This window comes from Nicotiana tabacum, chromosome 16, assembly GCF_000715075.1.
Source record: "Nicotiana tabacum cultivar K326 chromosome 16, ASM71507v2, whole genome shotgun sequence".
Lineage (NCBI taxonomy): Eukaryota > Viridiplantae > Streptophyta > Magnoliopsida > Solanales > Solanaceae > Nicotiana > Nicotiana tabacum.
Window position 1 is genome coordinate 145,141,791 of NC_134095.1, and position 72,089 is coordinate 145,213,879.

The window sequence follows — 72,089 nt, forward strand, 5'->3', positions numbered from 1 at the left end:
GACTTTCACAAATGATTACTCAAAATATGGATATATTTATTTGTTGCGTGAAAGTCTGAATGTTTTGAAAAGTTCAAAGAATTTAAAACTGAGACTAAAAAGCGATATACTAAATATATCAAGACACTACGATCTGATCATGGTGGGGATTACTGTGAGCACATGATTTTTTCCCTATATGAGTTGCTCCCATAAATTCAAACAAATAAATTTTTCCCATTGTTTGCCGTTTCGCGGATTTTTAGCATTTTTCATTAATTGTTTGCATTTGTCTGCACATGTTTAATTTTGTTTAATTCATGAAAAATACAAAATACATTGCATTTTCATGTAGGACCTAATTTTACATTTAGATTAATTAGTAAATTAATTCGCGTTACAAAAATGAAAAATCACAAAAAAATAATTTATTTTCGCATTGTTTAATTTCTAGCTTTGAATTTTGTTAGTAGTTAGAGTTAATTAATTTAATGTGGTAGGATAATTTGATTTAGGAATTAATTTAGATTTTTATTTTTTATTTAAAAGGAATTAAAGGAATTTGAAAATAAAAGAAAAAAGAGAGAGAGAAAGGAAGAAAAAGAAAAGAAGTGAAAAGAATTAGATTTTGGGCTAGTTTCATTAAAAGTCCCAGGCCCAAATGATTTTCTTCCCCTATACCCGCTCAAACCCGGCCCAACTCCATCCCAATACCCGGTCTTCCCATCCATGTGACTAAACGACCCTGTTTCCCAGGCTCTCGATCCGTTGATCAGACGGTCAGGAACTAGAACCTCATATGTATATAACTGTCCGAACCCCTGTACCCCCCTCCCCCGTCTCATCTCTCTCAAACTCCTCTCTTCAGAGACATTACCCCAAACCCTAGAGTGCCACCCTAATTTTCCACCGCCTCAGTCGGCGGCACCACCCTCAAACCAACCTAAATCAACACCGTAGGGCCTGCATTACTTCCTCTTCCCCAATCTCTGCTTATTTTCCCTCGAATCAGACCTGAACTCCTCAAATCTTGAATCGAAGGTGGAACCCTAAAATCCCAAAGAACTTCCAAATCGAGGTTTCTTTGAAGATTTAGGTCTATTTCAATTTTATTCGTGTGTTCTTGATTAGAACACACGATTAATATCGAATTGGGCCAAAAATTGGAAGATTTTGAAGACTCAGTCTCCGTTTCTTACTGTCCGAGTTATTGTTGGATATTTTTCCTTTTTCTTTGTTATCTTTTCCTCATTTTTTGCATTCGTTTGTTCTTTCTATCTTCTGCTTCTTTCTTTTCCTCTTGATTCTTCTTCATTTTTCTGGTTTCTCCAGTTTGTTTATTTATGCATGATAGTTTAAATCTATTTCTTTAATTAGTGAATTTAGTCTACTAATTAGCTTAGTTTAGATTTATTAATTTAGTTAATTCTAGTTAATAAGTCATTTATTCTAGATTTCTAATTGTCAAAACCATTTCAGTATTTGTGTCATTCTATGCTTACAGATTTAATTGGTAATTGAGTCATTTTGGCTTTGGGTTTCACCCATTTGTAAAAGAAAGGCAGCCCGTTCATTCAGTTAAGTCACTGGGTCAACTTGACCCATAGGTTTTAAGGGTTAAAAACTGTGGTTCAAGGGTTAATTTAGGAAATCTAAGTAGGGAATGTCTCTATAACTGAAATAGGAAGCTTCCCAGAAGCTGTCATTGGGACTTATATGAAAATCTGAATTTTACACTAAGGGTATCTCAGCAAAAACAAGAATTTCAAAAGGTTTAAAGTGGAAAATTGTTTTCAGCATTGCTGCCCTAAAACCTTGCCTATAAAGGCACCTTTTCTTCAAGTTCAAGTCAGAAAAAATAGAGATAAAAATACTAAAAACTAAAACGGCTAGAGTTTTGGAGGAAAGATCTGAAATAATATTGAATGCTAGAAGAAAGAACTTCAAAATTCTTGTATTTTAGGTGAACGATTGGTCTAGTTCTGTAGTTAGTTTCTTTACTCTGAAACCCAAAAAGGATTTTCTTAGCTTATTCTGGAATGAAAAGATGGTTTAAGGGCTGCTGGGTCACTGTTCCATTGATGAAGTTCTGAACTGTCCCTGCTGTTTGCTTCTTCTTTGCTGAACTACTACTGCTGCTGCTTAATAACTTCAGGATCTTGTTTTGATTTTATTTGGTTGTATTCAGGTACACACTCCTGGGCTCTATTGAATGTGAAGTTAGATTCAAAGGTTGAAAAATGGAAAATGGAGTTTGAAGAATGGCATCAAATTAATTGTTCATAGTTTAGTTTCTTTATCATTCGTATTTCTTCTTCCCTGAATCCCTTTTGTTCTGATTTGTCTTTGATGCATATTGTTTGCTTGGTTACTGATAGCATTTTTTCAAAGAGCTGCAGTTGACTTATACTTAGTATAGAAGGTAATGTTTGTCAAAGTTTTATAGCTAAATGGTGTAGATTTTATTTCTTCTGCTATGTGATTCACTTAAACTGTCATAACATGTTTGTTGCATTCGAATAATGCTATGTTCATACAATTGGGTAGTTGAATGCTTCTTGAGTTTAGTTTGTATAAAAATCATGTTAAGGGAAAAGGAACTGGTCTAGGTTGCTTTAAAAGGTAAAGCATGCACTGATTTACTTTTGGTTGGCATATGAACATGTTTTAAGCTAGAATTGGTACCTGAATTTCGGAATGCTCAGTTAGTCGATTGGGGGTTTAATTAGTTAAAATGCAGAAGTAAAATTAATAATTCAATGACATGTTTGTGTAGTCTTGATTGGATTTGCATTTTTGATTGATTTTGTGCCATCAAGTGGGTTCTGAAAGTTGGGCTTGAAGCTGGCCCAACAAAGGAATGTCCATATTAGACTCATTTATATATTCGATTTTTCGGACGTCCTTCTCTATTAAGAATTGGACTTGCTTAAGCCCAAACCTGAAGGCACATGCAATGAGATTTGGGCCTGCTTTATCTCTATTGGATTCAATCCTTCCATTAATGATTTGTGTTGGTCCAAACCATTTGTTTAAACAATTAACCTTTTTTTTACGCAAGCCTTTGAGTTTGTTTTAAGTAAAATCCAGATTCACTTAGTGTTTAAGTGATTAGATACTGTTAATCAATTAAGGCATGCCAGAGTAAATGACATCAATAGTCTAGGTCCCTCACAGTTTTAAAAATAAGGAATTTTAGATAAATAGTTGAGGAGTGCCATATTAAGCGAAATATAGTTCTGGCCCTCAAAGTTTAGTTTGAGTTTTTCCTTTAAAATTGGAATCGAGGTGTTTCGTGCCAAATAAAAATCTCAAATGCATGGCCCTCGCTTAATTAATTTTGAATCCTTAGAAATCGAGGTGTGTCATTTAGTTGAATTTTGTATGGCTCTCGCAAAGTTGAAAATGCGTAGTTGCTTTAGGCGCGTAATTTAAATTACTTTCCTAAACTCGGGTGTGCATTTATGTGACCCAAATCCAAATCTCAACAACGTTAAATAAAATGTATCGTGGACCACGGGTGCATTTATGTGACGTGATCAAGATGTGTTTTAGATGATGTTGAATCCTTCTAAAAACCATAAATAAATAAAAGCAGTTATAAAGTTAAAATTGAACCATAGGCTAAAACATGTATTAAAATCAGATAATAGGCCAATTATAACAGTTGAGCGACCGTACTAAAACCGCAGGATCCAGGAATGCCTAACACCTTCTCCCAAATTAACAGAATTTCTTACCCGGATTTCTGTGTTCGCGGACTGTGAAACAGAGTCAATCTTCCCTCGATTCGAAATTTGAACCGGTGACTTGGGACACCATAAATTATCTCAAGTGGTGACTCTGAACTTTAAATAAATAAATCCCCTTTCGATTGTCACTTAAATTGGATAAAACTCCCTTATACCCCTTCCGGGGGTAGGATAAAGGAGGTGTAACAGCTCTGGCTACTCTGCTGGGGACAAGAACCCAGAATCTCTGGTTCAGGGTTCAAGAACTCGAGCTTAGAATAACTGTTATATTTGGCTTTTATTTATTAGCTAATTTTATTACATGTTTGAGCCTAATGTGCTAAATGTCGCTTTTTACCGCTTTGATATTATTTGAACTGTATATAAACTGTTACGAAACCCTTCTCTTCTCATCTTCGGGGATGTGCACACTGGTGTGACTCCTCCTTCTGTTAGTGTCATACCCTGAAATAAGAAAGAGGCTCGGACAAGTTACAAAGCCGGATGGCCTTTTGATTCCCCGTATGTAGCCCCCTCCTCGACTCGAGTTGTCCGCTCGGGTACACAAGTCTCTAAAAATATACTCAGGTTTTTAGCTTAGAATAACTCAGCCTCATGCCGGATCCCTAGTAGAATGTTTGTTTGCATCATGTGCATTTGACTTTGGGGACTCAACACAGGGGTTGGGTCCGTCTAGGACAGGTGGACCCCAGAATCAAAGACCATCCGGATGCATATTTTACGTACTACTTGAGTATTCATTTGCTTCGTATTTGCATGTTGACCGGCTTGTCGAATGATAGGAAGAAAAGTTGGGAAGAATAAAGTCAATGTGAAGGTTAAGAGAGATAATTGCCTGTTTTGAAAAAACCGATGTCCAAAATATATTGAAACTCTGCCAAAAATAGTTCGTTTTGTTTTTATTTTGTCAAATCTGCCCGAACTACACCAGTTTGATTCCCACCGGATGTGGGATACGTAGGCAACCCCCATCGGGTCCAACTTCCCTTTTGCACAAAATAGCCCAAAAAGAACAAAATTTTTTATTGTTTTATTGAAAATAAGTAAGGTGATGTCATTCTTGTCAAAAATAGCCGAATGTCCCCAAAAAGGTACCGGATGGCCGTTTTTGCAAAAACAACCACCTTTGGTCGCCCTTTTCAAAAGTTTTGGCCGGATAGCAAATACAGCCTTAAAATCTTCTCCCCCGAAGTGTTGAAAGGCCGTATTTGCAAATCCGGGTTTTATTTTTGAAATAAAAATTTGGAAAAAATAGTGTTAACCTTTTCTTGAGTCAAATGAGTCATGATTTTACTTAATTAAATCACCCCAATAAATGTGCAGAATGAGCACGAGTCAAAATTTGCCAATAACAGTCATGACCAAGATTCCTTTGGAGTTGTATATGTGGTAGAAAGATCTAGATGAATCAGGACAAGATAGGGTCAACCGTGCAAGGCCCCATGAATATCCTACTCAGAATCCCCAATCTCGTGGTGCCAAGTTAGGATCATGCGTTAGAGATGCGTAAAAAGTCAAGAAATAATATTTTCTAGAAAATGCGATTCTATGGTCGAGAATGCGGTCGCATATCAGGTACGCGAACCGCATAATCGCCGCAAAGTGAGTCAGTGTGTTGGTCAAATTTGAGGTCAACTATGTGGTCAAGTATGCGATCGCATAACCGATATGCAGACCGCATAGTCGTCGCACATTTCCCTTGGGATTTTGTGAGGGGAAGTTCTACGGTGCATTATGCAACCGCAGAATGGGTATGCGGACAGCATTTCTGCCACATACCCAGGCAGTGTGTTCAGATTTTGGGAGCACTTTTGCGGTCCATTCTGCGGGCCGCATTTTCACTTTGCGATCGCAAATGTGATCGCAGACCTGACTCGGGGCTCCAATTTTCTAAATTTTAAACCCGACCCCTTATCGATATATTCGGTATTATAGCTCATTTTGAGCATATTTCCTTATCCTTTTAGAGAGAGAGAGAGAGGGTCTTAGAGAGGGAAGTGCTTCCCATCAAATTACTCCATGAAACCTTGCCAAATCTTTGAAGATAATCAAGTGAGGGCACCTAAATCTTCATCCCAAGAGGTAAGACTTCATTACCTCAGCTCTTATTCTTATGCTTAGCAATAAAGGATCACTAGTGAAGTAATTCATGGGTATAAGAATGAATTTCTTGCATGCATATCACACCATAGAATATTGGGAGGTAGTGAACTGAAAAGGAAAGCAATTAGGGTATAAGATGATAGAAACTTCTCTCAAAAGGTCCTAAGATCACAATGCACCTTTAGTGTTTGATAGTATGCTCAAAACAAGCTAGAATCTTAATCTTGTCTCTAATTCTCAATTTAATTTGTAATTCTTACACAATAGATCGAAGTGCTAAAAGTTCCGGAATTTTGTAAGGAATAAGGAAAGCTTTATTGAGGTATGTATGGCTAAAACCCCATCTTTTAGAAATTGAGCTTCATCGGTGTTTGTGTGGGCATGGCAAGATTAAAGTTGAATTATTGCATTGCTTATTATTTTACATGAGTTGGTGTTGTAACCCTATGTGTTGAAAAATGTGTCCCAACATAATCAACGTGCTATCTTGACAGCTTGATAGGGGCAAAGGTATGAATTATGTACTGGAAATGTTTAGACCTTAAATTGAGATTGCAGCGGAATATACTGTGCTATCTACATGAAATCTTATCTATGTTTACAATTTAAATTGCTTTTGTGTGCACCTACTGTCCTAACTGGCAAAGCTAATATTGAAAATTGGGAACGATGTAAAATGCGGCCTAGGGCCAAGAATGATTTGATAAGTCGTGGCCCCAAGTACCTATGAGATGATATATGAGAAATGAATTGATTTATGAGAAGGGAACAATGCCTTGATGAGGCGACCTAGCCGATCAGGTCCAGATCGGACTCCACTCAAGATAGCGGTGGTATTGGAAAGGTATTGTGAATGAATTCCGGGTAAGAAGGAAAATGAGATTGTGATTGAAGCATATGTCTCAAATGAGGCAACCTAGCAGATCGGGTCGAGATCGGACTCCGCTCAAGATAGCGATGGTATTGTGAACAAATAATGAATAGTGTGAAATGCCCCAAACTAAAAGCTATGGGAAAATGATGTGAAATGTTGTATGATTCTTTTGTTTGATAATGTGGTGATCGTTTAAATTTTTGAGTTATACATCTGATTTCTTATTCTTGTATGAAAGTTCTTTCTAATTTGATGGTGTTTAGTTATACATACTAGTACTATTCGATGGCACTAACGTCCCTTTTGTCGGGGGAACTACATTTTTTTAAATGAATGTAGGTGGCTCCATAGCAGATAGTGCCGATTGCGTGTAGCGGAGCATCCTCTTCTCAAACTCTTGGTGAGCCCCTTTCTCCTTCAAGGGGTTTTGTGACATGCCTTTTGTTATAGATGTCTCTTTTGAGGTATAGCAGGGGCCTTGTCGTCGGCGTTGTTATCGCTGTCTTGGGTATCCTTAGAGGCTCCGTAGACATACGTGTGGGTTATGTATGGGCATTGGATGGGTCTACGAACTATGATGTAATTCAAATTCTCGTTTTACTAAAGTGTAATTGTATGTAATCTTGGGAACTTAATTACGGATTAATGTTGTAATTTAAAATGAACTAACTTTGTAGAATGCACTATCTTTCCCCATCTAAGCAAATGAATGAAAGCATGGTTTCCTTATTCGTATTGAGTTGGGTAGGAAGTGTTTGACAAAGCTTTCTCAGTTGGGTTTACTCGATTGAGTGTCGGTCGCGCCTCCCGAGGTTGGGGCGTGACAAATCGCTATTTGGGAGGTCTCCGGGTTATTGAAGATCAGGCCTAGAGGAGACATAATAAAGGCACTGGTTAAGTTTTGGGACCCAGCTCACAACGTGTTTCATTTCTCGGATTTTGGTCTTACACCCACTCTGGAAGAAATAGCCGGATATATTGGGAGCACTGAAGCTTCTCTGAGACACAAGTATTTGATTTCTCCAAGAGTCGTCGCTGTACACAAGTTCCTAGATTTCTTAAAGATAAGCAGGGGATCCATTACCCAAATTTGGTAGCTGGTTTTTCCACTCCGTAGTTTATATACCAGCGATATGAACACATAGGGGGTTTAACAATCCAGAAAGCAAAATTTGCAGCAAAGGGAATTGCCTCAAATGGGAAGAACACATGTGCTTTGCTTTTATGGTGGTATTCTTGGGTCTTCTAGTATTTCCCAGGAAAGATAGGAATATCGATATGCGGATAGCTGGGGTCGTTAGCACTTTGCTTACTCAGGCCAATAGCACCCTCGCACCCATGATAGTGTCTGAAATCTTCCACGCTCTCACAACCTGCAAAGCCGAAGGAGACTTTTTTGAAGGGTGCAACTTGTTGCTACAACTGTGGATAATTGAACATCTATGTCATCGTCCTCAATACCTGAACTATGGGTCAACAGAGAAAAGCTGCATAGAGGAGTTTTATACAAGGGTCGACGAGTTTAGCATGTCAGAAGGGGTCACAAAATGGATATCGCATCTCCATTCCGTCACTGCAAATCAAATAGAATGGACGTTTGGGTGGCTTCCTGTAGATGAAATCATATACATGCCAGCTATCGGGCCTCACTTCCTTCTGATGGGTCTTAGAAGTATCCAGCCTTATGCCCCATACCGGGTTTTGAGACAGCTAGGGAGATGTCAAATAGTTCCAAAGGATGAAGACCTTAGTACTCAGGTAGTCGAGATTGGTTCTAACGGTCAATTTCATGAAGCAGCAGTTCGCCAGATTTGTAGCGAGTGTCAGTACTTAACAGCAAGCACCCAAGTGCGTGATCTATCCAAGGGTGAAGTCTCGCCCGGTTACCTCACATGGTACCAAAGAAGTGTTGAGTTTGGGAGACTAGCCAAAAAACCCCATCTTCAAGAATTTGTCGAGGCGTCACAGGCGCAATGGGATTGGTTGGCCAAAGAAAATGAGTATAGGGCTACCATAAGCAAGCTGGAAAAACAAGTCAAGGATCTTCAATTTGAGAATGGTTTGCAAGCTGCCATGGATTAGGGTGAGAAGAAAAAGCTAGCTAAGGAAAATGACGACTTTTGAGCCCAAATTCGGTAAATGAAAATAGCGGCCGAAAATCCCGCCAGAAGTGCAAAAGATGGAAAGCTTATAGATAACCTTAGGCTAAAGGTGAGTGAGTATGGTTTTGACCTGAACAAGGCAAAGGGTGAACTAGCAAGGGCTCGAACAAAATTGGCTAAGAATGCGGAGGAACGAGCGCGCTTGATTAAACAGTTAAAAGAGAAATATGACAATGAGGTTGTGGGGTTGAAGAAAAGGGTCACCATCTTTGAGAACAAAATGATCAAGCAGGCAAAAGACTTTAAGGCAGAAAGAGTGTTATGCAGCGATGGCACAGTTAGAAAAAGATCTCCAACAACTTCAAGAACAAAATCATATAGCTGAATAAACTTTGGAAGCTAGGGCCCAGCAGATTGGGCGTTTGTTGCAGGAAAAGGGCGGCATAAGAGAAAGGGTCAGAAGGATCGCCGACTACATCACAATGAAGTGCAGTAAGTGTGAAGACATGACCAGATCCATGTTTTTCGCCACTATAATGACCTTTGTCCGCCAGATAATGGAGGATCTTTATCATCTCCAAGGGGATTTGGCGCGTAGGCCCATGGCGAGACCGACTGATGTCCCGCGGGCCCCAGGAGCAGTTGAGGCATTGAAGTATTCATGATTTTTACTTGAGACTGTACTTTTGTCTTTCTGTTAGAGTCTGTTAGTCTATTTTCGAGTCTGTGTTTTTATCTTTCTATTAGAGTCTGTTAGTTTCCCTTTCTGATTAAATTTGATAGGATGAGTCGTTGTAATCAAAACGTCTTCGTTTTATGGAAAATTTGAAAATCTCAAAATGTTTTATTATTTATTTTTACATTTATCCCCCAAGAACTACGCTTGGTATGATTCATGCGGGGTCATAATACGTAGGCAATCTCCACAAGATTCGATCATAACCAAAAGAAAAAAAAGAAAAAGAAAAAAAGGAAAAAAAAAAGAGAGAAAAAGAGAGAAAACAAGAAACTGTGGGAAGGAAACAATGGCAAAACAAGAGAGAAAATGAGGGATAAAAAACAACGAGAAATCAAGCAAAGAAAGGCAGGAGTGACAAACAAAAGAGAGAAGTTGCAAATGGAAATTAGGGAAAGTCGGGATGACGCAAGCAACCGATCAAATACATTATAGAAATGGTCAACTGCTTAGGTGCATTGCATTCCCCAAATGTGTGGTTCCCTATCTGTTAAGCTCTAACCACTAACAAGTTTGTTGTTCATAATTAGTACAGGCATGTGGTTAGTTTGTTTGGCATTCTGGCAACTCACCCGTACAACACCCGGTCCCAAAAAAGTGGATCATGGCTAACCAAGAACTTGATGCAAGTGTTATCGATCCATTGAGAGAAGGGGAAGAGTCAGATGTTAATCTGAAAGAAGAGTTGTATAAGCTGAAACAATAGATGGCCAAGATGTACCAGGCATGGGTAAAAGGGCACCCACCACCACCTTACCCCGCCAACCCTTCTTTCGTCCCGTCATTGGCTCAGTCCTAGGAGCCTCCCACTGCTAATTCATCTCCGAGCTTTCCCATTTACCACCACTACCACGGCACCACTTCCCAAACACCACAAGCTCCATCACCCAAACCAATTCCATACCCTCCTCTACCAGCCACCCCTGTTTTTGTGGGGCCCCCACCCGCTACGCTCCACCGATCCTCCAGTGAGCCTCTATTCCAGACCCAAGATAACCAATCTTATCCCTCGGAGCCTACTTTCAAAGCCCCGGAACCTTACTCATACACCCCCCGTTTTGACCTCCCTATTGAGACGGAGAAACCACCCAAAAATCCAGAACAACAAGAGATGTTTAGGAAGGTTAAAAGCTTGGAACAATCATTCAGAAACATGCAGGGATTAGGACGTCAGGTGAGCGTGGCCTACAAAGATCTGTGTCTATTTCCCGATGTTCAATTGCCAGCAGGATTCAAGATGCCCAAATTCGATCTGTATGACGGACAAGGAGATCCAGTGGCTCATTTGAGGAGATTCTGCAGCAAAATGAGAGGAGTCGGCGGGAAAGAAGAGTTGTTGATGGCATACTTTAGTCTGAGTCTGAGTGGTTCGGCGTTGGAGTGGTACACTCGTCAGGATCACAGCAGATGGTACACATGGGATGATTTGGCCCAGGCATTCGCTTGTCATTTCCAACAACCTCGAGATTGTTCCAGATCGTTTGTCTCTAACAAAGATTGAGAAAAAGCCTAGTGAAAGCTTCAGGGAATATGGTTTTCGTTAGAGAGAACAAGCGGCAAGGGTTGACCCTCCAATGAAAGAGAGCGAAATGGTGGATTATTTTCTGCAAGCCCTAGAACCTACTTATTACGGCCATCTGGTATCAGTTATAGGCAAGTCCTTCAATGAAGTAGTCAAGATTGAGGCATGGTGGAAGAAGGGCTCAAGTCAAACAAAATCATGAGCTATTCGGTTATTAAGGCAACTACCCAAGCCATTCAGAATGGTACTGGGGGACTAATCGGAAAGAAGAAGAAAGAGGATGTGGCAACAATTGATTCAGGAGCATGGTTTGGATCCCGGGGCCCGTCCCACCATTATAATCAGCCTCGACCCCACCACCAAACCCACCCCCAAACCCCGTATAATCCACCCCAACATTACTACCCATCACCAGACCCTCATTTTTCTGTCTACCACGCCTAAACATACACTCAACCTCCTCTCCACGCACAATGGCGTGCGCCAGTCTCACAAAACACCTACCTAACTCCACAAAATGCCTACCTACCCCCACGAGCCTACCAAAACCCTCTTGGATCAGGTTTCCGGCCGTATCAAGCATTTAAGAACGAGAGGTTGTAGAGGAAGAAAACCTTCACCCCATTGGGAGAGTCCTATACTAGTTTGTTCCACAGGCTGAGGCTATTGGATATGCTGAGGCTAATTGAGTCGAAATTGCCAAACCCTCCTCCAAAGAATCTGGATTACTCAATAAGCTGTGAATATTGTTCGGGTACTCTGGGGCATGATACGGAAAAATGTTGGCACTTGAAAAATGTCATCCAGGAGCTCATTGATACCAACCGGATTGAAGTCCAAACTCCAGAGGCACCCAATATCAACCATAACTCATTGCCAACCCATCAGGAGACAAACATGATCGAGATAGTGCATAAGGGAGGGGAGCCCAAGAAGCCTTCACAGACCGTCATGATGATTCGGTCCAGTGAGGTCAAGCCAGTTGAAAAACCAACAATTGAGAGATCAGTGAACAAGTTATGTGGGACAGATGGTGAACCATCTGCGGTAGTCAAGAAGGGGTCCCCCAGTGATGTTTCAGTAAAACAAGAAAAGCCAAAAGTGGTTGTGCCAGGAGTGGCAAACAAGCATATCGTAATTGTAGAGGGTGCCCGCACAGATCCTGTCATCATCAAGCCTGTAACCCAGTTGTTGATAGTCAACAGCAAGGCTATTCCGTGGAATTATTAATGGGTGACAGTGACATACAAAGGGAAGGAAGTAAAAGAAGAAGTCACTGAGGCTTATGGATTAACTCTTTCGGGGAGATGTTTTGCCTCGGAAGAGTTACGAAAAGCTAAAACCTCCAAAGATAACCCAGTCCTAGTGAAGAAAGCGGTAACTGAAGAAGGGGTGGAGGAGTTTTTGAGAAAAATAAAGGTACAAGACTATTCCATTGTGGAACAGTTGAGAAAGACGCCCGCTCAGATTTCGCTATTGTCATTGTTAATCCACTCAGACGAGCATCGTCGGGCCTTGATGAAAATTTTGAATGAGGCTCACGTTCCCGATAAAATCTCAGTGAACCATCTGGAAAAGATTGCCAACAAGATATTTGAGGTGAACAGAGTCACTTTCTCTGATGATGAGTTGCCTGTGGAGGGTACTGAGCACAACAGAGCCCTCTATCTTACGGTGAAATGTGAAGATTCTGTGGTTACCAGGGTATTGGTTGACAATGGTTCCAGTGCAAACATTTGCCCTCTCTCTACTCTGAACAAATTGAAAGTGGATAATGAGAGGATTCACAAGAACAGTATTTGTGTTCGGGGATTTGACGGCGGGGGGAAAGATTTGGTGATATAGTGCTTGAGTTGACAATAGGATCGGTTGAATTCACCATGGAATTCCAGGTGTTGGATGTAGTTGTTTCCTACAATCTGCTATTAGGTCGACTTTGGATTCATATTGCCAAAGTAGTCCCACCCACTCTGCACCAGATTGTCAAGTTTGAATGGGATAGACAGGAAATCATTGTGCATGGCGAGGATGGTCTGTGTGCTTACAGTGATGTCGTTGTCTCGTTCATTGAGGTTAAAGATGACAAAGGGCCTTGAGTCTATCAAGTTGTTAAAACAGTGTCGGTCGAGAAAATTCCAGAAGGGAAATGCGTTCCAATTCCAAAAGTAACCTCTGCATCAGTCATGGTGGCCTTTAAAATGCTGAAAAATGGTTTTGTACCTGGTAAGGGTCTGGGTACATCTCTACAGGGCATCATACAGCTGGTGTCTCTCTCTAAAAACTTGGGTACATTTTGTCTGGGATTCAAACCCACAGCCGTAGATGTGAAGAGGGCTAGAAAATTGAAACAGAGGGCGTGGGAACTTCCAAAGCCAATCCCAGATCTCTCCAGGTCGTTTGTCAAGCCCGGTGTCAGGAAACGCCCAGTGACAACAGTTCCCAGTTTTGTGGTTGACCTTGATGAAGAGTTAATTGAAAGGTTTGAGAGGTTGTTCGATGATGTGAACATGATGGAAGTTGGAGAAAGTTCTAGCAAAGCAAATGTGCAATTTGTCGGGCCAAGTGCAAAGCTTAACAATTGGGACGCTACTCCTCTCCATACCCGGAAGAAGTTTTGGTAGTTTGCTTTGATTTTCTTTCAGTTTATCTGGATTATTCCAGGGTTGTAATTCAAATTCTATGTTCCATCCATTTGGATGTATAAACCTTGTTATCTTTTATTTGCAATGAAATGTAATTTCCCTTTTTCATCATTCCTGATAGTTCTATTTTTGTTTTTCTTTTCTTCCTTGTACAGTTTTTTTTATGCTGGTTTTAATGACATGACATGCATGAGGAATCTTCGGCCCAGTCTTAAAAGCCAATCTAATTCTGAAATAATAATTCAAGAAATAGAGTGTGATGATGAATTAGAATATAATGAGGATGAAGCCTTTGAAGAAATTAGTAAGGAATTAAATCATTTGAAGAAAATCCAAGCCTAACCTGAATGATACAGAAGCAATCAATTTAGGGGACCCAGATAATGTCAGAGAAACTAAGATAAGTGTCCATCTTGAACCGCAAATCAGGGAAGAGATAATTAAAGCATTGTTTGAATACAAAGATATTTTTGCATGGTCATATGACGACATGTCGGGTCTAAAAACTGACTTGGTGGTTCACAAATTGCCTACTGACCCGGCATTTCCTCCCGTTAAGCAGAAGTTGAGGAAGTTCAAAACCGACATGAGTGTGAAGATTAAAGAAGAGATCATAAAGCAGTTTGATTCAAAGGTCATTCGAGTCACGCGGTATCCCACTTGGTTAGCCAATGTTGTACCAGTGCCAAAGAAGGATGGTAAGACCAGAGTGTGTGTTGATTACCGTGATCTCAACAAGTCAAGTCCAAAGGACAACTTCCCACTACCAAATATCCATATTTTGATTGATAACTGTGCCAAGCATGAGATTAGATCTTTTATGGATTGCTATGCGGGCTATCATCAGATCTTAATGGATGAGGAAGACGCAGAAAAGACGGCATTCATCACGCCATGGGGGACATATTGCTACCGTGTAATGCCATTCAGTTTGAAAAATGATGGGGAAACGTACATGAGGGAAATGACGACCATATTCCATGACATGATACACAAGGAGATCGAGGTTTATGTGGATGATGTGATCATAAAGTCCAGGAAGCAGTTTGACCACGTCAGAGATTTGAGAAAGTTCTTCCAAAGGCTCCGCAGGTACAACCTTAAGCTCAATCCTACAAAGTGCGCATTTGGTGTGCCATCTGGAAAACTACTAGGATTCATAGTCAGCCATCGAAGCATCGAGTTGGACCCATCAAAGATCAAAACTATCTAAGAATTGTCACCTCCAAGGAACAAAACTGAGGTGATGAGTCCGTTAGGGAGGTTGAACTACATCAGTAGGTTTATTGCTCAGCTCACGACAACTTATGAGCCTATATTTAAGTTGCTGAAGAAGAATGATGCAGTCAAGTAGACTGATGTGTGTCTGGAAGCATTCGATAAGATAAAGGGGTACTTGTCAAACCCACCTGTGTTGGTCCCACCAGAACTGGGGAGACCTTTGATTCTGTATTTGACAGTCCTAGATAATTCATTTGGTTGTATGTTGGGTCAGCATGACATCACCTGCAGGAAGGAGCAAGCCATCTATTATCTCAGCAAGAAGTTCACATCTTATGAGGTTAAGTACACTCACCTTGAAAGGACATGGTGCGCCCTAACTTGGGTAGCACAGAAGTTGAAGCATTATTTGTCATCCTACACCACTTACCTCATTTCTCGCTTGGATCCGTTAAAGTATATCTTTCAGAAGCTTATGCCCACAGGGAGACTTGCAAAGTGGCAGATTTTGCTCACAGAATTTGACATCGTCTATGTGACTCGTACTGCGATGAAAGCCCAAGCATTGGCCGACCATTTGGCCGAGAACCCGGTGGATGAAGAATATGAACCTTTGAAGACTTACTTCCCTGATGAAGAGGTGATGCACATTGACGAGTTGGAATAGGTTGAAAATCCAGGTTGGAAACTTTTCTTTGATGGAGCTGCTAACATGAAAGGCGTTGGGATAGGAGTTGTACTTATTTCTGAAACTAAGCATCACTACCCTGTTACGGCCCAGCTTCATTTCTACTGTACCAACAACATAGCTGAGTACGAGGCATGCATTTTTGGGTTTGAGGTTAGCTGTAGACATGGGTGTCCAGGAAGTATTGGTCTTGGGAGACTCGGACCTTCTGGTGCACCAGATTCAAGGATAATGGGAAACACGGGATTTAAAGCTCATACCATACCGACAATGTTTGTATGATCTTTGTCAACGACTTCGATCAGTAGAGTTCATGCATATTCCAAGGATCTATAATAAGGTTGTCGATGCTTTAGCTACTTTGGCATCAATGTTGCACCATCTGGAAAAAGTTTATGTTGACCCTCTGCATATTCAGGTCACGATCAGCATGCTTACTATAACATGGTGGAAGAAGAACTTGATGGTGAGCCGTGGTTCCACGATATCAGAGAGTATATCAGGATGGGGGTGTATCTAGTACAAGCCACATGTGATCAAAAGAGAACAATTCGCCGTTTGGCAAGTGGATTTTTCTTTAGTGGAGGAGTTTCGTACAAAAGAACTCCAGATCTAGGATTGTTAAGATGCATAGATGCTAGACATGCCACGGCTATCATGACCGAAGTGCATTCCGGAGTCTGTGGACCGCATATGAGTGGGTATGTTCTGGCAAAGAAGATCCTCCGAGCAGGTTTTTATTGGCTCACCATGGAGCGAGATTGTATCAGTTTTGTGCGCAAGTGTCGTCAATGCCAAGTAGATGGAGATTTGATTCATTCTCCGCCATCTGAATTGCACACAATCTCTACACCGTGGCCTTTTTTTGCTTGGGGTATAGATGTCATTGGACCAATCGAGCCAGCAGCATCCAATGGGCAAATGTTCATTCTGGTAGCCATTGATTATTTCACTAAGTGGGTTGAAGCTAAAACTTTCAAGTCTGTGACCAAGAAAGCAGTGGTAGATTTTGTTCACTCAAATATTATTTGTCGGTTCGGGATCACAAAGGTGATCATCATAGATAATGGTGCTAATCTCAATAGTCATTTGATGAAAGAGGTATGTCAACAATTTAAGATTACGCATCGCAATTCCACCCCATACCGCCCTAAGTCGAATGGAGTAGTCGAGGCAGCCAACAAGAATATAAAAAAGATACTTTGGAAAATGGTGGAAGGTTCCAGGCAATGACATGAAAAGTTGCCCTTTGCTTTGCTAGGTTATCGCACTATTGTTCGCACTTCAGTAGGTACGACTCCTTATTTGTTGGTATATGGTACTGAGGTGGTGATACCCGCGGAAGTTGAAATTCCATCCATTCGGATTGTTGTTGAAGCCGAGATTGATGATGATGAGTGGGTCAAGTCCCGTTTAGAGCAACTAAGTTTGATTGATGAGAAGAGATTGGCAGCAGTGTGTCATGGTCAGTTGTATCAAAAAAGAATGGCAAGAGCATACAACAAGAAGGTGCGTCCCCGAAAATTTGAAATGGGCCAGCAAGTATTGAAACGCATCCTTCCACATCAGGTTGAAGCAAAAGGCAAGTTCGCCCCAAATTGGCAGGGGTCGTTCATCGTAACGAGAGTGTTGTCCAATGGTGCTTTGTATTTAACAGATATAGAAGGCAAATGTGTAGATATGGCTATCAATTCTGATGCAGTCAAAAGATATTATGTATGATTTCTTTGGTTAAATTGTGTTTGTTTGTACTTGGCATGTTTTGAAGATTGAAATGATGAAGGCATTTTGTTCTGCTATCTAAACACTTTATCCTTTGTTACCCCTTTTGAGCCTTATTTATTTCCTTTTATACCCCTCTTTTGGAATCAGTAGCAAAGTTCAGAAACGCAAGCGCAAAAGATAAGTAAAGGAAAAGAGAGAAAAGAGAAAGAAAAGAATGAAAAGAAAAAAAAGAGAAAAAAAGAAAAAAACAACAAAAATAGAAAAAAAAGAAAAAAACAACAAAAAGAGAAAAAAAGAAGAAGAAAAGAAGAGAAAGAAAAAGAAAAATAAAAGAGAAAATCACAACAAAACAAACCAATTCTTATGTCATGAACTACGTTCGACCTGATTCCTTTTAAGGATACGTAGGTAGCCTCACGATTCGGTCCCATCAAAATAAAAATCTAAAAGTCCCCAAGCAAAGAAACTGGGGCAAATGTTGTGGTTGTTGTAGGAAATCTGATTCCGAAAGTTGTAATTTTGAACCCATTTGAATTGTTTTGAGCCTTTTGATACCTTTTCTTTCTAACTCTATCCAAAAGCCCACATTACGGTCCAAAGAAAGACCTTTCGATCAGTCTTCGAGAGATGCCAAGTCGAGCAAGTAGAGGTGATTCATATCAGGGGAAACACTCCAGTCCAGGCAGGAAAAATGAAAATGAGAGTTTTATTGGTGAAAAACCACGTGGGAACCGTAAGGCGATGGGGGCTGAGATAAATTGAAATGAGAGAGTCTTATTGGTGAAAACCCTCACGAGCACTGTAAGGCGACAGTGAGTTGAGAGATGAACAAATGAGAGAGGTTTGCTGGTGAAAACCCTTCAGGGCACCGCAGGCCGAACAAGGTCAATGATTTGGTGAAAATTGGGTTCTGAAGGTCTCGGGGCATAAAATATGACAACTGAAAGTTGATTGGTTGGATAGACTGGGTCAATTAATCCAAAATGCATGTCATGATCATTGGTAACAGTTGCTCCACTCAGATAAGTCTCTTTTCTTTTTCGCCTTCAAATAGTCATCCAGTTTTGGATTTTTCTTCCTTACGCTTAGCTCTTCATTTCTTTTGGGTTTATTTCTCTAAGATGTTTCCAATGTCAGTTCTGTCTAAGCAAATAAGAAAGGATTTCAAAGCTCACTACCAACTTCCAAAAATTGCACAAAGCATAATGCGGCCAGAGCATACCAAAGATAGCATGATGTAAAGTAGAAAATAAGGTGTCAGGGAAAGTTCCATTGGTCGAAGGGTTTAGTAATCTTGTGGGAGATACAGGGGTTCAGGTAGAAAGGTCAAAAATGTAAAACAACGGTTTGGGTGTAGAACACTCGGGTCATCCAAGGTCCTGTGGGTGAGAGTCAGTCAGAAAGTCAAGCGATTTTTGGCCAGTTTGGGGCAACCAGTCAAAGCAATGCACGGCAGCGGAGAGCCCACTTTCAGCAAGAATGCCACAAACCAACCACCACATTTTTAAACTGACAAGATTTTCTTTGATTTGAAACAGGGGCAGAAAATTTCGTTTGTTTCGGAGAAACCCTCCGTAAGGAAAAGCAAGTACCAAACAAAAAGGTTTGACCGTAAATTCTTAGGAACCTCCTAGAAAATAGGACCTAGTTTAAAATTCTAATATGCATGAGTAACAAGATCTAGCATAAGTCTTACCCCAAAGAAATATAAGTTGGCTTTGAAGTTTTCATTCTTAGGATAGGATTCAATTCGAAATTGTCAGGACCCTCCTGAATAATGGGACCTAGCTTTAAGATTTCCATTAGATAACAAGATTTAGTATAAGTTCTGCTGTAGGGAAGTATAATTCGGCCTTAAAAGCTGTCACTCTTAAGATAAGACTTGATTTTGATTTTTAGGACCCTCCTAGATAATGAAATTTAGTTTTAAGACCTTCATAGATAACGAGATTTAGCGAAAGTCATACCTTTAGGAAACATAATTCAGCTTTTAAAACTCTTATTTAGCTAGGAGTTTTCAGGACCTTCCTGGATAATGGGATTTAGCTTTCAAATTCTTAGAATATCTAGTAACATGATTCAATTAACACTCACAGATGTGCCCAGCAACCAAACTGGGGCAGAAAATTTTCTTTATTTTGTTGAAATCAGGCGCCCACCTGGAGAGCAAGGGAGAACAACGCGAGTGTTAAAGATAGAAAGCAGTTCAAGGTCAAGCAGTCAGGCACCCATTTGGGAAACAAGGAAAGATAATTCAAAGGAAAACAAGTCAAGTGTTGGTAATCAGGAACCCACCTGAAGAACGAAAGGAAGCAGCAATTCAAGTGTTGGTGATCAGGAGCCCACCTGAAGAACGAAGGGAAGCAGCAATTCAAGTGTTGGTAATCAGGAGCCCACCTGAAGAACGAAGGGAAGCAACAGTCAAGTGTTGGTAATCAGGAGCCCACCTGAAGAACGAAGGGAAGCAGCAAATCAAGTATTGGTAATCAGGAGCCCACCTGAAGAACGAAGGGAAGCAGCAAGTCAAGTCTTGGTAATCAGGAGCCCACCTGAAGAACGAAGGAAAGCAGTTCAAGTGTTGGTAATCAGGAGCTCACCTGAAGAACGAAGGGAATCAGTTCAAGTATCGATAATCAGTAGCCCACCTGAAGAACGAAGGGAAGCAGTTCAAGTATTGGTAATTAGGAGCCCACATGAAGAACGAAAGGAAAGAAGCAATGTTCGAAGGAAGACAGTTCATGTATTGGCAATCAGGCACCCGCCTGGAGAAAAGGGAAAGCATCTTAGATTACAATTCAAATCAGCAACAAAGGAATTCCACTTGGAGAGTACGAGTCAACAGAGCAACAGGAACAGCAAGATCAAGTTTGAAGATATAGATAGGATTCTTGTAATGCATAGATCATAGTTTAGTCTAGCTTCTTTCATTTTGCCTTGGTGTAATAAGGATCTCAGTAAGCAGTAGCAGCAGCAACAGTGAAATCACAGCTTCCTGGTAGTCCCAGCTACCAAAACTTCCCGAACTACACTGACCTAATTCCTTTATAGCCAAGGATATGTAGGCAACCTTGGAAGCAGGGTGCGGTCAAATCTTTTAAAAATGCTTCCCACGGAATATTTAAGCGGGCAAAAATAGCTCGTATCCGCTCACTTTATCTTTGCACGAAAATACTCTGTGTTTCCAAGCAAAGAGGGGCAGCTGTGAGCACGTGATTTTTTCTCTATATGAGTTGCTCCCATAAATTCAAACAAATAAATTTTTCCCATTGTTTGCAGTTTCGTGGATTTTTAGCATTTTTCATTAATTGTTTGCATTTGTCTGCGTATGTTTAATTTTGTTTAATTCATGAAAAATACAAAATGCATTGCATTTTCATGTAGGACCTAATTTTACATTTAGATTAATTAGTAAATTAATTCGCGTTACAAAAATGGAAAATCATAAAAAATAATTTATTTTCGCATTGTTTAATTTCTAACTTTGAATTTTGTTAGTAGTTAGAGTTAATCAATTTAATGTGGTAGGATAATCTGATTTAGGAAATTTAGATTTTTATTTTTTATTTAAAAGGAATTAAAGGAATTTGAAAATAAAAGAAAAAAAGAGAGAAAGGAAAAAAAAGAAAAGAAGTGAAAAGAAATAGATTTTGGGCTAGTTTCATTAAAAATCTCAGGCCCAAATGATTTTCTTCCCCCATACCCGCTCAAACCTGGCCCAACTCCATCCCAATACCCGGTCCGCCCGTCCAGCTAACTAAACGACCCCGTTTCCCAGGCTCTCGATCTGAGCCGTTGATCCTGTGTGATCAGACGGTCAGGAACTGGAGCCTCATATGTATATAACTGTCCGAACCCCTGTACCCCCCTCCCCCGTCTCATCTCTCTCAAACTCCTCTCTTCAGAGACATTACCCCAAACCTTAGAGCGCCGCCCTGATTTCCCACCGCCTCAGCCGACGGCGCCACCCCCAAATCAACAACGTAGGGCCTCCATTACTTCCTCTTCCCCAATCTCTACTTCTTTTCCCTCGAATCAGACCTGAACTCCTCGAATCTTGAATCGAAGGTGAAACCTTAAAATCCCAAATAACTTCCAAATCGAGATTTCTTTGAAGATTTAGGTCTATTTTGATTTTATTCGTGTGTTCTTGATAAGAACACACAATTAATATCGAATTGGGCCGAAAATTGGAAGATTTTGAAGTCTCAGTCTCCATTTCTTACTGTCTGAGTTATTGTTGGGTATTTTTCCTTTTTCTTTGGTATCTTTTCCTCATTTTTTGCCTTCGTTTGTTCTTTCTATCTTCTGCTTCTTTCTTTTCCTCTTGATTCTTCTTCATTTTTCTGGTTTCTCCAGTTTGTTTATTTATGCATGATAGTTTAAATCTTTTTCTTTAATTAGTGTATTTAGTCTGCTAATTAGCATAGTTTAGATTATTTAGTTAATTTTAGTTAATAAGTCATTTATTCTAGATTTCTAATTGTCAAAACCATTTCAGTATTTGTTCCAGTCTATGCTTACAGATTTAATTGGTAATTGAGTCATTTGGGCTTTGGGTTTCACCCATTTGTAAAAGAAAGGCAGCCCGTTCATTCAGTTAAGTCATTGGGTCAACTTGACCCATAGGTTTTAAGGGTAAAAAACTGAGGTTCAAGGGTTAATTTAGGAAATCTAAGTAGGGAATCTCTCTATAACTGAAATAGGAAGCTTCTCAGAAGCTGTCATTGGGACTTATGTGAAAATCTGAATTTTACACTAAGGGTATCTCAGCAAAAATAAGAATTTCAAAAGGTTTAAAGTGCAAAATTATTTTCAGCATTGCTGCCCTAAAACCTTGCCTATAAAGGCACCTTTTATTCAAGATCAAGTTAGAAAAAATAGAGATAAAAATACTAAAAACTAAATTGGCTAGAGTTTTGGAGGAAAAATCTGAAATAATATTGAATGCTAGAAGAAAGAACTTCAAAATTCTTGTATTTTGGGTGAACGATTGGTCTAGTTCTGTAGTTAGTTTCTTTACTCTAAAACCCAAAAAGGATTTTCTTAGTTTATTCTGGAATGAAAAGATGGTTTAAGGGTTGCTGGGTCACTGTTCCATTGATGAAGTTCTGAAATGTCCCTGTTGTTTGCTTCTTCTTTGCTGAACTACTACTGCTGCTGCTTAATAACTTCAGGATCTTGTTTTGGTTTTATTTGGCTGTATTCAGGTACACACTCCTGGGCTCTATTGAATGTGAAGTTAGATTCAAAGCTTGAAAAATGGAAAATGGAAGTTTGAAGCATGGCATCAAATTAATTGTTCATAGTTTAGTTTCTTTATCGATCGTTTTTCCTCTTCCCTGAAAACCTTTTGTTCTGATTTGTCTTTGATGCATATTGTTTGTTTGGCTACTGACAGCATTCTTTCAAAGAGCTATAATTGACTTGTACTTAGTATAGAATGTAATGTCTGTCAAAGTTTTATAGCTAAATGGTGTAGATTTTATTTCTTCTGCTATGTGATTCACTTAAACTGTCATAACATGTTTGTTGCATTCGAATAATGCTATGTTCATACAATTGGGTAGTTGAATGCTTCTTGAGTTTAGTTTGTATAAAAATCATGTTAAGGGAAAAGGAACTGGTCTAGGTTGCTTTAAAAGGTAAAAGCATGCACTGATTTACTTTTGGTTGGCATATGAACATGTTTTAAGCTAGAATTGGTACCTGAATTTCGGAATGCTCAGTTAGTCGATTGGGGGTTTAATTAGTTAAAATGCAGAAGTAAAATTAATAATTCAGTGACATGTTTGTATAGTCTTGATTGGATTTGCATTTTTGATTGATTTTGTGCCATCATGTGGGTTCTGAAAGTTGGGCTTGAAGCTGGCCCAACAAAGGAATGTCCATCTTAGACTCGTTTGTATATTCGATTCTTCGGACGTCCCTTCTCTATTAAGAATTGGACTTGCTTAAGACCAAACCCGAAGACACTTGCAATGAGATTTGGGCCTGCTTTGTCTTTGTTGGATTCAATCCTTCCATTAGTGATTTGTGTTGGTCCAAACCATTTGTTTAAACAATTAACCTTTTTTTACGCAACCCTTTGAGTTAGTTTTAGGTAAAATCCCGATTCACTTAGTGTTTAAATGATTAGATACTGTTAATCAATTAAGGTGTGCCATAGTAAATGACATCAATAGTCTAGGGCCCTCACGGTTTTAAAAATAAGGAATTTTAGATACGTAGTTGAGGAGTGTCATATTAAGCGAAATATAGTTCTGGCCCTCAAAGTTTAGTTTGAGTTTTTCCTTTAAAATTGGAATCGAGGTGTGCCGTGCCAAATAAAAATCTCAAATGCATGGCCCTCGCTTAATTAATTTTGAATCCTTAGAAATCGGGGTGTGTCATTTAGTTGAATTTTCCATGGCCCTCGCAAAGTTGAAAATGCGTAGTTGCTTTAGGCGCGTAATTTAAATTACTTTCCTAAACTCGGGTGTGAATTTATGTGACCCAAATCCAAATCTCAATAACGTTAAATAAAATGTGTCGTGGACCACGGGTGCATTTATGTGACGTGATTCAAGATGTGTTTTAGATGACGTTGAATCCTTCTAAAAAATATTTAAATAGAAGCGGTTATAAAGTTAAAATTGAACCATAGGCTAAAACATGTATTAAAATCAGATAATAGGACAATTATAACAGTTGAGCGACCGTGCTAAAACCACGGAATCCGGGAATGCCTAACACCTTCTCCCGGGTTAATAGAATTCCTTACCTGGATTTCTGTGTTCGCGGACTGTGAAACAGAGTCAATCTTCCCTCAATTCGGGATTTGAACTGGTGACTTGGGACACTATAAATTATCCCAAGTGGCGACTCTGAACTTTAAATAAATAAATCCTGTTACGATTGTCATTTAAATTGGAAAAAACTCTCTCATACCCCTTCTGGGGATAGGATAAAGAAGGTGTGACAAGTACCTCTCTACGGAATTCATTAGTTATTTATCAAAATGTAGAATTACATCTCGATTATATGCACCTGGAACTCCACAACAAAATGGTTGTTGATACCCAATTTTTCCTTATATATTTTTTAATATGCAAAATAACTTCAAAATACATATATATGCATATATAAGCATGTCCAAATGGTTTATTACTTTTCCATAATTTTTAAAGGGTTAAATTGATTTATTTTTCCCTCTTTTCTCCATAAAATCTCAATAATTATTTCCCAATTATTATTTTTTGTAATTCATCTATTTGATTTTTATATTTATGCCAAAATATGGCTAAAATAATTTTTTGCATATTTTTACAATTTCATTTAGTATTTTTAAAGCTAAATTGCACATAATTGCAATATTAGCCATTTTAAGGTTTAATTGTATCTTTTATTCATAAATTGAGTCTGGTATTTTAAATTATTATTTATGTACTATAAATAATTTTAGTACTTCAATTTATTTTCAAAAACTATTTACTATTTTTTATAATTAAAAAGGGAAAAATGGCTATTTAAATTTTAGCCCAAAATTGTCTTTCTAATTTAACCCAAATCAAACCCAACTCCCAACCCAATTATTCCCACCAGACCAAGCCCAAACTCAATTTCATAAATCGACCCACCTACCTTTTTAATCTAGGTCGTTGATCATTCAGATCAACGGCCACCATTTCACCTACCTTTTTAAAACCCAAACGACCCCCTTACCCTAAATCATTCTCACCAGTATACCGCCCTTGAATCCCCTTCCTCTCAAACTCTCTCTGAAACCTAAAGCAAACTCTAGTCGCCGCCACCCAAATCCACCCTAAACCCCTTCGATCCTTACCCAATCCATGGGCTCTCATGGTTGTTTGAGAAGTGTATCGATCTCCTATGGCTCCTAGTTGTTTGTTTTCGTAATTTCATGGACAGATCTCAAAGGGATCTGGTCCAGTCTTGTCTCAACTTTTATCTATGGCCTTTTCTCGGCCATCCATGGCCGATTGAGTCAGATCCATGGCTTTTCCGGCTAGATCGGTAACTTTTCGAAGTTTTTCTCACTTTCATGGGTTCTCTGAAACCCTAACTTTTAAGATCTTTTGACTTTCTTTAAGATCTATCTTATATCTATGCGTGTTATGAACTTCTAAGTATTTTCTCAAAGGTTCTTCGATTTTCTTTCAAAGTAACTCTTCGTTTTCAAATTAGGGTTTCTTAACCTCTTTTAAAAGGATCTCTTCTTCGATTTTCAGTGTTATTGTACTATGTTCAAGCGATTTGCTTATGTTCTTTTTCTATATGGTTCATCATGTTGAACCCTAGGTATTTCTGGTTTTGTCCGAGTGCTGAAACTGCCTTTGTTTGTTTTGCATATATACTGGTTTCGACTGAGTTCTTTGTGTTTAGATCCTTCTCTTTATTTAACTTAATCGATTCTAAAGTTCTTACCTTTTCAATTCATCTCTGTCAAAACCCTAATTCCTTATAAATATTTTTTTCACTTATTGCTATGAGTTTAAAGACTTTTCTTGTTTCTGTGTGTTGATCTCATTTACATGTTACTATGGTTTCTTTACTTTTGATTCTATGTGACTGCTTGACTTGCTGACTACCATACTTCTAGTAGAGTCTTTTACTGCTAAGCCCTAGCCTACTCCTGTTACTGTTGTATGGTTGTATGCATCTAGTTGTTCCTTTGTCAATACGGTTGGCTTTGCATGTTCATTCTTCTCTATTTATATGACAAAGTGCAGAATCATGATTCTTTCTTGACTGATATTGATTTCCTCAAGTTATGACTGATTGCAAATATTTTCTCATAAACCCCTAATTTCACTCGTTTTGTTTAAAATTGATTGATTCTTTTCCTTTGGTGTGATGTTTTACCTTTGCTGAACCCTTTCTCCGATTAAGTATATTTTGTTCTTAGACTCAATTATTTACCCTATACTTTTACCACCCCCTTATATGGAAAGAATCAATTTGTCTCAAACTGATTTATTTCCTTAATTAAACATGTTAGTATCCGTTCAAGCTGTAATTCCCTGATTAAAGGGAAGTACTTGTATTTATTGATTCTGATTGTGATTATTTCCATGTCTATGTTAAAACCTTACTTGTTACTTTATTCTCTACTTGTTTTCAAAGATATAAATACCCTACCCTCTTTTATTTAAACACACGAACAACTGAGTTCAAAAACACACACTTACATATTCAAACTCTCTTTCTTTCTCTACTACTTGTGTACTGCCTTTGTCTAGCCGGCTGAAAGCCAAGACTAGACATTGGAATTCTGATTACTTTACTTTTTCTACATTTTGCTCCTTCAACTGGTATGTTCTTAATTTAAATTCTGAAACTCAACCTATGTGTTCCCTTGTTGTCAATCACTATCTCTTTCTAACTTAATGGCTCATGATGTTGACTTGTACCGTTTGTTTACTGCTCTACTCAGCATGCTCAAAATCCTGCCCTCCTTTGTTTAAAGGTGATCAAGATATTTACTTGTTCTTGTTTATGTTCCTCAACTAGCATGTCTATAATGTGCCTACTGCATGACTAATTATGTGTATCTGTTTTGGGTCCTCTATGTCCCAAACCCCTATCCCTTCCATGTGTTTATCTCTGGCTGGTTTGTGATTATGTCAGCATCAGCTATGGTTGTGCATGTCCAAACTAGACCCCCTGCTGGGGTTATATGTTTATAGACAAATGTATGTGTGTCCCAAAGTCCCTTGACCCCTTTGTGTGACCACTGATTCTGTGTGTGATCCCATCTTAGGGGTTTTGAGTTTTATTTACTACTACAATGGATTTAAATCACTTCTGTTACTGATTGCTTTCAAAATGGACTATTAGTCCAGCTTTTTAAACAAATCCCTTTCAACGTGTGTTCTGCACTTTCACTATACTCTTAGAATCTAGGTTCTTCCCCTCTTGTGTGAGCCTTGCCTTGGGACCCTTGAGCTCCCTCTGAACTTGGACACACAAGAGTTGGCCCCTGGGTGTGAGCACTGCCCGAGATCCCTTGAGGTCCTTAGGGAACTCTGACACATCCAGATATGAGAAAGGCTTTGAAATGACATTGGTATTTGAGGTGGTTTATTCCATAACTCAGAGAGAAAGTCAGAATCAGGCTTCCTATGATTGTAATTTCTTATTTTTGCACTTTTTATGTATTTCAATCATTTGGTCTGTAATAATTTGTAAATAAATATAGGGGTTAGTTAGTGAAAAGGGATGGGGTGATTATGCATGCTATAATAATCAGAAGGGTTGATAACATGTCTATAGGGTCCATTACGATTCAAACGTGTTTGTTAGATAATATGCCTATAGGATCTGCTTTGGTTTAATAAATTATGCATGCTTCACTTTCACATAATTGGAAGCAATGCCTATAGGATCTAAATCAGTCTCATAAGTAGATATCATGTCTATAGGGTGTAAAGAAATTGAAGTTCAATTTCCATTACAACATGTATTCAAACTCGTCTCCTTAAAAATCATGCCTATATGGATTTCGCTTTGATCAAATAAATCTTGCTTGCTTCACCTCTTGTTCAATTAGAAATCATGCCTATAAGATCAAAATCAGCTTTTAATAATTAGATACCATGCCTATAGAATTTAAAATCAGCTGTAATAGAAATCATGCTTATAGGATCTAAAACCAGTTTAGTTAAAAATCAGTTTGACTCGTACCTGTCTGTTCTGAATCAGATCAAATAACCTACTCTTTTCGTGTTAATAAATATCACTAGAAAGCATGCCTATAGGATCCAAATCGCCCATTTAAAAATTGTTTACTACTTTATTTCATTCCTAATCAGTAATAGATATGATGCCCATAGGGCATCACTATTACACGCCTAGGCAAGCCTTAGGTAATAATTCGAATGAAATTGAAACTGCCTTTGTTTAGTTAGCAATTGCTACAACCAGTAGGTAGGCCTGATTCAGACTTCTTATCTAAGTTATGTAATAAATTTGGTTCTGCTTCAACAACTTAATACCCTGCTTTGGTATTTTTAAATCTAGACCGTAACTGTGTTTAAGTTGTGCTATTTATATATATTATTTGTGGAGGTATACATGAGCCTTCTAATTGCTTACATGTTTCCCTTTTAATTGCAGTCCTACGTGTTTTTGTATGTCGCCTTAGCCTTTTTTAACTTTAAACCTAAGAATCAGCCTAAAACCTCCCTCTTGTAGGAATAGTGTCCTAAATTCCTCCGGGACTGATAAGAATGGGATGGGTAACAGCACGCAATAGAGGTCGAGACCAATCCTCGCTTTAATACCTTAACGGAGTGGGAAGGGTAGATATGGATATGATGATCGGTGCGCTAATACCACGTGTATCCCCTTTTTTGAGGAGTGTCATACCGAGTATTACATTGATATGATCCATATTACAGATAAATCTAGGACCCCTTTTACTTTCACAAGCATTCTTAGATTATAACTCTTTTCAAAGCCTTGCCTTTCAACAATTGTTTACCCTTGTGTGTTTAACTTAAATCCCCTCTTATTTGAGTCATACTTGCCTACTTTGCTAATTGCACAAATTCACAAAAAACTATCGGGTCGGGAACCACACTAGTGGATCCTGAGGGGTACCTAACACCTTCCCCTTTGGATAATTCAAGCCCTTACCCATCTCTGGTTATCAATCATAGTTGTAGTTAAATCTTATAGGTGCCCTAACGTACCTTAAAATTATTAGGCGGCGACTCTTCAAATACCCAATTCCTAAAAGGAAATGAGTCATTACACCCCATGAATGTCGAAACCCGGACTCCTCTCCGACGGAAGGGGAAAAAGGGGGGCGCGACAATAAGCTAAAAGATGAAATAGGACTCCTATGGAAATGGTTAGATCAATGATGAGTTATTCCAATTTGCCTTCATCCTTTTTGGGACACGCTTTAGAAACAGTGAATTACGTTCTGAATTTAGTTCTTTCAAAGTCAGTACCTTTGACCCCTATAGAATTGTGGATTGTGTACTGCGGCATATTCGAGTTTGGGGTTGTCCAGCACATGTGCTGAAAGGGAAAACGGATAAATTGGAAGCAAAAACGGATGTATGCGTGTTTGTAGGTTATCAAAAAGGGATGAAAGGTGGTTTATTCTATTGTCCTAAAGAGAATAAGGTAATTGTTAGCATAAATGCCAAGTTTCTTGAAGAGGACTATTTGATGAATCATGTTCCTAGAAGTAAACTCGTTTTATAGGAACTAAGAAAAGGAATGGAAACTTAGTCATCTAAAAAACAAAACGACCAGATGCAAACCCCGGAAGTCGATTTGGACATACCGTTGCATTTTAGTAGTGGGAGAAATGTCAATAGACTTGATGTCCCGCAAAAACAAGTGCCTGAAGTCATACTACCATAAAGTAGTGGGAGTCATTTTGAACAGACTGCCAACATGAAGAAGTCGTTAATATCCATATGGATAGCATGGAGACTCAGGTTCCTGATGATGATGTGGTTCAACCACAAAATCAAAATGGTGTAGTTGCAACTGACGTAGTGCGTAGTCGTAGTGGGAAAGAAATAAGACAGCCATTTTGTTATACTCTCTTGAGAGAATCATATGATAGGATCCCTGAGGAGCCTACTTCCGAACCTATCAATTACGACCAAGCACTACATGATAAAGATGCAGATAAATAGGTCGCTGCTATGAAATTAGAGATGGAGTCTATGTACTCTAATCAAGTCTGGGATCTTGTAGAACCAACTAATGGGGTTAAACCCACTGGATTCAAGTGGATCTATAAGAAAAAGAGAGGTGTCGACGGGAAAATGCAAACTTTTAAAGCAAGGCTTGTAGCAAAAGGGTTTACTTAGAAAGAATGGATCGATTATGAGGAAACCTTCTCGCTGGTAGCCATGCTTAAGTCTGTAATGATTCTCTTATCTATTGCTGCTCATTATGATTATTAGATTTGGCAAATGTATATCAAGACAGCTTTCCTTAATAGATGTCTTGATGAGTGCATCTATATGATGCAACCAGACGATTTTGTGAAAAGTGGCAAGGAACACATGTTGTGTGAGCTTAAAAGGTCCATTTATGGACTAAAACAGACATATAGGGCATGGAGCACTTGTTTTGACAAGGCAATTCAAACTTTTGGTTTTGATTAATATCTTAACGAGTCTTGTATATATAAAAAATGGGATGGGGACAAAGTGGCATTTTTAATCTTATATGTAGATGACATATTGCTCATAGGAAATAATGTGGGCATGTTGGATTCAGTTAAACAGTGGTTATCCACACACTTCGATATGAAAGATTTGGGAGAAGCGGCTCATATCCTTGGGACAAGCTCTTGCGAGATCGCAAGAAAAGGATATTAGGCTTATCCCAGGCTCTTTATATTGATACAATACTCTCCAGGTTTAGCATGCATGATTCCAAGAAAGGATTTCTCCCTTTCAGGCATGGAATTTCTCTATCTAAAGATCAGTCTCCTAAAACTGATGAAGAGATAGAAAAGATGAAGGTGGTCCCTTATGGATCTGTTGTGGGGAGTCTGATGTATGCTATGTTATGTACTAGACCTGATATCTACTATGCCATTAGCGTTGTTAGCAGATTTCAGTCTAATCCTGGGAGAGAGTATTGGACAGCGGTTAAGCATATAATCAAGTACCTAAAAAGGATTAGGGATTATATACCAGTCTACCATTCGGATGAACTTGTGCCTATTGAGTACACTGATTCGGATTTCCAATCAGATAAAGATTCTAGAAAGTCTACCTCAGGAAATGTGTTTACTCTGGGAGGTGGAACAATAAGTTGGAGGAGCATCAAGCAAACTTGTGTTATTAATTCCACCAAGGAAGTCGAATATGTGGCTGCCTCTGAGGCAGCCAAAGAGGCAGTTTGGCTCAGGAACTTCCTAAGAGAGTTGAATGTAGTTCCCTCGATTCAAGCACTAATAACTGTGATAATAGTGGTGTGGTTGCAAATTCAAAGGAGACACGAAGCCATAAAAGAGTAAAGCACATTGAGCATAAATATCATTAAATTCATGAGATAGTGCAAAGAGGGGATATAGTGGTCACCAAGATTGCGTCGGAGAACAACTTGGCGGACCCATTTACTAAGAGCTTGCCACAAAAGACTTTTGATAGGCATGTAGACGGAATGGGTGTTAGAATTATAGATGCATGGTTATGAGTCTAAGTGGGAGATTGTTAGGATATACTATAAAACATGTGTATTATTATAGTACTCTTTATGGAATAATTTATTTATTTATTTATTCAATTCAATAAAGTTTTATTTTAAATAGATCATGTATTTGTTTGTGTCACGACCTAAAATACCGGTCGTGATGACACCTATCACATTACTAGGCAAGCCAACCCAAACATTTAATCACAACCCTTTTACTTTTAATAAGCCATAATCTAACACGGTTTTAAATTCCAAATTTAAATAATAAGTATTCAAAACAACTAAAAGTGCGGAAACCAATAAAAAACATAAGACAACACAGCCCCAAATATCTGGTGTCGCGAGTCTAGAGCCTCTAATACACAATCGACTGTCTAATACATCATAAGACCGAAAATGCGGAAAAGAACAAGATATGAGGGAGAAAATAGAGTTGTGAATGCCATGCAACTACCTTGCAATCTCCAGTAAACTCTAGATCAGCTGAGAACCCTCACTCTGCTGCTCGGGCACTTGGATCTGCACACAAGGTGCAGGGAGTAACGTGAGTATCCCAACTCAGTAAGTAACTAAAGTAAATAAAGTCTGAAAGCAGTGACGAGCAGCTAAAAATCATATAAATGAATAAACAACAGGATAATAGATCAACTTCACAGTTTAAAACCAGTTTCATCGTAGAATCATCAATTTCAATTTAAATACTTGAAATAATATACTTAGCAATTTTTTCCAACGGAGTCTTATTTTAAAAGAAGAGTGAAATCAGTGAAAATATCATAACTGGGCCCCTCGGGCAAGGTGTCACTCAGATTATGGCCTCTCGGGAAGCCTCTCAGTCACTCGTGACTCACTCACTCTCAGCACTCAGGCTCATTAATATCTCATAATAATAGAAATCATAGTAACCGCTACGGCATGCAGCCCGATTCATAATTTATAGTCGACTACGCTCACTGGGGGTGTACAGACTCCGGAGGGGCTCCTACAGCCCAAGCATCATACGCTGCGACGCGCAGCCCGATCCAATATATATATATATATATATATATATCGTTGCGGCGTACAACCCGATCCCTAACTCATACATATATAAATATCCTCACCATTAGGTTCTCATCCTCTCTCAGTCATTAACCTCACAGCCTCTCGGGCACAACAGTAGAAATCAGGAAAACTCAGTCCAAACAGTCCTCACATTTAGAAGTGGAGTGATAAAACCAGTTTTAAACATTTAAATAGGTAAAACATGACTAAGGATATGCTTTCAACAAGTAGAGTGAGGAAAAACAATAAAAATGCCCCTAAGGGTCTCAACTGGCCGGCACAAGGCCCCAAACATGGCATACAGCCCATAATACAGTACAAATGACTAAAGTATGGAATATTATAAGATTCCAAATCAAATACGCGGCTTAATAGTTGCTACGAGACAGACCAAGTCACAATCCCTACCGGTGCACGCCCACATGTTCGTCACCTAGCATGTGCATCACCGCATTTATCAAAACAAGTCAAATACCGGGGTTTTGTACCCTCAGTTCCAGATTTACAATGGTTACTTACCTCAAACCGGTGAAAATACTACTCGGCGACGCCTTTGCCCCTCGAATCGGCCTCCATTGACCAAAACTCTCCTTCGCGAACGCAATCGCACCATCGCGAACGCGATGCCTCAGCTTCACCAACCTTCGCGAACGCGGTAGGGCCTCTCGCAAACGCGATGCTTACTATTATGTCCCTTCGCGAATGCGGGACTCCCCCTCGCAAACGCGAAGGCCAATCCTGATGCCTCCCTTCCTGACCCTTCGCGAACGGGAGGGTCCACTCGTGAACGCGAAGAACAAAATACATGTAACAGCTGAAACCAAAATTTGCAAGTTTTCTTTAACTTAAAATGGTCTGTTCAACCCTCCGAAACTCACCTGAGGCCCTCGGGACCCCAAACGAACATGCCAACATATCTCATAACCTCATTCAAACTTGTTCCAACCTTCGGAACGCCCAAAACAACATCAAAACACCAAAATTACATCGGATTCAAGCCTAAAATTTTCAAAAACTTCTAAATTCCGCTTTTGATAAAAAAACCCAACCAAACCACATTCGAATGACCTGAAATTTTGCACACACATCCCAAATGACACAACGGAGCTACTGCAACTCTCAAATTCTATTCCGACCCCTATATCAAAATCTCACCTACCAACCGGAAATCGCCAAAAATCCAATTTCACCAATTCAAGCCTAAATCTACTCCGGACCTCCAAACCTCATTCCGATCACGCTCCTAAGTCCCAAATCACCTCCCAAAGATAACCAAACCATCAGAACTCACATCTGATCCCTCTAACACATAAAATAACATCCGGTTGACTTTTTCCAACTTAAGCTTCTCAAAAGAGACTAAGTGTCTCAAACCTTACCAATTCTTTTCCGAACGCGAACCAATCAACCCGATCACATATAGAATCATTAGACAAAGCAATAAGAAGTAGAAATGGGGGAAACAGAGCGTTAACTCATGAGACGACTGGCCGGGTCGTCACAGTTTGCATGTCCGTTACTTATATAGTAGATGATTAGTGTATAGAGTTTAGCTTATACACGAAAAATTAAATCATCAGTTCTCATAAGTCATAAAGTTTATGTTCACAATCTAATGATGGAACTGGACAAACCATCAGAATGGCTGTAGCACAAGATTAAATATAATTTATCTTGACTATTGAAATGGTTTAATTCCAACTTCTTGTGCTAGTACATTTTATATGTATTGAACGGATCAAGTAGAGATAGGTGTTTTATACTGACTTAATAAAATAATTTCTCTAGTCCATTCAACGTACTTATACTCTTAATCTTGATATAACTATTATTAGTTATGTATATCATTTATTGTTTTGATTTATTAAAAGGCGAGATTTTTTCATGGGTCAATAAGCCTGGGAAATTGGACAATGATGATATACATTGGCGAAGTAATAATTAGTTGATAGAATCCATGTCTCGCTTTTTGAGATTGGTGATACTCCTTTATAAAAGCGTATAGGTTTTCATGTGTAAACCCGACCGGTGGATTTTGTATCCAACACGAAAGTCTAAAGGAAGTAATCAATAAATTTGATTGTCAGTAATTTAATTTGATTGGTTAGTATCTAAATCTTACCATGGGGAGTTAAATAAGGTTTTATGGAAGAATTTCAAAATTGAACTAAGGAGTGCAATTACGAATTTTTAGTGGAATAATTCGTGATTTATTATGGGAGAAATTAATTTCAGATTTCGAAATAAATTCCATAATAGGAAGCCTTGTTAATTAATCTTTGCGGTCCCTACTGTGTCTAAATACTAGGAAATAAAGGAAACCGTTCCTTAGTAGAAGAAGAAAACCTAACAGGTTTTGGAAAAGGGTTTTAACCTAAAACGTAGTTATATATACATGGGATATGGCTGGCCCTTTTTTGCTTCCTTGAATTTCTCCCACCCGAAATTCTCTTTTGTCGGATATTATTTGGGTAACACGGCAGAAGACTGTGGAAGAGTCACGACCCCAAACCGGACCCGGTCGTAATGGCGCCTCTCGTAAAGACAAGGCCAGCCGACACAATTTCAAAAATTCAGTTTTAACAGTTAAACAAATCAATTTAAGTTATTTTTAAGGATAAATCCCCAACAAGTATAGACTTAGCGAAATAAAACAAGTGCGGAAATGAATACAGCCCGACATCGGGGTGTCACAAGTCACGAGCATCTACTAGGGTCTAAACACAACTAAAAAGTCTGAAATGTACAAAATACTGACTAATGAAATAAAGAGGGAGAAAAGTAGTGCTGCGAACGCCGGCAACTACCTTGCTAAACTCTGATGACTCTGCCTCCGATCAGCCAATACTCACTACTAAACTCCAACTCAGTGAGTAATAATCATAACTAAAGTCTGAATGGTAAGAAATCACGAAAAGTGCATCAATATGATGTATAGAAGCAGTGCAAAACTAGTAAGAAAGCAATGAAGCTATGAAATCTCTTAAAACATCTTAGCTCAGTTTAAACTTCTTTGAAAATGACTTTTTCAACAGCTACGCAAATGAATGCAAAACAATTAGTGCAGAAAAGCACAGAATATTCGCCCCTCGGGCACAAATACACAATTAAACAGGTAAATGACAGGCAAATAAGAAAGATAAGCATATAAGGTTCTCCCCTCGGGAACAGTGTCAACAAATCCGCCCCACGGGCAATATCTCAGAACAATACCAACCCCTCAGGCAATGACATAGAACAATACCTGTCCCTCGGGCAATCACATAGAACAATACCAGCCCCTTGGGTTATATCTCACATCACAATGGGTACCCGTGCTCACTGGGGGTGTGCAGACTCCTGGAGGGGCCCCTTACGGCCCAAGCGCAATATCAAGTCGCCTCGTGGCATCATCTCTAGGCTCTCAGCCTCATATCAACAAGACACCTCGAGGCGTACATATCTCAGGCCCTCGGCCTCATAATCAAAATCAGTGTATCGCCGCTGCGGCGTGCAGCCCGACCCAAAAGATATCCTCGCAACACAGGCCCTCAGCCTTACTCAGTCAAAAATCACATATTCATCGCGGGCAACAGTAAAATATGATGCTCAGCCCAAAAATATTATTTGAAATATCATTTCAAGTATTAAAGCAGAGTAAACATGGTTGAGTTTTGAAAAGAGTAGAAAATAGCATGACTGAGTTCAAGTATAAAGTCAAAACAGTGAGGAAATATCAACAAAAATCTCCGAATGGTTAAAATAATTGGCACGAAGCCCAAGTAATGGTGATAGCAAATAGACTTCAGTCAAATACACGGTAAAATCATCAATCGGGATAGACCAAGTCATAGTCCCCAATAGTGCACGACCCAACGCTCATCATCAAACGTGTGTCTCACCTCAATATAGCACCACGATGTGCAATCCGGGATTTCAAACCCTCAGAACATCATTTACAATCATTACTCACCTCGATCCGGTCCAAACTCTAGCCCGCGATGCCTTTGCTCACACAAATCGACCTACGGATGCTCCAAATCTAGGCACAATCAGTACATAATCATTAAAATGTGCTAAGGGAACGAAGCTCACTCGAAAATATCCAATTTACATCAAAATCACGAAATTGCTCAAACCCAGCCCCCGGGCCCACGTCTCGGAATCTGATAAAATTAACATCAATGGAATCCTCATCCTCTCACGAGTTCATACATATCAAGAACATCAAAATCGGACCTCAAATGGTCCCTCAAATTCTCACTCAATGGTCTCTTAATCTCAAGACCTAATCCCTCAATTTTCTTCCTTAATTTCCACTAATACCATGATTAAACAATGGAAAAATAATCATAGATATGAGTAATAAGGCTTAGGGAACTTACCCAACTGATTCTCTTCGATTCTCCCTTGAATTCACGGCCCTGGCTCGCTTCCCGTCTTAAAAAATGGAGAACTTAGCAAAATTTCACAAAGGAACATTATATACTTTCTGACCCAGGTATTTCCGCACCTACGGTCCCATTACCGCTTTTGCAGTCCCGCTTTTGCGACTTTTCCACCGCATCTGCGGTTAAACACTCACACATGCGCTACCACATGTGCGCCCACGACACCGCTTTTGCGGTTCCTGAAGGACTTCACATTGGTCGCATCTGCGGCTGCTTTATGCATCTGCGATCATCGCACCTGCGGCCTCCCAACCGCAGGTGCGGTTATGACAGAACCAAAAGCTTTAGCTGCAACTCAAATTCTAAATTCTTCCGCCAACCACCCAAAATCACCCCAAGGCCCCTGGAATCTCAACCAAAAGCACAAACATATCCCAATACCTTATCCAAACTTGTTCCAATCTTTAAAACACCTGAAATAACATCAAATCAACCAAAATACATCGGATTCAAGTCAAACTTTCTAAAATCTTCCGAATTCCGTTTTTTGATCAAAAACCCAACCAAACCACGTCCAAATGACTTGAAATTTTGCACACACATCTCAAATGACATAACGGAACTACTGTTACTTCTAGAATTCCATTCTGACCCCTATATCAAAATCTTACCTATCAACCGAAAAACGCTAAAATCTCAATTTTGCCAATTCATGCCTAAACCTTCCACAGACCTCCAAAATGCATTTCGATCATGCTCCTAAGTCCCCAATTACCTAACGAAGCTAACCAAATCATAAAAATTCTGATCCGGAATCATATACCAACAAGTCAAATCTTGGTCATACCTTTCAAATTTCAAGCTTCGAACTGAGAATTGTTCTTCCAAATTCATTCCGATTATCCTGAAAACCTTAACCAATGATTTACATAAGTCATAATCCCTCACGCGGGGCAAGTCATGCCCGAGAACTGATGAACAAAGTGCAAAAGCTCAAAACGATCGGTCGGGTCGTTACAGGAAGTTGGCTGAGGTCTTGCAACTTTGGAACTGGAAACGGATATTGATTTGCTTTGTTCATTCTTCAAGAGGTAACTCGAATAATCTCCGTATGTGTTAATTGTTTAATTCACACGTGCATATGATACTGCAATTGCTTTCGCTGCGATATATAACCCAACACCATTAGTTAAGTTAGAAAGTATATGAGTTTATTGTACAGAAATATGCAATGAAAAATGGATGAGGCACTCTTGTGTACTAATAAATAGTTAAAGTATGATTTGCTCTTGTCCTGATGTGGTCTCAACTCTCACCCCAGCTGTAGTTTGATTGTTTTCAAAAGTTTTCTCTAGCTTTCTAGACTTATTGTAAACATTGGGATTTCATAAATTTTAGGGATATTAAATTAAGAGGAGATCTTGCAGATTTTGAGATTTTCTAAAGGAAAATTGTCAATATGGTAGTCAGATGTGTCTTTGTCTACTAAAAGGCTTTAAATTTTTTAATGCTAGCCTTTGATTGAAAATATTCTAGGAAGAATTACCAACTAGACTGTTTATGTTGATAGAATATTTATTATTAATAAAAAGTATATTATTTTTTATACAAATGTTTTGGTCCCAAATCTTTATTTTACCAAAGAAAGTAATTGGAGCTACCTATGGAAGGTTCTAACGAACAGAGGTAAGGATATAGCAAAAAATGCAATATTGGCATGGGATAAAGTATGTTATCTTGGGCAAGAAGGAAGTCTGAACATTCTGGATTTGGGATAAATCTGTTTTTGGCAAGCTTTTGTGGTCAACATATCTGTTTGGCATTATGAGGATATTCTGGTCCTTTTGTCTTGCTCTTATGCATTCTTTGCTTGTTCTTATGGCTTTAGTGCTTTGTTGTAGACATAGAATGACAAAAACGTCTTTGTTCTAATGAGAAATGTGTCAACCTTTTGTAACGTGGGCCCAAAAGGATTTCATTGTAACTACACAAAAGTCAGCAATTTCAGTGGGCGAAAAGGCACTTTACAGTAGCACCTGCAGAAAATTTTGATTGTCCAAACCTGTTTACCTCTATGCTTATGTCAGCAACATCACTTTTTTCTTCACTCTTACCTCTTCTTTCCAAAATGTGAACCCCATAGGTGGGTCCCACTCACCATCCATCACCTTTCTATTCTAATGAAATGAAATCCACGTGCCCACTCAACTGTTTGTTTCCTTACATATACATCATGATCTATTCAGGTTAAAAAAAATATAAATTCTAAATTGGTTTGATTTATCTAATACTTATTTTGTAACAACATATATATATTTGAACAATTTTGTGTACCCTGGGTAAAAATTTCGCTACTTCTGTCATATTGAGTGATTAGGTTGCATACATAACACTCTAAAGATTACTTAGTTTCTTAATAAATTGTATAAATATCACAACATAGGAATTTTAATATTTTCAATTAATCATTATATTACTATATTTATACTATTATTTTTCACTCACACAAATCCAGAAGTGCCTTTTTCTTTTTGTCGAGGCAATTGTTGCCATTGGGATTTCCTTATTTTCTCTTAATCTAATAATTATCTTTCTTTAGTATTAGAATATTGGGAAAAAAATTCTTTATCTTCAAAGTTTTTATCTTTTATGAGCTCTTTATTTATTTGTTACTGTAATATATATATATATATATATATATATATATATATATATATATATATATATATATTTGAATACATAACCATCACTTAATTATAACTAATATAATATATTGTATTTATTGAATTATCTAAGCATGACAAACAAAATTAATATTATATAATCATCTAACCTAATGTCGATTAATTAATTGTTCTATTCAAAAGGCCCGTGGTTATGAAATGGTAAGAAAATGTTATAGGCATCAGCAAGTGGGTATGAACTTCAAATACTCAAGCGGGACGCATATGAAATATGCTTAATTTGGACTAAGCTTTGCTTCAATTAAATTAACGTGAGAAATTATAAGATGGAGGGGACATAAGTAGAGATTGCCCTTTTATTTTAAATCATATAAGGGGAACTTTGCGCAAAGTAACTAGGTAAGGCATATAGATTTGCCAAATAAAAAATTAGGTAAAGCATATAAAACAATAATACATATAAAAGGAGTCGTGAGAATATTACATGTAACACTATAGTGTGTCAAAGGAATTTGCATACAAGTTAAGAAGGCAAAGTATATATTAGGCTAAAATTATTTTACCTTCTAATCTGTATTTAAGTCAATAAAACGAGGTGGAAATACAGACTAAATATTTGCAATATTTATGAGTTTATGATAAGATTTGATTTTATCATTGAGAGCTTTCATTCGTAAAGTCATGCATAGAGAAGGATCATCAATGGGAATTTCATATATGCAACATTTGAAAATATAAATAAATATTATTTAAAGTTTTAGTCAATTAAAATTTTAAGAAAGTTTAGCTTTTGTCTAAAAAAAAGAAATAAACAAATTCTTTTAAGATTTGCTTAATGTAATGAGTATCCAAGACATTTAAAAGAATTATTTCAAATAGTCACCCACCCATTTATATATTTAGTTAATAGATGTATGATATATGTATAATTAAGTTATACATATAGGAGTTTGACTAGGGACATTTTCATATATACTCACTTTTGGGATCACCATTGAAGTTATACTCGCATTGCACAAAAATTTGTAAGGTGTATCCGTTCGAATCGGAATTAGTTCAATCTCTTTAATGCAACTTCAAAAATCAAATATGAAGTTCTTCTATCTTTCAAATGCAAGTTCTGGACTTCGAATATAAAATAGTTTAATCTCTTCAATGCAAATTCAAAAATTAATCTGAAGTTCTTTTATCTTTTAAATGCAACTTCAGAAATTTGAATTTTCAGTAGTTCAATCTATTGAATGCAACTTTAGATTTCGAATCTTAAGTTATGAAATATAAACGTGTTCTTCGATTTTTAACAATTCAATACACGATTCAATATTCAAATCTACTCTAAATGAGCTCAAATTTGAAACATAACTTTCAAATATCATAAAGAACAAATCTCAAATCATCAAATTATTGAAAAGACAAAAAAAATTTAAAAACTCATTTTGCAACGAAGAAGAAGAAGAAGAAGAAGAAACTCTAAGCACAAAGAAGAAGAAAATAAGTAAAGAAGAAGAAGAAAATGTATGCATATGAAATTATCTAAAAATTGGATATCAATTAAATTTTTTTTAAAAAGTGGGAATAAATCTAACGGGTGAAGCAAAACTAGACGCCACATAAAAATTTTACCTTTAACTATGGTTGTTGGGCTCGGTCACAGCCCGGGCTAATCCTAACTAGTCTTTGTAGGAAGAAGGATAAATTGTAGGTACAGTGGTAGTTCAAGACGTAACAGTTAACCGAACCGAAAAAAGGCTTATTAGCTTTTTGATATCGGCTTATCAGGGAAACGATTGATAAACATATTAAAATTTTATAATTAACAGCTTAAACGTTTGGGGACAGATTACTCAATTTTCTTATTAGATAAACAGTTTGTCACGACCCTAAACCCGGACCCGGTCGTGATGGCGCCTCTCGTGAAGACAAGGCCAGCCGACACTTACCCATTTCAGTTTTAAGCAATTGAACAGTACGAATTAAGTCTAAAACGTAATAAATAATCCAAAAGTAAGCAGTTAACAGAATAGTTTGCGGAAAATAAACTCAACACAGCCTGATACCGGGGTGTCACTAGTCATGAGCATCTATTCAATATACCACAAGTTTGAAATGTCTACCAAGCTATTACAGAATAACTGAAAAGAGATAGAAATGAGATAAAGGGGGAGAAATACGGGACTACGGACGCCAAGCAGCTATCTCATGAACTCCGAAGTCTGTCGGGAGCTGTCAACTCACGCTAGCAGGATCAACAACGCCTGAATCTGCACATGGGGTGTAGGGAGTAAAGTGAGTGCTCCAACTCAGTGAGTAATAATCATAAATAAAGACTGAAAGCAAAAAATCACGTAAGGCATATTACAAGCTATAATGAAGTAGTAAAAGCCAGAAAAAATAGTGAATTAGTAAAGATATGTAAAAATTATTTTAGTCCAGTTTAAATTTCATAAAGGGCCTTTTTAACAATTAAGCATGTAAATGACAGGCAATAAGAAGGATAAACATATAAAGGTTCGCCCCTCGTGCACAATGTCAACAAATCCGCCCCTCGGGCTATTTCTCACATCACAATGGGTACCCGCGCTCACTGGGAGTGTGCAGACTCCTGGAGGGACCCCTTACGGCCCAAGCGCAATATCAAGCCATCTTGTGGCATCATCACTAGGCTATCGGCCTCGTATCAACAAGCCGCCTCGTGGCGTACATATCTCAGGCCCTCGGCCTCATAATCATAATCAGTGTTTCCTCACAACATAGGCCCTCGGTCTTACTCAGTCAAAATCTTACAAGCCACTCGGGCAATAGTATAATATGATTCTCAACCCAAAATATCATTTAAAAGATCATTTAAGTGTTAAAACAGAGTAAACATGGCTGAGTTATGAAAACAGTGGAATATAACATCACTGAGTTCAAGTATAAAGTTAAAACAATAAGGAAATATCAATAAAAATCCCCTAAGGGTTCAAATAGTTTGCACGAGGCCCAAATATGGCATTCAGCCAAAAACATGATGATAGCAAATAAATTTCAGTCACATACGCGGTAAAATAGTCATCTGGGACGGACTAAGTCACAATCTCCAATAGTGCACGACCCCACGCTCGTCATCAAGCGTGTGTGTCACTTCAATATAGTACAACGATGTTCAATTCGAGGTTTCATACCCTCAGAACATCATTTACAATCATTACTCACCTCAATCCGGTCCAAACTCTATCCCGCGATGCCTTTTCCCCTCGAATCGGCCTCCATTCGCGTCGAATCTATCCAAAATCAGAACCACGACGTCAAAATATGCTAAGGGGACGAAGCTCAAGCAAATTTTTTTAATTTACAACATAAATCCCGAAATTACCAAAACCCGACCCTCGGGCCCACGTCTCGAATTCCGGTAAGAATCACACCAATGGATTCCTCATCACTCTCCGGGTTCATTCATACCAAAAACATCAAAATCATCACAAATAATCCCTCAAATTCCAATTTCTAGATCTCCAATTTCAAGCCCTAGTTCTTCAATTTTAGGCTTAAATTCCATGATTAATTAGGTAGATTTCACATTAGAATCGAGTTTTAAGTCCATGAATCTTACCTCCAAGTGATTCCCCTTGAATCCCTCTTCAATCCTCTTCAAAAAGCTCCAAAAACGCTCAAAAATGGTGGAAATAAACCCCAAAATCGCGGACAAGACGACTATTTAAACATTCTGCCCAGGTCTCATTTCCTTCTTCGCGAACGCGGTCAAAGCCTCGCATTCGCGAAGCACAAAATAACTTTGACCAAAAAAATCCTCTTCGTGATCATGACATGCGCATCGCGAACGCAATGACTCCTCAGCTTGACCCTTCGTGATCGTGTTACCTCTCTCGCGAACACGATGAATAAAACGCCTCAAGCGCAGCTGATCAATTTCCTCTACGTGAACGCGGAGCTTCCCTCGCGAACTCAAATAATAAACATCTAGCCCTTCGCGAACGCGGAGCCTTCCTCGCAAACGCGAAGGCCAAAATCTCAGCCTTCTCCAGCTAACCATTCGCGAACGTGAGGATCTACTCACGAACGTGAAGGTCAAATTCCTCTGCAGCACACAACAGTTTTTCTGTAGTTTCAAACAACATGAAATGGTCCGATTGACCACAAGAAACTCACCTGAGGCCCCCGGGACCTCAACCAAACATACCAACATATCACATAACTTCATTCAAACTTTTTCCAACCTTCGGAATACTCAAAACAACATCAAAACACCAAATTCGCATCGGATTCAAGCCTAAGAATTCCAAAATTTTCTAAATTACGCTTTTGATAAAAAACTCAACCAAACCACGTCCGAATAACCTGAAATTTTGCGCACACATCCCAACTGACACAACGGAACTACTGCAACTCTCAGAATTCCATTCCGACCCCTCTATCAAAATCTCACCTATTAAACGGAAATCTCCAAAAATCCAATTTCGCCAATTCAAGCCTAAATCTATTCCGTGCCTTCAAAACTCATTCTGATCACGCTCCTAAGTCCCAAATCACCTCCCGAAGCTATCCGAACCATCGGAATTCACATCCGATCCCTCTAACCCATAAGTCAACATCCGGTTGACTTTTCCAACTTAAGTTTCCTCAAAAGAGACTAAGTGTCTCAAACCTTACCAAATCCTTTCCGAACACGAGCCAACCAACCCGATCACATATATAAACGATAGACAAAGCAATAAGAAGAAGAAATGGAGGAAACGGAGCAGTAACTCATGAGACGACTGGTCGGGTCGTCACACCGTTAACCCATTAAGAATTTTTATATTTATACTTTTACCCTTGTTTATATTTGTTTTTTTAATTTCTTTTATATAAATTACATTTACCTTAGTATGTATTGTGTTGTTTCATTTTTGCGTGCTACAATATTGAGAGTATATGTAAGACTAAGAAAAAGACTACGCATTCATTCACATTTCATTGTTTATATATAGATCATTTATTTATAACCTTGGAAAATAATTACGAATTTTCTGTTTATCAAATTTTAAGTTTGTGATTTTGCTTTTAATGACTATGAATCTGAACTAGATCCCATCGATAGCTATTATGATTTCCACAGCAAATCTTTTTAATTTTCTTAAACATATTTGCTGTCACGACCCTAACCCAGAACCCGGTCGTGATGGTACCTCTCTTGAAGACAAGGCCTGCCAGACCAAAACAGAACACCTCTTTTAAACAGTTAAATACCATAAATAGTTCTAAAACATGATATAATAACCATAATTTGCGGAATTTACGATAACAATGGTAGAAGCCATCCTGACACAGCCCAAACTAGGGTGTCACAAGTCCGTAGCAACTAATAAATCCGGATACCAGTCTACTAGATACGAAATCCGATACAGAAGTTCCAGAATATAAAAAATATGGTAAGATAAAGGAGGCACGGGAGCTGCGGACGCCAATAGCTACCTCGTAGTCTCCGAAAACACTACCTGGACTGGGAGGATCAGCACTCTGGAGTGGACTCTGCAATGCCTGAATCTGCACACACGGTGCAGGGAGTAATGTGAGTATTCTGACTCAGTGAGTAATAATCATAAATAATGGATGAAAGTAAGAAAACACGTAAAGGCACAAAGCAATTCTATATCAAGCAGTAAAATCACTTAAAGCAGCAAATCAGTGAAGAAGTCAAATGAAATCCTTTTAAACCAAGTGAAACAGGTAATTTAGTAGATAAATAACAAGTAGAAATCTGCCCCTCGGGCACAGTAACAATCACTCAGAACCGTATCAGCCCCTCGGGCTCACTCTCAGTACAATACCAGCCCCTCGGGCTCACTCTCAGTACAGTATCAGCCCATCGGGCTAACTCTCAAATCATGATAGGTACATGCGCTCATTGTGGGGGTGCAAACTCCGGAGGGGCCCTTACGGCCCAAGCGCTATCACTCAAGCCACCTCGTGGCATAAAGTATCTCAGGCCCTTGGCCTCATATCACTCAGCATATCCTCACATATGGCCCTCGGCCTCACTCAGTCCGAAAATCATCACAAGCCCCTCAGGCATTAGTAAAACAGTAGTTCTCAACCAAAACATCATTTAGAAATATCATTTAAGTTTCAAATATGAATAAAAGTGGCTGAATTTGTAAAACCATAAATATCAACAGGACTGAGTTCAAGTAATAAGTCAAACAGTGAGGAACTAGTAATAAAAATACCCGGAGGGTTCAAATAGTTGGCATAAAGCCCAAATATGGCAATCAGCCCAAATCATGATGATAACAGATAAGTTTCAGTCAAATATGCGGTAAAATCATCAGTCGGGATGGACCAAGTCACAATCCCTAATAGTAAACGACTCCACGCTCATCATCAAGTGCGTGTCTCACCTCAATATAGCACTACGATGTGCAATCTGGGGTTTCAAACCCTCAGGACATCATTTACAATCATTACTCACCTAGAACCGGCTACAACTCTATCTCGCGACGCCTTTGCCCCTCAAATCGGCCTCCATATGCATCGAATCTATCCAAAATCAGAACGAATACATCACAATATGCTAAGGGAGCAAAGCCCAAGCGAAAACAATCGAAAAATTATCAAAAATCCCAAAATTTGCAAAACCCGAGCCCCGGGCCCACTTCTCAAAACTCAGAAATTTTCACATCATTAGATTCCTTTCACCCCACGAGTTCATACATACCAAAAGTTCTCAATTCCGACCTCAAATGGTCCTTCAAATCCCAATTCAAAAATTCAAAATCCCAAGCCCTAGTTCTTCCATTTTTAGCTTAGTTTCCATGAATTTCTAGGTTAATTTCACAGTAGAATCACGTTTTAGGTTCATAAATCTTACCTCCAATCACTTCTCCTTGAATACCTCCTCAATCTCCCTCAAAGAGCTCTTAAAATGATCAACTATGGTGGAAAAAATGGCTCAAAATCGCGGATGAAATGTTTTATAACTTTCTGCCCAGTTCTGGTATTCCTTCATCGCGATCGCGGCCCAAGCCTCGCGATCGCAAAGGGAAAAATTCCAAGGCTCCAAAAATATACTATGCGAACACCAAAGCACTGCAAACGCGATGCTTCAACTCTCCAACCTACGCGAACGCAAGGTTCCAGCTGCGAACGTGAAGGGTAATTACCTCTGAGCCAAAATTCCTTATACGCGAACGCGGGACTCTGCATGCGAACGCGAAGCACAAGGCCAAAGCCCTCCGCGAACGCGAAGGCCAAACTCAGACCAGCCCAAAATCCTTCTACGCGATCGCGACTAGCCCCACTCAATCGCGAAGGCCAATTTCTCTACAACATTAGAACAGCAATTTCTGCAACTCTCAAAGCCAAAAATGGTCTGATTGACCACCCGAAACTCACCCGAGGCCCCCGAAACCTCAACCATAAGCACCAACACATCCTAAAACCTCATTCAAACTTGTTCCAAATCATCGAAACACCTCAAACAACACCAAATCCATCAATTCACATCGAATTCAAGCCTAAGTTTTCTGAAAACTTTCGAAATACGATTTCGATAAAAAACGCAACCAAACCACGTCCGAATGACCTAAAATTTTGCACACACATCACAAATGATATAACAAAGCTATAAAAACTCTCGGAATTTCATTCCGACCCTCGAATCAAAACCTCACCTACCAACCGGAAATTGCCAAGATACTAACTTCGCCAATTCAAGCCTAATTCTACACCAGACCTCCAAAACCAATTCCGATCACACTCCTAAGTCATAAATCACCTCCCGAAGCTAATCGAACCATCGGAACTCACATCCGAGCTCTCTAACACATAAGTCAACATCCGGTTGACTTTTCCAACTTAAACCTTCTTAAAAGAGACTAAGTGTCTCATTTCTTACCAAATCCACTCCGAACGCAAACTTCTCAACTCGGCCACATAAAATGCGGATAACGAAGCACAAAAAAGCAAAAATGGGAGAAACGGAGCGGTAACTCATGAGACAATTGGCCGGGTCATCACATCCTCCCCAACTAAAACCAACGTTCGTCCTCGAACGAGTCAAGAAACATACTTGAAGCCTCGAATAGGTGAGGATATCTGCTCTGCATATCCCGCTCGGTCTCCCAGGTAGCCTCCTCCACTGGCCGACCTCTCCACTGCACTTTAACTGAAGTTATATCCTTTGGCCACAACTTCCGAATCTGACGACCCAAAATAGTCACTAGCTCCACATCATAGGTCAAATCTTCATCCAACTGAACCGTGTTGAAGTCCAAAACATGAGACGGATCCCCAATATACTTTCGGAGCATAGAAACATGAAATACCGGATGCACACTCGATAGGCTGGGTGGCAAAGCGAGCTCATAAGCCACCTCCCCAATCCTCCGAAGCACCTCAAAAGGCCCAATTAACCGAGGACTCAATTTCCCTTTCTTCCCAAATCTCATAACACCCTTCATGGGTGAAACCTTCCATAGAACCTTCTCGCCAACCATGTAGGACACGTCTTGAACCTTTCGGTCTGCATAACTCTTCTGTCACGACTGCGTCGTACGAAGCCTCTCCTGAATCACCTTCACCTTCTCTAAGGCATCGTAAACCAAATCTATCCCCAATAGCCTAGCCTTGCCGGGCTCGAACCAACCAACTGGAGATCTACACCGCCTCTCATACAATGCCTCATATGGAGCCATCTGAATACTTGACTGGTAGATATTGTTGTAAGCAAACTCTGCAAGCGGGAGAAACTTATCCCATGAACCTCCGAAATCAATAACACAAGCACGCAATATGTCCTCCAATATCTGAATAGTACGCTCGGACTGGCCGTCCGTCTAAGGATGAAAAGTTGTGCTCAACTCCACCTGAGTACCCAACTCTCGCTGAACACTTCCAAAACTGGGAAGTAAACTAAGTACCCCGATCTGATATGATGGAAACTGGGACACCATGCAACCGAACAATCTCCCTAATATATATCTCTGCCAACCGCTCTGAAGAATAAGTAGTACACACAGGAATGAAGTGCGCGGACTTGGTCAGCCGATCCACAATCACCCAAATAGCATCGAACTTCTTTAAAGTCCGTGGAAGTCCAACAACAAAGTCCATAGTGATCCTTTCCCACTTCCACTCAGGAATAACCATCTGCTGAAGCAAGCCACCTGGTCTCTAATGCTCATATTTCACCTGCTGACAATTGAGACTCTGATCTACAAATCCCACAATATCTTTCTTCATTCTTCTCCACCAATAGTGCTGCCTCAAATCCTGATACATCTTCGCGGCACCCGGATGAATGAAATACCACGAGCTATGGGCCTCCTCCAGAAGCAACTCTCTAAGCCCATCCACATTGAGCACATAAATCCGGCCCTGCATCCGCAACACCCCATCATCACCAATGGTCACATCTCTAGCATCATCATGTTGAACTCTGTCCTTAAGGACAAGCAAATGTGGATCATCATAATGGCTCTCTCTGATGCGATCATATAAGGAAGACCGAGAAACCACACACGCCAACACCTGACTAGGCTTCGAAATATCCAACCACACGAACCAATTGTCCAAGGCCTGAATATCAACTGCAAGAGGTCTCTCCCCAACTAGAATGTATGCCAAACTCCCCATACTCACTGCCTTTCGGCTGAAGGCATCGGCCACCACGTTTGCCTTCCCCGAATGGTACAGTATAGTATATCATAATCCTTAAGCAACTCCAACCATCTTCGCTGCCTCAAATTAAGATCCTTTTTCTTGAACAAATGTTGAAGAATGCGATGATCGGTGAATATCTCACAAGATATTCCATATAAATAATGCCTCCAAATCTTCAATGCATGAACTATAGCAGCCAACTCCAAATCATGAACAGGATAGTTTTTCTTACGGGGCTTCAACTGAAGAGAAGCATAAGCAATAACTCTACCCTCCTACATCAATACATAACCAATCCCAACTCTCGAAGCATCACAATACACGGTATATGAACCTGAAGCTGATAGCAAAACCAATACTGGAACTGTGGTCAAAGCTGTCTTGAGCTTCTGAAAGCTCTCTTCGCACTCATCCGACCATACAAATGAAACACTCTTCTGAGTCAACTTGATCAAGGGTGATGCGATAGATGAGAATCCTTGAACAAACCGATGATAATAGCCTGCCAAACCAAGAAAGCTATGAATCCCTGTAGCTGAGGACGGTCTGGGCCAACTCTGAACCGCCTCTATCTTCTTTGGATCAACCTGAATACCCTCACTGGACACCACGTGCCCCAAGAAAGCCATTGAACTGAGCCAAAACTCACACTTGGAGAATTTTGCATAAAGCTTCTCCTCCCTCAATCTCTGCAACACAACTCTCAAATGCTCTACGTGCTCCTCCTGACTACGCGAGTACACCAAAATATCATCAATGAATACTATAACGAACGAATCAATATAAGACCGGAACACGCTGTTCATCAAATGCATGAACGCTGCTGGAGCATTGGTTAGCCCGAAAGACATTACAAGGAACTCATAATGACCATATCTGGTCCTGAAAGCAGTCTTAAAAATATCTGAATCCCTGATCTTCAACTAGTGATAACCCGAACGGAGATCAATCTTAGAGAACACTCTCGCTCCCTGAAGCTGGTCAAATAAATCATCAATGCGAGGCAAAGGATACTTGTTCTTAATTGTTACCTTGTTCAATTGCCTATAATCAATGCACATTCTCATGGTTCCATCCTTCTTTTTCACAAACAGGACTGGCGTACCCCAAGGTAACACACTAGGCCGAATAAACCCCTTATTTAGGAGTTCCTGAAGCTATTTTTTCAATTCCTTCAACTCCGTTGGTGCCATACGATACGGCGGAATAGAAATGGGTTGAGTTCTCGGCACCAGGTCAATACCAAAATCAATATCCCTATCCGGTGGCATGCCCGGCAGGTCTGCAGGAAACACATCGGGAAAATCCCTCACAACTGGAACAGAATCAATACTGGGAGTCTCAGCTCCGGCATCCCTCACAAATGCTAGATATGAAAGACAACCCTTCCCAACCATACTTTGGGCCTTTAAGAAAGATATCACTCTACTAGGAATATAATCAGTCACACCACGCAACTCGATCCGCGGTACACCCGGCATAGCCAAATGACTGTCTTAGCATGACAGTCTAGAATAGCACGACACGGAGATAACCAGTCCATACTCAGAATGACATCAAAATCCACCATACTCAATAGCAATAGATCCGCCCGGGTCTCCAAACCCATAATAGTCACCACACATGACCGGTACACACGGTCTACAATAATAGTATCGCCTACCGGGGTAGATATATGAATAGGTAAAGCAAGACACTCACGGGGCGTACCCAAATAATGAGCAAAGTATGATGACACATAAGAAAAGGTGGATCCGGGATCAAATAATACAGAGGCATCTCTATGGCAGACTAAAGAAATACCTGTAATGACAGCATCTGAAGCAATGACATTTGGCATACCTGGAAGTGCATAGAAATGCACCTAACCACCCCCTGATCGACCTCCCCCTCTGGGGCGACCCCTGGATGTCTGACCTCCACCCCTAGCTGGCTGGGTGGGTGGTGAAGTAACTGGAGCAGAAGTCGAGGGCTAACCCCTCTCCTGGGACGAACTAGCAACACGACGAGGACACTGCCTCTACACATGCTCAAACTCTCTACACTCAAAACAACTCCCAGGTGCTGTAGAAGGGGACTGAAGGGAATCCCTCACACCGGAGTGACTAGCTAATGCACTCTGCATAGAAGAACCCTAAGCTAATGGGGCACGAGATGAACTCTAAGTTGGGAGGGCACTAAGTGATGACTGGCCTTGCTAAGTACCGTGATTTGTCACGCCTCGAACCTGGGCTTGGACGTAACACGGCACTCGGTGCCTGACTACATGTGGCCGAGCGAACCAACTGGCTAGCTGAATCAACATGTGATATCATAACATACTAAATGCGGAAGATAAACTAACATATGCTGATATACTAAAAGTCTAGATGATAAAAATCAAAGTGATACAATTCTGAAACATATTTGTTGCCAACATAGCTTAATATGAAAAGTCTGAGACTCTGTCTAACTGTTACTCTAGTCTATGAAGCCTCTATTGAAGTACTGAAAACACTGACTATCTGTAAATACTGAAAGGTTGTAAAGTAATGATAATGCCCCGAAAGAACTGGGGATCACCGAATAGCTGGTATGAGAATCCTAGCGCTCTGCGTCGTCGACCTGTAAATCATTACTTGCATTGTGAGATGCAGGACTCGGGCAAAAAGGGACGTCAGTACATTTGAATTGTACTGGTATGCAAGGCAACTGAAAGAAAGAATTATAAATGTTGAAACTGAAACTGAAATGATAACTGAGAACTGAGAACTGATAAATGAAATGATAACTAATAAATGATAACTGGACTGATAACTGGTAACTGATAACTGAACGGTAACTAATAATTGAACTGAAAGGAAGTAAGGATATGAATACTCTCTCTTCTGAATGATGAACAACCTGTTTATCTGAATATTAAACTGCGGCCTCAGGCCCAATATATATATGTGCACAAACTGCGGCTTCGGGCCCAAGTATACGTATACATAACTGCGACCTCGGGTCCAAAATGCATAAAGCATAAACTGCAGCCTCATGCCCAAAGATGCATAAAGCATAAACCATGGCCTCAGACCCAAATACAAGTGTTCAACATTCAGGGATTTAAAATCAGGAACTGAGAATCATACTGCAATATATGATAGTGAAATATTGAATCACATTGAGTTACATAATACTGGAATACTGGATCACACTGAGTTACATAATACTGAAATACTGAATAGGACTAGATTGAGACATGTATTCTTGAACTGATTATGAATACTGAAACTTCAACTGTTTATGGCATACTAAGTAATCTATACTAAGACTCGGGGGCATCAAGCCCAAGTCTATATTGAATACGCACTGAGTTCACAACGTTCAGAATGAAAGTCATGAACGAGTTATGAAGTTAGAGAATAGAAGCTCTACTACTTGTAGACACCTGATTTTTGACTCTCCCTGAGAATTTTCACATTTTTAACGTAAATATGTGAAATTGGGTCTAATATAGCTATTTTAACTATTTTACTTTATTTCGTCGCAAAAGGGAAAAATTACAAAAATATATATATAAATTTTAGTTTATGTATTTCTCATAAACTTGAAAAATACAAAAAAATAGTACCTTATTTTGTACTTTATATAATTTCGAAAATTACCAAAAAATATAGTTCTATTAATGTTTTGTAGACATTTTAATTTTTTGAAAAAATACAAAAATATTACTTTATATTTTATCTTTATATAAAAACGAAAATTACAAAAAAAAGTTTTATTAATATTTTGTAGCTATTTTAATCTTGAAAAATATTAAAAAAAAGATATGGTTTTGTTTTAAATATTAGTCTTATTTTTGTAGTTATTTTATTTACATAGGATTAGTCGAACAACGTCGTGTTCTTATTCTCGGGTCCGGGCAAAAGAATAATATTCGGGTTCAAACTACCCGGTTTTAGGCCTAATTTTCGAACCTAGCCCATAATAATCCGAGTCCACCACACATGGGGGACACGCGTGGGGAACACGGACGGAACATGACACACGGGGAACCCCACCACGCGTGGGGGACACAAGTCTTGAACCCCACCACGCGTGGGGCTCAGTTTTCTTGGCAAAAGGCTAATACACGGACAAGCTATAAGGACCAAAAACAGATTTTGAAGGGGGACTTTTGAAAAAATTTTGAAGGGAACGATCACTATTCATCTTCTTCAACCTTAGGAAGGAACCAAGAAAACCCTAGCAAAAACCCCTCAACAGACCCGTCACCCCCCCCCCCCCCCGACACCGAAAACCACCAGTCCGTCACCTTCCCCATCACCCTCCCATCGTGAAACCACCATTTCCTCACATCCAAACAACACCACCAAACACCACCTCCGTCAACAACCCTTCCAGCAGCCCCCGACGCCGGAACCATCACCCCTCATCCCACGTCAAGCAGCAGCAACTGCTGCTGCGTTGTCCAACTTTCCTTCACGTCCGGCGACCATAGCCCAAAACCTCTCCGTCGACCATCGTCACTGCCCCCAGCCTCCACTCCCTCACGTTGGAACCCCAGCTCCTCGACCCTACGTCCAAACGCCACCACCTAACATCCCGTCAAACAACCTGCTCCTCACGTCCAGCGACCATCCAAACTACCAGCCCACGACGACTTCTTCTCCTTCGTCGTAACAAAAAAACCAGTCCGGCGATCCTCCAGTAAATCCGACCATCGCTGTTGTTCCGTTCAGCCCCCTCATGTCCAAATGACCACCTGGAAAAACCAGTCGCAGCCGTGACTCATTTTCAGTCCGTTCGTGTTCGAGTTTCTGGCGCGAGCTATTCAGTCCGAACTTTGACGACCTTTTCTATGGTTTCCCGTTCGAGGTTATCCGTCGAGGTCGATGTTGAGGGCTGGTCCATGGCTCTGTCCGTTTCTGTTTTTTCAGGTTAGTAAACCTCAAGTATTAGATAAGGAAATGTTACGTTAAATGTTCGAAGATGCAATATAGAAATTGGTATGATAATTTTCTGCATATGTTTTCACCGTATGCATTTTTGCTCATTTTGCGTTATGTGATTCTTGTTTATTTGATGTCATTTAATTAAGTTGGACTAGTTGTTCTATGACACAAGTTTGACGTTAATCTATTCGTCCTTTCCTTTGCTTAGGTCCTTCGGACAAAATTAGTATAAGTACATGCTGTTACTACTCCCGAAACACTCATTCGCTAAACTCCTTTTATTAAACTTCTAACAAGTTATGGGATTCTAGTTGTAAAGAAGCTGTAAGGTTTAGTATGGTTAAAGGCATAAAAATAGCATCCTTTTAAAATAAAAAAATAAAAAAAAAAAACGAGACAAGCTTCGCCAAATAGAAAATGTACAGATTGCGGAACCCTCACAAAATATGTGTGTTAAATGCTTAGATTCCGAGACGGGACGTTTAGCAAATTTCACGGCCCTACCCAAAATAATAATGCGCTAGTTGCTTTAGGCGCGCCTTTAATAATTTATTCTCCCTAACTCGGGTGCACATTTATGTGACCCAAATCCAAATCTCAGCGGAGTTGAAATGTGTCTCTAAATCGCGGGTACATTGATTGTAACGTGGTTCGAGATGCATGTCCACGACGTTGCAAATTCCTTTAAAAAATAAGAATGAGATGAGCCTCGCCGAATAAAAATACAAATTGCGGGGCCCTCAGTAAATACTTGTTTTAAATTACTTAGAATTCAGGAGGGCCGTTTAGCGAATTTCACGGCCTTCCCAAAATAATAACACGATAGTCTCTTTAGGTGCGTGTTTAATAATCTACTTTCTTAAACTTGGGTGTGCATCTCATGCAACCCAAATCCAAATCCCAAAATGTCAAATAAAATATGTTCCGGATTGTGGGTGAATTTCATGTGACGGAGTCCAAAGACATGTTTTAAGCGATGTTCACATTCTTAATAATAATAATTATGAAAGCAGTAAAAAGTTAAAATTTGCACATAAGTTCATATTTGTACAAAATCAGATAATCAAGCCGAATATAACAGTTGAGCGACCGTGCTAGAACCACGGAACTCGGGAATGCCTAACACCTTCTCCCGGGTTAACAGAATTCCTTATCCGGATTTCTGGTACGCAGACTGTAATATGGAGTCATTCTTTTCCTCGATTCGGGATTAAAATTGGTGACTTGGGACACCCTAAATCTCCCAAGTGGCGACTCTGAAATAAATAAATAAATCCCGTTTCGATTGTCCTTTAATTGGAAAAAACTCCCTTGCACCCTCTCGGGTGTGGAAAAAGGAGGTGTGACACTACTATTCAAGGAACTAGGCTTAACTATATTTTTGAGGCAATTGATATGTCGTAAAAGAAATGTAGTGTAGGGAGAATCATTAATATTCCCAAATATAGAGAGTTGGCCTCACATACCTTAACTTCCTGGTCTTGAGCATAATACAACATTCGCCAACCCCTTCAACTTAAATCTATATCAGTACAAGTCAAAGGGATTCCGTATTAGCAATAATACTCATGTTTTGGTCACTTAGGCATTTTCTCAAACACTTGGTGGCATAAAGTTTCATAGTCCTTATTAATGGTATCTCTACACCCAATAACCCATTCTCTTGCTCCTAGATAAATTCTAAAGTCTCAAATAGTTATAATCAATATTATTCTTTATCACCCATAAGGTAAACAACACCCTTAAACAATAGTCAACAATCAACAAGCCAAACCTAGCGCAAGGAGTTAAGGAGTTAGGTTTTTGAGAGTTCCTCTTTCTAGAGAAAGTTTTTATGTTTCGGGGCTGTGGGGGACGAAATATAGCTTTAAATGACCCCCCACTAGCGCGCCCGTGCATCTGGAGGCCTGCCCGCGCTACTGACCGCGCTAAACGGCAGTAACACTGCCTTAAAATTAGCGCGGCCGCGCTACCGGCGTGCATATCGCATACTGTTCTGTAAAATGCGCATAATATTTTGCACAGAGATCCGTTCAGGCTCCATAATATATCGTTAGAAATCTATTTCAAAGTCCTAGAACTTTAATGATTTGAGTTTTCCCAAATTCCTTACTTATTTTCACTAAAATCTGTTGGAATATGAACCTTCTGGAAACTTAGTCGATTTTGTCAAATCTTATGCACCTCACTTTCCATCTTGATTTTGAAATAACTATTTTCAACCATAATCATCCCGATAGGACTTCATATGTCTAAAATATCAATTTAATACCCATTTAACATATCCACACCTAGTCTGAATGTACGGGGTGTTACATAACCATGACCCGAAGATGCCCCACGATAACCTGGGCGAGCTGGCTGACCAGACCTGAATGAACGGCCTCTACCATGCTGAAACTGGCCCCTCGAAGGAGCACCACTATAACTACCCGATCCTCGAGGCCTCTTGGCCTCCCTCTCCTCTCGATCTTGACGACGAACTGTCTCAATCTCGTGAGCAATATCAACCACCTCCTTGAACGTAGCACCCAACACTCTCTCTCCGGTCATAAGAATACGGAGGTGATAGTTAAGGCCATCAACAAATCTCCTGATCCTCTCACGATCTGTCGGAACCATCCAAATGGCATGACGAGCCAACTCAGAAAACCTCAACTCATACTGTGACACAGTCATATCCCCTTGTCTCAACCACTCAAACTGTCTACGCAGCTCCTCTCTGCGAAACTGCAGTACATACTTCTCCAAGAAGAGAACGGAGAACTCATGCCAAGTAAGGGGCGCTGCACCAACCGGCCTACGCCTCTCATACACCTCCCACCAAGTGAAGACAGCCCCAGTAAACTGAAAGGTGGTAAATGCCACACCACTAGTCTCAAGAATCCCTGTTGTACGGAGCATCCGCTGACATTTATCTAGGAAACCCTGGGCATCCTCGCCCTCAGCACCACTGAATGACGGAGGCTGGAGTCTACCAAACCTCTCAAGACGACGCTGCTCATCATCCGGCATAACTGGAACAAAAAACTCCTAAGCTGGTGCAACCGGTTCGGCTGGAGGTGCCCTCGGTATCTGAAGTCCCTACACTACTTGCTCAAGTGTGCGAGTAGCGGGGGTCTGATTGCCTCCCCCGGCCTGCGAAGTAGCTGCTGCTACGGTGGCTGAAACTGCCTGAGACAGGACAGTGCAAACTGATAAGATTTGTGCCAAGGCCTCCTAAAGACCCGGAATCACGATGGTCACGATGGGCACAACTAGTGCCTGAACTGGTGCTACTAGAGCCTGATCCGGATCTAGGGCAGCTGGTGGATCAATAGGTGTTGCCCTCGCTACTCTGCCTCTGCCACGTCCACGACCGCGTCCACAGCCTCTGGTGGCCTCACTAGGTGGCACTGGTGGTCGTCTACCTCGTCTGGTAACTCGCGTCCCCACCATCCGTGAGAGAATAGAATAACAGAAGTTTAGTTCTCGGATCAACAAGGTCGCACGACAAGAATTTCAAGGATATGAAGTTTTTCCTAAAGGTTCTGCAGTCTCTCGAGGATAAATACAAACGTCTCCATACCGATCCGCGAGACTCTACTAAACCTGCTCATGACACGTGAGACCTATGTAATCTAGGCTCTGATAGCAACTTGTCACGACCCTAACCTAGAACCCGGTCATGATGGCGCCTCTCATGAAGACAAGGCGAGCCAGACCAAAACAGAACACCTCTTTTAAACAGTTAAATACATAAATAGTTCTAAAAGATGATATAATAACCATAATTTGCGGAATTTATGATAACAACTGTAGAAGCCATCCCGACACAGTCCAAACCGGGGTGTCACAAGTCATGAGCAACTAATAAATCTGGATACCAGTCTACTAGATACGAAATCCGATGCAGAAGTTCCAGAACATAAAAAAATGGTAAGATAAGGGAGGCACGGGGGCTGCGGATGCCAACATCTACCTCGTAGTCTCCGAAAACACTGTCTGGACTGGGAGGATCAGCACTCAGGAGTGGACTCTGCGATGCCTGAATCTGCACACACGGTGCAGGGAGTAATGTGAGTACTCCGATCCAGAATAAATAATGGCTGAAAGTAAGAAAACACGTAAAGGCATAAAACAATTCTATATCAAGCAGTAAAATCACTTAAAGCAGCAAATCAGTGAAGAAGTCAAATGAAATCCTTTTAAACCAAGTGAAACAGGTAATTTAGCAGATAAATAACAAGTAGAAATCTGCCCCTCAGGCACAGTAACAATCACTCAGAACCGTGTCAGCCCCTCGGGCTCACTCTTAGTACAATATCAGCCCCTCGGGCTCACTCTCAGTACAGTATCAGCCCATCGGGCTCACTCTCAAATCATGATAGGTACATGCGCTCATTGTGGGGGTGCAAACTTCGGAGGGGCCCAAAGCGCTATATCAAGACACCTCGTGGCATATAACAGTATCTCAGGCCCTCGGCCTCATATCACTCAGCATATCCTCACATATGGCCCTCGGCCTCACTCAGTCCGAAAATCATCACAAGCCCCTCAGGCATTAGTAAAACAGTAGTTCTCAACCCAAAAGATCATTTAGAAATATATTATTTAAGTTTCAAATATGAATAAAAGTGGCTGAATTTGTAAAACCATAAATATCAATAGGACTGAGTTCAAGTAATAAGTCAAACAGTGAGGAACTAGTAATAAAAATCCCCGGAGGGTTCAAATAGTTGGCACGAAGCCCAAATATGGCAATCAGCCCAAATCATGATGATAACAGATAAGTTTCAGTCAAATATGCGGTAAAATCATCAGTCGGGATGGACCAAGTCACAATCTCTAATAGTAAACGACTCCAAGCTCATCATCAAGCGCGTGTCTCACCTCAATAGAGCACTACGATGTGCAATCCGGGGTTTCAAACCCTCAGGACATCATTTACAATCATTACTCACCTAGAACCGGCTACAACTCTATCTCGCGACGCCTTTGCCCGTCAAATCGGCCTCCACATGCATCGAATCTATCCAAAATCAGAACGAATACATCACAATATGCTAAGGGAGCAAAGCCCAAGCGAAAACAATCGAAAAATTATCAAAAATTCCAAAATTTGCAAAACCCGAGCCCCGAGCCCACTTCTCAAAACTCAGAAATTTTTACATCATTAGATTCCTTTCACCCCACGAGTTCATACATACCAAAAGTTCTCAATTCCGACCTCAAATGGTCCTTCAAATCCCAATTCAAAAATTCAAAATCCCAAGCCCTAGTTCTTCCATTTTTAGCTTAGTTTCCATGAATTTCTAGGTTAATTTCACAGTAGAATCACGTTTTAGGTTCATAAATCTTACCTCCAATCACTTCTCCTTGAATACCTCCTCAATCTCCCTCAAAGAGCTCTTAAAATGATCAACTATGGTGGAAAAAATGGCTCAAAATCGCGGATGAAATGTTTTATAACTTTCTGCCCAGTTCTGGTATTCCTTCATCGCGATCGCGGCCCAAGCCTCACGATCGCGAAGGGAAAAATTCCAAGGCTCCAAAAATATACTATGTGAACACCAAAGCACTGCAAATGCGATGCTTCAACTCTCCAACCTACGCGAACGTAAGGTTCCAGCTGCGAACGCGAAGGGTAATTACCTCTGAGCCAAAATTCCTTATACGCGAATGCGTGACTCTGCATGCGAACGCGAAGCACAAGGCCAAAGCCCTCCGCGAACGCGAAGGCCAAACTCAGGCCAGCCCAAAATCCTTCTACGCGATCGCGACTAGCCCCACGCAATCGCAAAGGCCAATTTCTCTACAACATTGGAACAACAATTTCTGCAACTCTCAAAGCCAAAAATGGTCCGATTGACCACCCGAAACTCACTCGAGGCCCCTGGGACCTCAACCAAAAGCACAAACACATCCTAAAACCTCATTCAAACTTGTTCCAATCATCAAAACACCTCAAACAACACCAAATCCATCAATTCACATCGAATTCAAGCCTAAGTTTTCTAAAAACTTTCGAAATACGCTTTCGATCAAAAACGCAACCAAACCACGTCCGAATGACCTGAAATTTTGCACACACATCAAAAATGACATAACGAAGCTACATCAACTCTCGGAATTTCATTCCGATCCTCAGATCAAAATCTTACCTACCAACTGGAAATTGCCAAAATACTAACTTCGCCAATTCACGCCTAATTCTACACCGGACCTCCAAAACCAATTCCGATCACACTCGTAAGTCATAAATCACCTCCCAAAGCTAACCAAACTATCGGAACTCACATCCGAGCTCTCTAACACATAAGTCAATATCCGGTTGACTTTTCCAGCTTAAACTTTCTTAAAAGAGACTAAGTGTCTCATTTCTTACCAAATCCACTCTGAACGCAAACTTCTCAACTCGACCACATAAAACGCGAATAACGAAGCATAAAGAAGTAGAAATGGGGGAAACGGAGCGGTAACTCATGAGACGACTGGTCGGGTCGTCACATTTGCTCAGCTAGACAGCAGCAACTTCATTTGAAGTTTATTTGGTTTAGCCTATAAACCCCCGATAATCGTTAATCCGTTACCAATTCGCTAGATGTCTTATTGGATGGCTAGCGGATTACTGTTAGAATTCTAGATTTGTAAAATAATTCTGGAAATAAAATAATATAAAATCAGAAATGTAGAAGAAGCGGATATTAATCTAAGCTCACTGAATTCACAGTGTTTCCTTAAGGAACTTAATCCCCGAGGTTGTAGATTATTTTCTCCTAAGATAAAACGGATTACTGGTGTAATGGTACTTCAAACCCCAGTATTTCAGCAAACACAATGATCGATAGCAGATCATACTTACTGTTGCTTTCTTTCAGTTAAAATAATGTAGAAGAAAGAAGGAGAATTCAGAATTTTGTAAGGAAAATCTGAGGGAATGGTCTGCTATTTATAGCCAGCAAGTTAGATTTAAACGAAGAGGTGCAACTCTTCAGAATGAGTGTTATGACTATTCATGTAAAAACAACCATTACGTAAATGGCTATTTACGCAAAATAAAACGAAAAAAATCAAACGCGGAGGAAAATTAATTTACCGTTACAAAAACGGCTAATTTGTATCAAAATAATATTACGTTAATCTTAATATTAATAAATAAATTTGGTCCAAAAAAGTAATCAATCAAATTATTTGACCAAATCCAAACCCGAAGCCGAGCGAGCGACAATGACGACGACGCGAAACTTGCATTCTTCTTCACTCTTTAAGAGTTAGAAGAAGAGCAATTGTATATATACCCATCAAAACTCTTTTCCTCATTCAATATGGGATAATGTCCCTTTGTCAAAGAGGGAAATTCAAATATCTCATTTTTCCTCAATTTCTCATTCACTCTTTATTTTAAGCTAAACCAAGCTTAAACCTAACAATCCCCCACAGTGTAGGTAATGGCTATATCACGGAAATATGCATGAAAACTGTGTAATTCACAAGCAAGGATTAATCGCATTTGGATAAGTAAGTTTTCTTTTGAACCTTCCGTAGTGAACTTATGTCGGATATAAGCAGTCAATCGGTAGATTTGATATCTTTGCACGGTCAAACTTTGGTGCATACCTAGACAACCATAAGTCACACAATCAACCCTTATCCGTCTTTGGTTCTCATTGTTGTGTTCGTTTCAGCCATGAACACCGCCTGGTTTCATAAGTGCATAGAGAACTAGCTTTGCAAAATTCTCCTTGAAGGGGCTAATACTTCACACTTACATAGGTTATTCCTAAACGTGCCGTCCCTTACATACACTCTTTGATATATCCCGTATCAAATTTAAAAATTATTAAAAAGCCTTAATGTTCTATCCTTGGTACTGAACATTGTCTCACCACGAGAATGGACTAAAATTATAGTTGACAATGTTGAACTATCATTAATGACTTTGTTTTGCGTCGCATCCTCCCTCGCATCCAATTATTTTGGAGCCTAGTGAAGTGCAGCGAAGGCATTCAAGTTGGCATCCGAAATTTAAAACCCACAGCTGAAGCTTTTATAGACATTTCATAGAGAGAGAAATTATATTATTTGGGCCTTGGTCTTGGGGTTAGAGAGAAGGAGGAGCTCTTTACTTTAAATACATCTTCAAGTTAAGAATTAAATGCCTTTCTTTGATAGATTTGGTTCATTCATTACATCTCTTAACCCTCCAACATCATAAAATTCATAGATTTTTGAAGATAATCTCAAGGACACTTAAAGAACTCAAATCTTGAAAATTCTCGGGTTTGAAAAAGAGGTATTCTCTTCATTCCAAACTTATATATTATATTCCATGGATGTAGTAGGGTATACTTATGAAAATAGATTTGTATTTAAAATATCTATTCATGAAACCATAAAAACTAGTCTTGAAATTGAAGAGTTGGTTGGTAGGGATGATGAATAGTGTTGGGTCTTACCTGAACGGTCTCGTTTTGAGATTCTAATGCAACAATTACATACGATGATATGTTTGATGAAGGATTTAGAGTTAAAATTCAAGGGTTGACCTTCAAATGATGAAATGAGGATCTTTGCTAAACTTATAAAATTGGTCTTAAGTGTTAGACACTTAGTTGGCTTAGTTGGTATTGTTGTGATACGTTATTGAATTATGTGAGATTGTATATGTAGATTGTGACTCGTTGGCATTATTGGATCATTTGGGGTAAGGTTGGAAGCAATTTGAGGTACATTGAAACTTACTAGCCTCGGAGCTTTTCTCCAAAATCATATCAAAACACGATTAAATAGAAATTCTAAATGTGAGTCCTAACTTGTGGGGACAAATGTGTTGGGATTGTACTACTTTATGCATCATAAAAGGATTTAAGTGCTATGAATATTGTTTTTTTAAATGATTTATTTTAATTTTAAAGCTAAATGGAGGAGGAATAGCACTTGTAATATATTTGAAATAAAAATATATAAGTTGTGAAATATCTTGGATTTCACTATTTTCATAGTTGATTTGGCTTCATTAATAAATTCAATGGTTTTGGGAGTTACTTAAGTCCACCGAGATTGACCTCGGATACTTTTCCTCATTAGGTTATAAAACTACACGTGTCGGTGTAGGCGTAAGAACCTACATTACGGTTGGGGACTACGGCATAGTACTTCCCATTAGGGGTACTATTGTGCTACTTTATTAGCATGGCTAAGTCGATTCGTGTGGCACAACGATGAGACGACCTGAGCAAGTAGGGTATATGATACTTGTCGCTAGGTACATAACCTAGTTGACTTTCTTCTATGTTAGTGATGGTATAGTGCTCCCGATAAATAAAAAATCTAACATAATTTTGTAAAGACTAATGCTAAAGTAAGACTTGCAATATGTTTTACCTTATTATGTCATTATATTTTTTTAATTGGTAACTGATATAATTGCTTCTTTCTTATATCAATTGTTATTGCATATCTTATATCTTCTTAAATCTTGTTCTATTTCTTGTTAGGAAGCGGTTCATGATTTGTACTAGGCATGTGGAGCTTAGGCTTTCGGCCACATTTCCATTCATGTTTTCAGGGAGTGGACCTGAGCAGCTTGGGTTGTGTGGTTAGGACAACTCTACATTTTCTGTTGACACTTTTTGGTGAGACTCCACACTTATACTCGTGGAGGACCTTGTTTTATTATTATTCTTTTGAGCCACCGGATTATGCCTTGGTTGACTATTTTACTCCATGTCATAGAGATTCTATAGACAATAATAGTATTCATTTGGCAAAATACATACTTTACTCATCGACCGTGTACTCAAATCCCTCTTACACACTTGTTAAACACGGGAATAGTATTACATACCAAAACTTTTAAAAGTGTATCAATTACACACCTCTTTTGCCATGTGTCACACGTGTGTATTACACATAAAAGAGGCGCGTGAAAACTAAAAAATTCACCTGAAATTAAGTTTTTTTTTTAATTTTTCCCTTTTTTAACTATTTCCTTTAAATTAAAGAAAAAAATATAACCCATGTCTTCTTCCCCAACCCCAAGACCTAGTTTTTCTCTCCTCCCTTCCCCCCCCCCCCTCCGGTTCGTCATCGTCCCCAATCCTCATTCTAGTTTTATCTATCACCTCGTATTTCGTCTCTCCAACCCCATAACTAAGAAGAAAAGAAAAAAAATAACATAGGAGCTATTGTGTATTGTAAAAATCACCATTATTGACTTTTTAATAAAGCTTGAAAATTCAATCGGGCCTTGTTGATTTTGGTGTTCCATGACCTAGAAAATTAGTTTGAATTCGTGATTATTGTTGAGTAAAACTTTACTTAGGTAATTAATTTTGATAAAATTCAAAAAATACCATTAACAAGTTTGAAGCTTTGGGTTTGAGCTTGAATTTGAAATTTGTATAAGGATTTGTGATGAATGTTGTTAAAAATCAGCAAAGAATTGAATCTATAGTTATAGAAGAAGGATCTTGTAGTGGAAGAGTTGGTGGTAGTATGGTGGTGATGGAGAAGATGATGGGGTTAGGAAGATGAAGAGGGGGGGAGTTCTTTTCTGTATTTGTTTTCTTTGAGAAGATGAGAAGAGGGGGTTGGGGGAGGGGTTGCAGAGGTTTTTTCAGTTTTTCTTTTTTTTTGTCCTCGATTTGACACGTGTTAGATGTTGTTTGGCGCATGTAAGAACAAGCTTTGAGCAAATGTGGTCAAACACCGAAGTGGTATGTAATTGACACATCTTTAAAAGTTTTGGTGTGTAATATTATTTCCGTATTTAAGAGGTGTGTAAGAGAGATTTGGGTACAAGGTCGATGGGTAAAGTATGTATTTTGCCTATTCATTTTTGGGTTGTAATCCTATGATTACTCGTATGGCATGCATGAATGAAATTTCTATGAAGTTTTCTTTCAAAGGAAAATAGTTACTTAAAGACCTTATTTATGTTTTGTTTTATATCTTAAAATGATTATATCTGAAGAGACTTTATCATCCCCTTATTAGGAATATAAATGAGTATTAATTTATGAGATGGTTCACTTAGGCCGAGTAGAGTATCGAGTGTCGTTCACGTAATTTTAGGGCGTGACATAATGTAATGAGATTGTGACAATGCCAAGATCTTTAGGAGTTTTATGGATCTTAATACCCAGAATTAAATCGGCAACTCCCAAGTCTTTCATATCAAACTTGGTAGTTAGCATATGCTTAGTCGCATTTATTTTGGCAATATCATTACTCATTATCAGCATATCATCCATATATAAGCAAATATTGACTATGTGATTTGGAACATTTTTAATGTACACACATTTATCACATTCATTTATCTTAAAACCATTTGACATCATTGTTTGGTCAAATTTCGCATGTCATTGTTTGGGTGCTTGTTTTAGTGTCATAACCCAAGAGGTCATCACTTATTTTAAAATAAAATTCTGCATTCCAAGTCTTTAAAAACCTCTTTTAGCATTACCTCAATTTGCGTGCACAATTCAGGCGCGTAGCCAGAAAGCTTATATGTGAAAATCTATGAAAAATGATAAATTTTAACTATAGAATGAATTAATTTGACTTCGGTCAACGTTTTGGGTAAACGGACCTAGACCCGTGATTTGATGGTTCTAGAGGGTCCGTAGGAAAATATGGGACTTGGGCGTATGCCCGGAACCGAATTCCGAGGTCCCAAGCCCGAGAAATGAATTTTTTAAAGAAAATTATTTTCCAAAATTATTTAAAGGATTTGGAAATTAATTTTGATTAGAACATGTTGGTATCGGGCATGTATATTTGGTTCTGGCACCCGGTATAGGTCTTATATGTGATTTAAGATAATTCTGTGAAGTTTGGTAAGAAACGAATGTCATTTGACGTGATTCGGACCTTAAATGCAAAATTTGATGTTTTAAGAAGTTTTGAAATATTTCATTGATTTTGTGGTTTAATTCGTTGTTTAAGGGATTATTTTGGTGATTTAATCACATGGATAAGTTCATATGATGTTTTTGAGTTAGTACACATGTTTGGTTTGGAGCCCCGAGGGCTCGGGTGAGTTTCGGATGTTTTTCGGAAGGTTTTTGAACTCATAAAAGTTGCAGGTTTTTTCTGTTCTAGTGTGCTGGTATTTTCTTCTTCACGTTCGTGAGAGGACACTCGCGAAAACGATGAGTTATTCATGCTGAAGGATATTTACTTCTACGCGAACGCGTGACCCAGGTCGCGAACGCAAAGCTTTGGGGGGTCTTCCCTTCGCGAACGCGGGCCTGGTAACGCGAACGCGAAGGCTTATGAGCCTGGGCATGGGGAGGGATATTATACCCTATGCGAACGCAACCTTCTGGCTGCGAACGCGATGGCTCGAGGAGTTAATGCTCCGCAAACGCGAGCCCATTTACACGAACGCGAAGGTCTCTCAGGCCTAGCACATCGCGTTCGCGATGAGCCTGTCGCGAACGCGAAGACCAAATTCGCCTAGTTATTTTAAGTTCCAAAAACATAATACATTACGGGATTTCTACCATTTTTCATAAACTTCATCTTCTCCACACCTCTTGGGCGATTTTTGAAGGGGAATTTCACCATAGCTTCATAGGTATGTAATGCTACGCTCGTTTTCTTCCATTTTTATCAATACCCACAAGATTTCTAAATATAAAAACATGAGATTAAGGGTAGAAAATTAGGGATTTGGGTAGAGTTAGGGCTTTTTGATTATTTGGGAATTTGACCTCGTTTTGGGGTCGAATTTCAAAACAAAATATATATTCGGGCTCGTGGGTGAATGGGTGATCGGATTTTGGTTCGAACCTCGTGTTTTGACCAAGCGGGCCCGGGGTCAATTTTTGACTTTTTGGGAAGAATGATGAGAAAGCTATAATTAAGCATTGGAATTGGATTGTTTAGAGTTTATTGATGTTATTAAGTCGATTATGTCTAGATACAATTGATTTGGAGTCAAATTCAAAAGGAAGGCGGTGTTTGAGGCTTGAGTTAGCCGTGGAAGTTCGAGGTAAGTGTTCGGTCTAACCTTAGCTTGAGAGATTATGAGTTGTGTCCTATTTGCTATTTGCTTCTTGTTGAGTACGACGTATTGGCATGGTGACGAGTATCTATACGTCGGTTTTGAGCATGACCGTGAGTCTTAAATTGCAATTTATTGTGTTCTTAAATGATACTACGGATGCTTTAATTGATGATTCTCGGTATCGAGCAAGGATTAAGATTGTTTTCGTGGAAATTACTTACGATAGAGTATTGGTGTTAGTTGAGATGGTTATATGTTGGGTTAAGATTGGTTTTAGCTGTTTCTCCCTTGCTAGGACGTATTTACTTTTACTGTCGAATCCCTTGCCGGGATAGTGTAGTTATTTGTTGATCCCTTGCTGTGACTCTTGGTATGGTTGTTGCTAAAGGTATATTAATGTACAGATCGGGTTGCACGCCGCGATAATGTTATGTTGGATCGGGTTGCACGCTGTCACACCTCCTTTTTCCGTCCCCGCAAGGGGTGAAGGGAGTTTTTCCAATTAAAGGACAATCGAAACGGGATTTGTTTATTTAATTCAGAGTCTCCACTTGGGAGATTTATGGTGTCCCAAGTCACTGATTTAATCCCGAATCGAGGAAAAGAATGACTTTGTATTACAGTCCGCGAACCAGAAATCCGGATAAGGAATTCTGTTAACCCAGGAGAAGGTGTTAGGCATTCCCGAGTTCCTTGGTTCTAGCACGGTCGCTCAACTGTCATATTCGGCTTGATTATCTGATTTAATACATGTTGAACCTATGTGCGAATTTTAACTTTTAGCCGCTTTTATTTTTATTATTATTATTTTTTATTTATTTATTTTTAGAATGTGAACATCGTTTAAAACATGTCTTTGGATTGCGTCACATGAAATGCACCCGCAATCCGGAACACATTTTATTCAATGTTTTGGTATTTGGATTTGAGTCGCATAAAATGCACACCCGAGTTTAAGAAGGTAAGATTATTAGAATGCGTGCCTAAAACGACTAGCGCGTGGTTATTTTGAAAAAAGCCGTGAATTTTGCTAAGCGGCCGATCCCGAGTTCTAAGTAATTAATACATACATTTGTGAGGGCCCCGCAATCTATACGTTTTACTAGGCGAGGCTCATCTCATTTATTTTTTAAATGGACAATCCTAAAATGACTACATTTTTCTACTAAAATTAGTCTCTAAAATAAATAAAGAAAATCCTAATTAATTAGGAGCTTTCAAAAAAAATTAAGAAAACCTAATATACTAATTGCTAGATTAAAACAAGTATTAGTGGAAAGGAATTTTACTAAAAAAAATTCAATTAAAAATAAAATAAGAAATTCGACAACTAATATTCAAAAGAAATCAAATATAGCTAGATTGAAGCTCGCATTGTTATATAAAAACTATTGGAATTTATTATTCACAACCATTTAAAACTAGATTTAACCATAATTACTAAAGCTTATTAGAAAGTTGATTAAACTTAAACATTATCTAGTCTTGTTTGAACTCAAATCACGCATTAAATAAATTTAGCTACCTATTCATGATTAACCTACTGTTGACCATATTAAAACCTTCATAGCTAATGAATTAACCCGTTTTGCCAAGCTGATTCACTAAAGACCAACTTATGTCATTTTCCTCTTATTCCAATTATTAAACAGTAATACTCTCCCCAGCAGAGTCGCCAGAGCTGTCACACCTCCTTTTTTCGTCCCCGCAAGGGGTGAAGGGAGTTTTTCCAATTAAAGGACAATCGAAACGGGATTTGTTTATTTAATTCAGAGTCTCCACTTGGGAGATTTATGGTGTCCCAAGTCACTGATTTAATCCCGAATCGAGGAAAAGAATGACTTTGTATTACAGTCCGCGAACCAGAAATCCGGATAAGGAATTCTGTTAACCCAGGAGAAGGTGTTAGGCATTCCCGAGTTCCTTGGTTCTAGCACGGTCGCTCAACTGTCATATTCGGCTTGATTATCTGATTTAATACATGTTGAACCTATGTGCGAATTTTAACTTTTAGCCGCTTTTATTTTTATTATTATTATTTTTTATTTATTTATTTTTAGAATGTGAACATCGTTTAAAACATGTCTTTGGATTGCGTCACATGAAATGCACCCGCAATCCGGAACACATTTTATTCAATGTTTTGGTATTTGGATTTGAGTCGCATAAAATGCACACCCGAGTTTAAGAAGGTAAGATTATTAGAATGCGTGCCTAAAACGACTAGCGCGTGGTTATTTTGAAAAAAGCCGTGAATTTTGCTAAGCGGCCGATCCCGAGTTCTAAGTAATTAATACATACATTTGTGAGGGCCCCGCAATCTATACGTTTTACTAGGCGAGGCTCATCTCATTTATTTTTTAAATGGACAATCCTAAAATGACTACATTTTTCTACTAAAATTAGTCTCTAAAATAAATAAAGAAAATCCTAATTAATTAGGAGCTTTCAAAAAAAATTAAGAAAACCTAATATACTAATTGCTAGATTAAAACAAGTATTAGTGGAAAGGAATTTTACTAAAAAAAATTCAATTAAAAATAAAATAAGAAATTCGACAACTAATATTCAAAAGAAATCAAATATAGCTAGATTGAAGCTCGCATTGTTATATAAAAACTATTGGAATTTATTATTCACAACCATTTAAAACTAGATTTAACCATAATTACTAAAGCTTATTAGAAAGTTGATTAAACTTAGACATTATCTAGTCTTGTTTGAACTCAAATCACGCATTAAATAAATTTAGCTACCTATTCATGATTAACCTACTGTTGACCATATTAAAACCTTCATAGCTAATGAATTAACCCGTTTTGCCAAGCTGATTCACTAAAGACCAACTTATGTCATTTTCCTCTTATTCCAATTATTAAACAGTAATACTCTCCCCAGCAGAGTCGCCAGAGCTGTCACACCTCCTTTTTTCGTCCCCGCAAGGGGTGAAGGGAGTTTTTCCAATTAAAGGACAATCGAAACGGGATTTGTTTATTTAATTCAGAGTCTCCACTTGGGAGATTTATGGTGTCCCAAGTCACTGATTTAATCCCGAATCGAGGAAAAGAATGACTTTGTATTACAGTCCGCGAACCAGAAATCCGGATAAGGAATTCTGTTAACCCAGGAGAAGGTGTTAGGCATTCCCGAGTTCCTTGGTTCTAGCACGGTCGCTCAACTGTCATATTCGGCTTGATTATCTGATTTAATACATGTTGAACCTATGTGCGAATTTTAACTTTTAGCCGCTTTTATTTTTATTATTATTATTTTTTATTTATTTATTTTTAGAATGTGAACATCGTTTAAAACATGTCTTTGGATTGCGTCACATGAAATGCACCCGCAATCCGGAACACATTTTATTCAATGTTTTGGTATTTGGATTTGAGTCGCATAAAATGCACACCCGAGTTTAAGGTAAGATTATTAGAATGCGTGCCTAAAACGACTAGCGCGTGGTTATTTTGAAAAAAGCCGTGAATTTTGCTAAGCGGCCGATCCCGAGTTCTAAGTAATTAATACATACATTTGTGAGGGCCCCGCAATCTATACGTTTTACTAGGCGAGGCTCATCTCATTTATTTTTTAAATGGACAATCCTAAAATGACTACATTTTTCTATTAAAATTAGTCTCTAAAATAAAGAAAAAAAATCCTAATTAATTAGGAGCTTTCAAAAAAATTAAGAAAACCTAATATACTAATTGCTAGATTAAAAAAAATATTAATGGAAAGGAATTTACTAAAAAAAAATTCGAAATTATAAATAAAATAAGAAATTCGACAACTAATATTCAAAAGAAATCAAATATAGCTAGATTGAAGCTCGCATTGTTATATAAAAACTATTGGAATTTATTATTCACAACCATTTGAAACTAGATTTAACCATAATTACTAAAGCTTATTAGAAAGTTTATTAAACTTAGACATTATCTAGTCTTGTTTGAACTCAAATCACGCCTTAAATAAATTTAGCTACCTATTCATGATTAACCTACTGTTGACCATATTAAAACCTTCATAGCTAATGAATTAACCCATTTTGCCAAGCTGATTCACTAAAGACCAACTTATGTCATTTTCCTCTTATTCCAATTATTAAACAGTAATACATGAAATAGCCTAAATACAATCAGTAAAAGAAACGAAGAAAAAGCGAAATTAAAACTTCAAAGTTCCATTTTCATATGTATTCATGCTTTCACATTTTCAGCTTACAATATCGACAAGGTTACAGCCATGTACCTGGTATTGAATACAAGAGAAGAGGAAGATGAGAATCAGCAGCAGTAGTAACAATACAGCACAGCAACAACAGTCCAGCAACACAGGAATAAACCAGTAACAGAGTTTGCAAACTGGTGTAGTAGTAACCCAAGAAAGAAGCTTCAAGCTTCGATGAAACAATAGCAATTAATGCTGATTTCAAACAATGAAGGAAAGTAGAAGATTTTTTTTTCAGTTTTGTTCTCTCCCCCTCTGTTCTCTTTCTTTCTTCAAGTGTCAAATGAGTCCTCTTATACCCAAAGCAAGACTACCTTTTCTTTTTTACCTTTTTTTCCAATATTCTTCTACTATGTATAACTTTTAACTTTTTATTATTACCTATACTATTTCTGATTTTTAACTTAAGTAAAAGTAGTCAACACGGACCCCACGGTTCCCCTCTTTTTGAATGGTCAAAGAAGACCTCATCATTATCCCCTTTTCTTTTTACTTTACATCATTGTCTTGTCCCCCACTATAATATTTTAATATTATTAAGCCTAGTGGACGGAGCACTTCCAATTAAATAAATCTATAATTGGTTAATTCTCGTATTACCCCTAAAACTACTGTTACTGGTCTGATTCAAAAATCTGTTCAAACTTCAAATATTGTCTAAAAACTAAAATCCAATTA